We start from the raw sequence: 72,089 nt of genomic DNA, 5'->3' as shown, positions 1-72,089 counted from the left end.
ATTATTGCTAAAGTATGCTCCTACCCTACCTCTATCAACTAATTCCCCTATAGCAGTTTCCCCTAATAATCACCCTAGCTCCACTGTAATCATATCCATTCGTTTCCTTTATTCCTATGGCTCAAAATATCCAAACCCTACCCCATCAACACCATACCCAAAACGCTCCCAAATCCCTAATAAATTTCTCCTTTTAAACCCCTATTCCCCTTTTCATCATTCCTCTCCTAATACTCCCTGTTTTATTGTCCCCTTGGTGACAGATTTTCAGAGCATCTACTAGTTTCATTGGATTCGGAGGGTAGCATAAAACTCAGGGTGCAAGCAGCAGTAATGGCATCAAAAAATTCATCAAAGTATGAGGAGGGGACCCACAGTTACACATCTTCAGGAGAGAGGGTCCATAGAAGACATCACCGGAGCGACAGACATCTTAGAGATGAGCCAAACACCCTCACTGAGATGTAGGCATGCCCACTTGCCATGTCTTGTTTCCAGCACTTGGCATGTTATGAATTTTGTCAAAGGGTGGCGAATGTTAGAGTCCATCATGAGTTGGCCCACCTTTTTGCACTTCATCTACAAGGAGGTCGATCTATCTTGGCTGGGATCACTTTCACCTTGACACCCTAGACTATATCAGCGGAAACAGGAATACCAAACATTGGGGAACAATGGCATAAGAAAAAGAAGGTGGAGAGGCATCATTATGAGCCTTACATCAAGAACAACTGTTTGAGTCAGCTCACCAAAGTTTTTCCATTCAGATTTTTGAGGGATGAGTATGCCCTGCTCATGAAATTGATCATGAAGTATTTCAGTTGTGAGGGAAGGTTTTCCCGCCTCTATTCCTATCACATCCGGTTGCTCATGCACTTCACCAGGGTGCGGATGATGAGCCTCCCATTTTTCATCTGCGGGAACATAGAGAGGATGAATAATTTCATGCAGCACAAGACCCCTCGACAGCAGCTAAACAGTGTCTATCATTTTGCTCTCATCCGGATTTTGGTGGACCATCAGTTGGGATTGCAGGGTATTGCTTGGGAGGACTTCATCTCCCGTGATTTCTTCAGCACTCCACCGGTGGTATCAGAGGCAGAGCATGAGGTGGGAGGTCCTTCACATCAGTTTGAGCGCCATGAGACTGCCACCATGCCAGTATACATCACATACCAGAAGGGCAGTAGACCATTGTTCGTAGCAGAAAAGCGAGTGTTATCTCCACCCGGGGTGGAAGGGGCCTCGCTTCCGACATCAGCACCACAGGAGCAGGGTAAGGGCAAGGAGCCAGTGTAGGAGGAAGGGCCATCAGGTGAGCAAGAGACCGAGTTTGTTCTCCTCTAGGATGATGAGACAGATGCAGAACCTACGAATGCTGAGCTGGGAGAGATCTTTCAGGAACAACAATCAGTGATTGAGAACTTATCCCTGGACTTGGAGAGGGCCAAGTGGAATGTGCAGTACCTGGAGCAGAGGAACAAGAAACTTGAGGATCGGCTAGCCGAGATAGAGTTGCAAATGATCAAGGAAAACCGGCAACACATCCTAGTAGCACAAGGCAGACCGATGGAGCAAAGAGACGAGGACCGGGAATATGTGTTAGAGAAAGTGAACGTTCACTTGGAGAAACTTTTGGATAAGGCTAACAGGGAGAAAGACATGCTGAGGCACATGAATCACCACTACATGGCCCGAAACATGAGCTCCAAAGCAAGAATCAGGATCCTAAAGGCAAGATTGAACAAAGCGACAAAAGAGGCAAAGGAGGCAAAGGAGCAAGATCGGCTTTGAATCTTGGCTGAGGCTTCCTTGGCACAGCATAGCACTTCATAGAGAACTTCCAACCCAAATTTCAAAGAATTTGGGCAAATTTTGGTCACATGGTGATTTTTTGGACAAAAAACAGGAAATTCCTCCCTGTGCGCCGTGCCACTGGCGCGACGCTAAAATTCTAGGGCTCCAATCGAGCAACGACTTACATATTTGGATTTAGCATCGAAAATTACGACTACTGGTGTTCAGGAGAGAAATTTTGACAAGATCTGGGTCTCCTAAAGGTCAAAAAACACCCAAAAATGGCCTCTCTACCACTTTTTTGACACACAGAAAGCAGTCTTGGGAGAATGAAGATGTGGATGGGAAAATGAGCACCAAATTTAGAAATTCTAGTGGGGTTATAAAGTAGACAGGACATGCTTTCCAACAAGCCCACTTGGGCACATTTTGGACACCTGCAAGTGCCCCAAAATAGGCTCCAAAGTGGCACGATGCACAGAGAATTTGGTGCGGCGCACAGAGGAAAAAACTGCCAATTTGCTCCCATTTCGCGAAATTTTGGGGCGCGACTTCTCCAAGTGGGCCTGGTCATCTACACTTCGGTTTTTTGGCAGCAAAGGCGGAATTTAAAGATTTTTCTCTCCTTATGGGCATCTATCCAAGTGGAAAAGGAATGCAAAGGGTCACCCTAGCCAAATGTCATGCTTGAGAGCGCTGCACCTGTAGCTGATGGTTGGCTCTCCATCTCAATTTCGTAATTATTTGAGTAACTTCCCAACCCCTGGGTGTTCTATTTCTTCCTCACACATTCTATATATTGTATGCAATTTATTTACAAAGGGTTGGCTAGCTTGTAACTTCTGGGAGACTGTGGGAAAGAAACTCTGTTTCTGCACTGTGTATTTTTGACAGAGAATTAATGAAAGGCAGCGGCTCTGTTTCATGATATTCTTGTGGTTGTGAGTGTAGCAAATGTGTTCTTATGTTCCATATGTATCTTGTTATTTTTCATAATTCAATTCACATTTCATTTCAGTTAAATTTTCTAAGTGAGATTAGGTAGAATTCAATTTATATTGCTTTGCCTGTGGGAAAATTTCATGTGCAGTGTTATTCTTCTGTTGAAAAGGATTCATGCGACTATGCCCTTTTCACTTTCTTCAGTAATATTTCCATTCCACGTTACCTTAAACCGAAATTGCTGCTCTTTCTGCCTACCTTCCCTCACGGAATAATCTGTGCCTTCATATTCAATTCTTTTGTTCTTTGCTGAGCGCCAGTCCCATATACATCCCAGAAGCTCGGTCATTCATAAAAAAAAATTCAAAATCCCTTTTCACTTACTAGCCTAAGGTAAATATTGCATTGTAAGTCATTTCGGACCATTTTTGCTTATCCATTCACTGAGCGTGACTCGGAGAGAGCCCTCTCCTCCTCTGGTAGGGCTAGCTACCAGACTGAGCGTGGTTTGTGGTTACCCTAATCTTTGCCTTCCTTCAGCCTGAGGTAGATTTAGGTGCTAACAGGACCGATGCCTTTGAGGCCAGAAGTTCAAGTAGGACCAAGCGCAGGGCCTGCATTATGGTGTGCTATATGTCAGGTAGCAGGGAAACATACGACAGATAACTGTCATTTGCTACAGAAGTTTGTAAAAACACCACAACAACTCTTCTGCAACTTCTGTAGGTCAGTAGGGCATGATGAGCACAACTGTAGAAGTTATGAATTGATGATGGACATAACACCTGCCTATAGGGTTGAAGAAGAAACACGGCCCCTTGACCAGACCACAGGGATGGCGCGAATAGGCTTTCAGGGGCACGGATGAGGCCGAGGCGGAAGAGGACCTGGAAAAGGTTGGGGACAGCTAATCTGCTACAATTACAGAGGACCATGACACTATGCCCACGATTGCACTAACCCAACGCGTTCGTCATGCAAATATTGCACTCTGTTTGATCATGAGATGGAGGATTGTCCTACGCTGATAACAAGGATACGTGACAAAGGGGCACTACCACCTCAGCCAACTTAGAACCTACAAATGATGAGGTTTGAGCCTCATGAAGAGGATCCGAATGTGAATATAGTACTCCGAAGTGGAATTGCAAAAGGGGATGATAAGAGGAAATATCTCGAAGATAGCACATGGGTTCGCAAAGCTCCGGCGAAGGAGGTTGAATTTGATTTGGAGCGCGCATGTAAAACATTCATGGAAGCAAAGAAGAGCTTCACCAAGGCCTCCACCTCAAGGAGGAAGGATAATCCTGATCAAGAAATGGACCCTTCTATGCTTACAACCTTCCTAGAGACCTGCATGAAGTTGTTGTGCGATAGAAAGGCTGTGAAGGGATTACAGGAGCTTATAAATAGATGCGCCGAAAACACTCCAAGTGAACTACACGTGGTACGCAAGATTGGTAAGCATAAAACAAGGATAGGACGAGAGATCAGGCTGACCGCGTGGATAGGAGAGTATGAGATGGATCAAGTTATTTTGGACCTGGGGTCAAATGCAAACGTCCTACAGAAATAGACTTGGGAACGGATGGGAAGACCCATGCTGCAGTAGTCTCCGATTCAGTTAAGGATGGAAAATCAACAGAAGATCATCCCCATGGGGCAGCTACAAGGGGTGATTGTAGATATTGAAGGCGCAAGCGCGTTGACTGGCTTTGAAGTAATAGAAATTGTGGATGACAACGACCCCTACCCTGCGCTCCTTGGCATTGATTGGGCTACTTATATGAATGGGTTAATCAACCTAAAGAAACGGAAGATGATATTTGAGAAGAAATTGCTTCGTGTAATAATACCGCTAGATCTTGCTGAAGGATTGCGCTATACTGAACCTGTCTGCAATTATGAAAGTGACGACGATCTAGATTGTATCTATAAGATAATAGCATGAGACCAATATTGGGTGAATCCAACAGCAAATGGATGAATCACGTGGGATCGCGAGAGTTCCTGCACCTTGGAATCTGATGAAGAATTTTAGCGCTGGCAGAACTGGTTACATGAAGTAACCACGCTAATTTGTAACATGATGAACCGATCGCTGCACTGTGTGTTGTCAGAGGTAAGAAATCTACCCACTTATGATGGCCTAAATGATGTAGATATATTTTTGGATGCATTTGAGAGGAAGGTACCAGAGAAGTAGCACTTCCAAGCTTTGGACTGGGCACTGCGCGCTATGCCTGCAAGGTGGTGGGGTACGCAGAAGCGTAGCTTTTAAGGATTGGCGTGAATGTAGGAGGATGATGAGAACACGCTTTGGGAAGCCGAAGGTATGAATGACAGACAAGTATGATGGGAAGGATGATCTTCGCATGAACTTGGCCAAATGGACTCAATCTTATGGAGAGAAGCCCCAACCTGAATGGGTGCACTTGTTTTATCACACCCTGGATGTCATCCCGATGAACTGGTACTTAGAAATGAAATTCCGCCATGGTACAGGTGAATGGGATATTCTGCACGAAGGATTCATAATGACTTTCAACTTTGAAGACTGGTTTGACTGTATTGATGAAGCACTACAAGAAGTGAAAGTAGCAATCTTTAGGAGACCGCATGATCCTTTGGACCTGATTTAGCCTGATTGGACTACTCAGCTGAGTCACGTGCTGGAATGCTACAACGTAACCACTGAAGAAGAAGATGAGGATTCGTGAAAGATCAACATCCCTGAAACAGAAGGTCACTGCGAGGTTGAAGGACCACAGATTGAGAATCCTAATATAACCGCGCCGCTGAAAACGAAACAAGTAAAATTTTTTGGTATGGAGGAAGAGCACAAATTCACGAAGATTGGAGATTACTAGGATGATGTGACGGTGGATAAGGTCATTGAATTTCTCCGTGAATACCAATATTTGTTCCCTACCAAGTTCACGGATTTAAAAGGGATAATCGGGGACCTGAGTGTTATGAATATCACGTTAAAGCCCGACGCGAAACCGATTAAGCAAAGACTTTACTATCTCAATCCGAAGTATAAGGAGAAGGTCTGCTTACAACTAGACAAGATGCTCGTGGCAGGCATCATTGAACCTGCAGAAGAATCTGATTGGGTAAGCCCAGTGGTGGTATAGGAAAAGAAGCAGAAGGATGAAATAAGGATATGTGTAGATCTCAAGAAGTTTAATGACACTTGTGTACATGATCCTTTCTCGACTCCATTCACTGATGAGGTGTTGAACAATGTAGGTGGCTAGGAAGCTTATTCCTTCACTGACGGGTTCTCTGGGAACCATCAGGATTCAAAAGCATACTGCAAAGCGTGTGATGTATGTCAAAGGACTGGTAGATCCTTGCGGAGGGATGAACTGCCTCTGAATCCACAGATGACATTATAACCCTTTGAGAAATGGGCAATAGATTTTGTGGGACCCATCCAGCCCCAAGGAAAGACGGGAGCAAGGTACATTATCACTACGACGGAGTATTTGACTCGATGGGCGGAGGCACAGCCTATGAAGGATTGCACAAACACGACTACTGCAAAGTTCCTCTTTGAGTATGTACTGATGCGATTCGGGTGTCCAAAGATTTTGATGAGTGATCACGGTACGCACTTTCTGAATGAAACGATCAGAAAGCTAACGAAGGAATTTCAAGTATATCACCAAAAGAGCACGCCTTATCATCTGCATGCTAATGAGATGATGGAAGCATTCAATAAAGTGATGGAGAATGCGTTGACCAAGGTTTGCAACGCTCAACAAAGTGATTGGGACCTGCGCATACCTGCAGTACTATGGGCCTATAAGATGACATGCAAGAAGTTGACTGAACAAACACCCTTTAGGCTTGTATATGGTGTTGAAGCAGTGATGCCCATGGAATACATTGTGCCTAGTCTGCGCATAGCGGCACTCACAGGTATGATGGATCGCGGAGCCCTGGAAGAGAGGCTCGCACAGCTGGCTGAGCTTGAGGAAGAAAGATTTCTAGCTGGATTTCACCAATAGGTCCAAAAGCAGCGTGAAAAAGCATGGCATGATCAGCACATTAAGTTGCGCACCTTTAAGGTAAATGACCTGGTTTTGTTATATGACAGCAAGTTTGATAAATTTCCAGGGAAATTTAGAATGCACTGGTTAGGGCCCTATGTCATTAAAGAGATTACCGATGGAGGAGCGGTAAAGTTGGTTAATTGAATGGAGATCCCTTCCCAGGAAAGGTGAATGGCAGTTGCTTGAAGCCATACACCGGTGGTCTGGCCATGTGACTATATGAAGGTAGCATAGTCTTAGCGCTCCAGGTAGCTAAAAGGAGGCACGGGACTATAAACTACACTGCCTAGGTTAGGAAGTTGTGTGAGTGGAGGATTGTGCGAAGCAAGGAAGTGTCATAGGGTTCGCGACAACATGAAGGGAGATATGCTATCGAGGGAGAAATCATGCAGGTCGGCCAGAAAGTGACCGTTAAAATCACTGTTCATGATTTGATGGTAGAAATGTGGCCAAATGGAGTGGGCAACCAGAATTTAAGATGAAATTTATGGATCAGATCCTTGAAAATATTCCGCCAATCCGGTATTAATGAACCAAATTTGGGGGGAATGGTCATATTTTAATTCAAAATACCCTGTAACTTACAGGTGGCTATCCAACGAAAAACACTTTCTCATTTTGAGAATTGAGTTGTTGAGTTCTCAGGTGCACATGAATCGCTAGCACTTTGAACTTCTGATAGCCAGTTCAGTATTTGAGACATTGTTGAAGGAGACACGGGAGTTCTTGCAGAACATCATGTCGGCCCCCACAAAAGCTATAGATATCGAAGCAGAGGAGTCGGTGCCGAAGATTGAGATGGAGGCAAAAGTAGTTGCTCCATAGGTTACCGAAGTATTAGCAGAAATCCCTAAATCACCAAGGACACTGAGACCAAAGCTGAACCCAACCAAGGAAAGTGCGAAGGATAAGAAAGGCAAGTAGCCTACAATACTGATGCGTGCATCGCCGAGAAGAAACCCACAGAAGCCTACTACACAAAAGAAGGGAAAGGCCATCAATCTAGAGCTAGAGGAGGAAGAAATCGAAGACATCCCGATGGATGATGAGGATGTGGGGATAGACGTGGAGGAAGTTGAAGCCTAGGGTTCTGACCCTATCACTCGGTTGCCTGAGTACGTCCCTCTACACAAGGGCAAGGCCAAGGTACCAAAGGATATCGATGAGAGCAAGGTCCCCTTGCAAACCCCTCTGCCATCGGATGAAATTGTTTTTGAAGGACCGCGCTTGGCATGGGTTCCTCTACTAAAACTTGAAGACTGGGACTTGGATGACCATGAGAAGTTCCCACACCTGGCAACTGAGTAACTGATGCATCACATTATCGATACAACCACCGGAATGACTACATTGGAGCCATGGAAGTGGCTCAGAGGAGTAGACAGGGCAAGTTTTCTCAACCTGATATAGGTGTCGCACTACAACCGCACTCTGATTATAGTATTGGTCATCAAGCAACTAATATTCTTGGTGCATGATGGGTGTCTATGGCTGGAGGATCTAATACCCATCACTAGCAGGTTGATCCACAGGATCACACGATTACCTTACACAGGAGAAAATCTGGCCATGATATTTGGTAGAAAAGGTGATGAGCAGGCCCTTGCAGAGGTCATGAAAGAGAAGTTTACGCTGGTAAAGAAGCCACGTGGATATGCCATATCCAGCATCTGTGACCTTGCTGTAAAGGTGGCTACGCATATCTTAGCAAGGAAGGTGATGAGGAAGTGTCACACCGATGAGGTGTCAGTGCCTGTCATCGCGCTAGCAGCCCAGTGCGTCGAAGGAGTCCAGTTCAATTAGTCGGACTATCTTCGCAGAGAGTTCCTAGCAAACTGTTGTGAAGCACAGGAGCTCAGCAAGACATTCCACTATGCATGGCTCTTGTTGTCGATTGTGTTGGTAGCATGGGAGCTACCAGAGGATAGCCAATTCCCTTCGGTCGTGCCAGACCTACCAGAAGCAGCGAAGTACGCTTCATTGTGGGTGACCAAGGATGCACAGCGAATCAAGGACATCAAGATCTTTTGGATCTTGATGGAGATGAACATCCGCATGGCCATAAATCGAAAACCACGGTTTTTTCCTACGGTGTTTACCAACCTGTAGGCTACGCAAAGTTCAAAGCATATTTTCACCATGTGGCCATCAGGGTGCAAAAGGACCCTGCACACAAATGGTATGAATTTCCTTACCTGGCAATGGATGACGCCATTGATGCAGTACTTGATAGATGGCCGGCAGAGTGGTGCACCACAATAAACTTGGTGGTGGAAAGGAGCAAGTTCGCCGTGTAGAGAAAGAAGGAGGAGGCCAAACTAAATATGACGCAGCTGGTTGAAAAGATAAAGATGGGGGGCGCTGACAAGGCTTGGGCAGAGCACAATGCCGCTTAGCAAGTAGAGAAGCAAACAGGAGGAACAAAGTGGGGCTCTGACAAAGGCGCGAGGTCGCCTTCACCTGAGACATAGGAGGAGATGAATGAGCAGACTGAGCAGCACGGCACAGACCTACAGGCAACGTCCGCCCGCATCAAGTGTCCAAGGGAGTAGGAGAAAGGAGGGTACAAGAAGAAATCTAAGGCCACTTAAAACATTGCTAGACCCAATCACCCTCACAAAGGGTGATTTGCATGACATCAGTGACACGGTGCGGGATGTCATCGCGGAGGCCCTACAACAATTTGAGCAGCAACAGCAACTAGTATTGGGGGCTATCCAGACACATTTGCAGGAGCTGCAGACCCATGTGTCACAAGCTGGCATGGTGTCTACCACCCTTGCTATTGGCACTTTAGAAGTTGTCGACATGCTGCGCGCGAAGGCCTCTAGTGTGATAGTGCTGCCTGATGGAGCACCCTCAAGGGAATAGGGTTGAATTTGGCAGCAATCCCTGGTGAGGTGCTCCACCTTTTGCAGGATGGAGTGAATGTAGAGCTGAGGGACCATGAGCACCGTGCCCTCTAGGTGATTAGTGAACAACGCATTGATAATGAGCAAATGGCACTACAGAGAGACTCTTCCATCACTGTTGTGACCGAGGTGACCAATCAAAACAAGTGTATAATGTAGGTCGTCGAGGAGGCATGCCGAACGGTCCCAGAGTTGGCCATTACTAAGGAAGAACCAGTCGAGGTGCATGTCCTCAAGCTGGCTATAGGGGTGCGTGACGCTCAGATAGAAATTGCAAGGGTTCAGTTGAAGTTGAACCTTCAGATCACCGAATTGTAGTTGAAGGCCCAACCTTCAACCCAACTTGAATTAAAGGAGTAGCGGGCGACCGATGTCACAGAATTAGTAGCAACGGTTGACAATGTAGTAGCAGACTGCACATAACTTTTTGAGCGGTCATTCGAGGTCTTGATGAGTTTGCAGGAGGACCCTAATGTACAGGGACTGGAGATAGAAGTGCATGAGCTAAAACAGTTCCATAATGAATTCAAAGGCACAACATGAACCGTCACACTCACACAGAGACTGGAAAAGCTGCAAGAGCCCAAGCAGTTGAAGGAACAAGTGGATGCAGCGTTGCACAAGGAAGCAGTGTTGAAGGCACGACTGAAGCCGTGGCTAGATGAGGCTTACACAGTGACAACCTCTATTAAAGGAAAGCTTGCGACTCTACAAGCAACTCAGCAAAAGCTTCAGGTTGATAGTTTAGGAGCAGTGATCGAGTAGATGGTTGAAGACGCGAAGCAGGAGGCCGCCCAGTGCAATGTTGAGGTTGCAGTCATACGGATCGAGCTGGGAGGTCTTCGCACTAAGATCTCTGCGCCTGCCGAGTGACTCGAGGGCGAGTCATGATGTTTTTGTTGGGGCTCTGTTGGGAACGAGATCCCCCTAAGACAGTTTTGGGGCTAAGAGCCCATGTTTTGGGTTGAATTTTGTAATAAAGTTGTAAGGACTTTGAATTTTGTGGTCATAGAGCACGAAAGTGTCATGAGTCATAAAGGGTTGCCTGCCCTTATTTTGTAAAGTAAAGTCGGTTGTAAAAGATCTACCCATGGTCTGTGGACCATGGGATTGTATAAAAAGAGCTAAGCAAGTAAGCTCTAAGTAGTCTTAACGAGTCATGAGTTGTAGAAGAAGTCTTGAGCAATAAGAAGAGAAGTCTAAGTTTTTGGTCATAAGGTAGGTAGAGGCTCTGTAGCTGAGTGCACAGAGGCCTAGGGTAGAATTCTGCAGCTGAGTGCGCAGACCCCTGCAGCTGTGTGCACAGGGTGAATAGAGTCTGTAATCGTCTGAAGATATCAATAAAGAGAAGCATTTTACAAATATTGTGTCTTTTTTTCCTGTTAATTCATCTTGTCATATTGAGTATGGATTTTAGTTATAATGCTTATATGATGCGTGAATGTATGTAATTATGTTGGTTAATTGAACGCAAGTAAGAACATCTATTTACATGGAGGTAACTGTGATTATTTAATAAGATAAGTAAGATACTTAAGCTAGGTTGGGAATCTACACAGCACGCTGCCCTAACAGCGTGAAAGTACCTGAACCGTAGGTTAGGGCTACACGAAGGTCAATCGTACCCCTTCGCAGAGGTACAGATGGGCAGAATAAAGGGCTAGGCAGATAGAGCCCTAGAACTTAACGACTGTGCAAAAGCAAGAATAGGAGGAAGAAACCGACATCACGACCATCTCAGGGTGTGGAAACTTGGTTCCAGCATCGCCCCATGTTGCTTCGGGTGAGACTTCGATCCACGCTCTGCAGGTTGATGCCGAAAGGGCCAATATTGTAGGGATTTTCTTGGCTAACTAATGTTGAACCTGGGTCAGGCCCCACCAAGCCAACTCTCATCATCATTCTTCAAAAGGAACTAGTAAATCATCTTTTCTAAAACTTGATGTTAAATTCGAGTTGCCCATGTATAATGGTGAAGTGAATGCAAAGAAGCTTGATAATTGGATTCATCAGTTGGAGGTCTATTGCAGGATTCAGAACCTTCAAGAGGATGATATCAAAATTCAGTTGGCTTCATTTAGAATGGAGGGTGCAACACCCATTTGGTGGGAAGCAAGGACTCAAGACGAGATCAAGAAACATGGTAAGATCTCTATTACTTTGTCTGATTTCATTGCTGCTATAAAAAGACAATTATACCCTTTAGCTCATATGAAAAAAGCTATCATGAATTGGCAAAATTTCAGACAGTTAAAAGGTCAAAATGTGCAAGAGTATACTCAGGAGTTTAGGAGAAGAGCTCTTATGCTAGGAGTAGACTTGTAGTCACAAGATACTTTGTTGAAATACATAGGAGGTTTGCATAGCTATCTTCGACACACCATTCTTATGTTTAATCCCACAAATCTTGATGAGGTCTATGTTCAAGCTACACACCTCAAAGAAAGAGGGAAAAATGTACAAGAAGAAGGTAAGAAGAAGTCATTCCAGAGTGGTGAAAAAGGAAAGAAATCTAAAGGAAAGCAGAAGAAAAATGTTTTTGTTAAGAAAGAAGGGGAGAAACCTGTGTGCAAGAATTGTTCCAAAGAGGGCCATGATGAAGCGCATTGTTGGAAGCTTCATCCTGAATTAAGACCGAAGAAATTTAACAATAAAGGGAAACAAAAGACAAATGTTGTTGTACAATAAGACTTGGGTTCTGACTCAGGTGATGAAACAAATATTGCAGCCATAGTCACTAAAGGAAAAGTCGTGGCAAAAACAAGCAAAGAGGAAGTTGTGGCAAGCACCAACATAGAAAATAACTCCAACAATGCTTCAAATGAAGAAAACAGAATTGAGTTGTTCCATATCAGAGTTATTTCCAAACACACCGAGATTGAATTGAGTTGTTCCATATCAGAGTTATTTCCAAACACACCAAGATTGATACGCTATTTGACAGTGGATCCCAGGAAAATTTAATTTCTACAGACTTGGTCAAGAAGTTGAATCTGGAAACCGTGCCTCATCATAAATCGTATCTGTTGGGTTGGATAACCAAGGATGCAAATCTTCAGGTCACAAGGAAATGCATTTTCAGGTTTTCTATTACTGCCAATTTCGTTGATGAAGTTGAATTAGATGTAGTGTCATTGGATATTTCTGGAATTGTGTTGGGAAGCCCGTATCTGTATGACTAGAAAGTCGTTTTCCATATATTTGAGAACAAATATCATTTGTTAAAATATGGAGTGGAGTACATTGTGAGAGCCCATCGTAGAAAGCTTAATTTTCCTTTAGCAAGCACAGGGCAAATGAAGCGACTGGTCAATTCCAACAATAATCTCGTGCTCCTTATGATCAAGTAGAAGAATGACACGGAGCGTGAATCCATTGCAGGCTGTGACATGAAGCTGAAAGCCAAATTGGTTGAGGTGGTCAATCAATATGGAGATGTGTTTCAAGAACCAAAGGGATCTCCACCAAAAAGAGGAAGTCAACATGAAATTTAGCTACAGCAAGACTGTCCACTCCCAAATATTGGTATGTATCGAATGTCAATTCTGGAAAGTTTAGAAATTAAGAAACAAGTCCAGGAATTGTTAAATAAAGGCATAATTCGTCCCTCTACTTCGCCATCTAGTTCACCAATTATTTTGGTACCCAAGAAAGATGGAACCTGGTGCATGTGTGTAGATTATCGAGCTTTGAATAAAATTACCATAAAGAATCGATACCCACTGCATATAATAAATGATTTGCTAGATCAGTTGAAGAATGAAAAATATTTCACTAAATTAGACTTGAGAAGTGGATATCATCAAGTTAGAATAGTTGAGGAGGATATTTGGAAGACTACTTTTAAAACCAAACAGGGATTGTTTGAGTGGCTGGTTATGCGTTTCGGTGTTTGACCCGCTCCAGCTACATTCATGAGAGTTATGAATGATGTTTTAAGATCCTTTCTTGATGAGTTTGTAATTGTCTATTTAGATGATATTTTGATATTCAACAAATAATGAGAAGAGCATGTCAAGCATGTGAGGAAAGTGTTGGATGTCTTGAAAAAAGAACATTTATTTCTGAAGATGTCTAAATGTGATTTTGGGAAAACTTTCTTAGTGTATTTGGGCCACATAGTTAGAGGAGGTGCGTTAAAGATTGACCCCTCTAAAATTTTGGTCATTGTGAATTGGTCAATACCCAAATTAGTCACAGAAGTAAGGAGTTTTCTAGGAGCAACACAATACTGTAGGAAGTTCATTGCCAATTTCTCTTCCATAGCAGTTCCACTACATGCTTTGACCAGTGTGAAGGTTGTCTTCCAATGGGGAGGCAAACAACAAAAAGCATTCGATACTTTAAAACAAAATATCAGTTTAACCCCAGTTTTAGAATTGTCGGATTTGAAACAACCATTTGAAATACAAACAGATGCAAGTGACTACGCCATGGGTGTATTTCTTTTACAGCATGGTAAGCCCATTCCATTTCATTATGATATTTTTAAGGTTGTTGTTATTAACTATCCTACATATGATAAAGAGCTTTATGCATTGGTGCAAAGTGTGAAGAAATGGAAGAATTACTTAATGGGAAAAGAAACCATTGCAATATCATCAACCTTTGCAATATCTACAATCTCAAACAAAATTGTAGCAATCAAGGCACTTTTGTTGGTTGGGATTCTTACAAAAATTCCACTTAGTAATCAGGTATAAGAAAGGTATTCATAATAGAGTTGCTGATATGATTTCTAGACTGGTTGTTAATGTAGCCATTTTACTCAAGAATCATTCTATTTTTCCTGAAAGTTATGTTAAACAATATGCACATGATGTTGACTTTCAAGAGGTATATTCAAACTTGAGTCAAGGCCACCAAGTTGAGGAATTAGACTACCATGTACATGATAATCTGTTGTATCATTTGGGAAAACTTTGTGTTCCATAGGGAGAGAGAGTAAATGTCACAAGGGAAGCACACACTTCTCTTATTGCTAGACATTTTGGTGTAAGTAAAAAAATGGAAAATCTTCAGAGGTATTTTTACTGGCCTTGTATGCTTGAAAGTGTGTCACGTTTTATCATAGGTTGTTCATTGTGTGCAGTCAGTAAGCCTAGTAATAGGAAACTAGGATTGTACACACCACTTCTAGAGCATTTACGTCCATGGGAGAGTGTTTTTATGGATTTTGTAGGAGGTCTTCCTTTATCAAGAAAAGGTCATGATTATTTGTACATAGTTATGGATAGGTTTAGCAAGATGTGCATATTAATGCCTTTTAAAAAACAAATTAAAGCTAAACAAACAACTCAACTTTTCTTTCAAGATGTATGGGTTCATTTTGGATTACCTACTTCTATTGTAAGTGGTTGTGATTCTCGATTTGTTGGGAATTTTTGGTCAAATTTATGGAACTTGATGGACACCAAGTTGAAGAAAAGTACAGCCTTGCATCTGCAAACAGATGGTCAAATTGAAGTGGTTACCAGGATAGTTATTCATTTGCTAAGAGGATATTGCAGCAAACATCCTAAGTTGTTGGATGAACAATTGCATTATATTCAGCATGCTTACAACCAAGCAAAACAATCTTCTACATTAACTTCACCTTTTGAGGCATGTCTTGGTTTTTTGCCTAAATCACCTTTGGATTTCATCTTTGAGAAAGATGTAGTTGTAGATGGACAAAGCAACATAGACAGAGCACAGAAAATCATTGAACAAATTCAGTTGATTCACCAAACAGTTCAAGAACAACTAGAAAGGAGTCAAGGCAAGTATAAAGCAAGGCATGATAAGCATCATGTGGATCATCAGTTTCAAGTAGGTGATGAAGTTTGGCTTTACATTAGCAAGGAAAGGCTTCAAGGTGAAGGTAAAAAGATGAAACCAATCCGTTATGGTCCATTTAAAATTCTGGAAAAGGTTGGTAATAATGCTTTCAAGCTTGATTTGCCTTCATATATGCAAATTTATTTCGTTGTTAATGTTGAAAATTTGAGATTGTATGAGCCTCCTTTGATTGAAGATTAAGGAGAAAGTGTACAAATTCCATTCTATTGAAGACTTTTCTCCAGAATTCCTTGATGTGCTTCAACAAGACACTATACTTGACAGAAGATCAAGGACATTTAAAAAGGGGAAGTATTGATTATCTTCGGCTGGGGCTCAAAGGTACAATTCCTTCAAAATCCAAATGAATGGAGGTTGGAAAGATGATGGAACTGTACCCTCACATGCTGAACAATTGACAATGATCCTTTCGGGGTCCAAAAGGCTTCCAGTGGGGAGGAGTGATCAGGTGCTCAAAATTATGCTCAAAAATCAAAGTGTCAAATTTTTTTTAAACTAAGCTTTAGATCAAATAGCTCGTCATTCGGAATCCAATGGTGTGAACGTCACTCAAATCCGAGCTTGTATGCAGAAGTTAGAGCAAGTCAAAGTTCAGGTTTGACTTGGTTACGTGGCAGGATTGGATGACGTGGCAGGCCCTTCAATGAATGAGGAGGCGCCAAGTGGCAGGATGCCATTCACCCCCACATATCACAATCGCAAGTCGCAAGCAAATTGTGTTAAAGAATCGGTCCCTGAGCAGGGAAGGGTTGCGATGCAATAAATCACAATCACACATCGACGAAGGGAGTGAAGTACGACATAATTGGCCCCTGGCAAGATTAGGGTTGTGATGCGATAAATCGAAAATCGCACATCACAACGAGGAAGCGGATCATGATAAATAATCGACCCTGGTAGGTTTGGGTTGCGATGTGATATCGCAATCGCATATCACAATAGGGAAAGTCCCGCATATTTATGACCACCGGTACTTCGCCGATTGTGATAAGTTCTCAAATGCGATATTTTTATCGGTTCCATTTTATAGTGTCATCGGGTCTATCAATATTATAATCACAAATCACCCATTTTATTCACAAACTATAAGCTCACAACACTCGCCAATTGTGATTTGCGATAAGACTCGGCCGACAAAATATGGCCCACTGCGCGGCGAAATTTTCACCCAATTAGCAGATTTTGGGGCTAATTTGTACGATCATGCTAGATGTGGAGAATTTTGTGGAACGCATAGTAGGAAAAATTGGAGAAGTCATAACTTCTTCAGTTCTTATCCAAATTAGGTGAAAAAAGAGTCAATTCTAGTAGTTTTGGCTATTTTGAACTCATTTAGACAGGTTTATGAGGCATTTGAGCATTGTAAACACACTTTTGTTGTAATTTGGAGCATAATAGAGAGTCCCAAGCATTGGAAGCTGGACCAAGGAGACGTAGCCCAGGAGGGGTGAACTCCTCATCAAATCTTTGTGTTGTGTGTTGTATTTTGATGTTCTTTGTTTTTATTTTGTTGTTGTTCAACATATGTTTTATGTTAAATTGTTTATAACATTTACTTAATAAACGCTCATGGGAATCAATTAATTAAGCAAAAATGGTGAATCCTTAAGCACTTGATAAGCAAATGATAATCATCTTGGGTTTTATTCTGAATGGGGAATTAGCACAACATTACTAATCTGCTCCATTTCAGATCATGTGATAAGATGTTTTAGGAGTCTAACATGTTGCCTCCTAAGAGGTAAATAAAATGAAGTAAATTTGCAGCAACATGCATCATTGTTGAACATTGGTGTGAACAAGATGCTAGTGTTCAAGAGTGCGGAGGTTAAAGAGAAAATGAAAAAGAAAATTGATAAAGAGGACATTGGTTCCAAAAAAAATTCTTGTGGGTTTCATAATGTGTTGCCTTTGAAAAGGGATGGTGCATGGTGATCACATTTGGTCAAGAGTTAAGCCAAGTACAAGGCTAGACATGGTAAGCATTTTCATGACGATAGTGTTCAAGGTGAGAAGAGTTTGAGACTTTTTAAGTTTCCTTTTATGGGAGACCAAGGAGGGAATGTGCTTATTCCTTCAAAGGCAATTTGATGTTCTGCATATTCTGGGAAATTGCAGCAAAATTTCATTTATGAAAGCAAGACAAGGGCTCCAAATCAAGGAAAATGATGTATTTTCATGGAAAGCTCAAAATGAAAAATTGAAGAAAAGTTCAGTGGATTGATACTGGAAGGGTGAGGAAACCGTACCCTGATCTATTTTTTTACTGATAAAGAACTTCTAGAGATCCAAAAGCTTCCAATGGGGAGGAGTGATCTGGTGGATCAAAATAGTGCTCAAAATTAAAAGTGTGTGACAAAGCTCAAAATATGAGTGATTGGATAGGTCTTGGGGATCTGAATCCAACGCAACTTGTTTCACTCAAATCCAACATTAGGTGCTCTTGAAATCATGTTCTGATCGAATTAGAAAACAACTAAAATTTTTGGAATTTGGGTTGCAGGGATGCCCAGTCAGCAATCCGTACGTTGACTGAGCCATGAATTGGTAGGTGAATGAGTTCTTCATCCACCAATGAGTGGTTGACACTTGGCACAGTGTGATTGGTTTCAATTTGGTTTGTTTTCATTGGTGAATGGGTTGTTTTGATGGACCAAACAGAGAGAGCCACATGGGCCAATCAGAGGCTACCATGTGGCCTCCTCTTAGCCGTGAAAATTTTTGTATGGCCAAATTGGGCCTCTATGGGGTTCAAAACTGAGACCTCACACCTATTAACCAAGGCCCACACCAATGCGCAACATGTGTTCCTTGTTAAACCTTGGGCGAAAAAAATTATTTAAGTTTTGTTATATGCGCCATTGGGGGAGGGGTTGAGCTAAGACCTAGCCTCTGGCCACCCCTGCGCCATAGGACCATAGGCGAGCGACCAAAGGCTAGCACCTAGTCAAGCCCTCATGGCCCTTTACACAGTCATCTGCCCACATCGTAATTGGGAGAGCAAAAGAGACGAGCGCCAGCCCCAAGCCCTATGGGGCCTCAATATGACCAACAATGTTTGCGGAGGAGGGGCCATCCCACAGTCATCACATGCACCAAGAACCCAGGGGCGCACTGGAGACAGGGGCTATATAGAGCCCTCAAGCTTTGACACTTTTCGCAGTCATATGGCTGCCATGCGACCACGAATTTTGAGATTGGGAGCTTAATGGCACCCTTAACTGTACTACAAATTTGCCCACCGAGCGGGAATGTAGGCCAAGTTTGCGCGTTGTTTCCATGTTTGGGGCGCTCAAGCCAAGTTGAGGCCGAATTGGAGGATGGTTAGATGTAGAATTTTGGAAAATGAAGAAACAAGCATAACTTTCTCAGTTTTTGGCCAAATGAGGTGCAAAAAGAACCAAAATGGGGGTTTTTTACTGTTCTAGAGAAATTGGAGACATTTTTTTAGCATTCTTACCACTGTAACTTTATGTAAACACATATTTCTGAGTATAATGAAAGAGGCCCAACATTGGAAGTTGGACCAACAGACGTAGCCAAGAGGGGTGAACTCCTTTATAATTTGTTGTCTTTTGTATGTTGTTATAGTACTTATGTCTTCTTTATTTTCTACAAAACTAAGATAAATATCATATTTTATGTGTTTAGTAAATTGATCCTCTACCCAAAACACATATAATTTACACTTGCAAAATTGTTTAAAAAATATTCAAGTTTACATTCAGACCAAGATCCTCTTAGAAGCAAGGTGCAATCAACAAACTGGGCATGATTAATGTTCTTTATGCCTCTTCCAAATCAAATTCTTGGTAATAATTCTCTTGTTCTCTCAAAATATAATCTCCTACTTAAATAATCTACCGTTAAAATGTAAAGGAATGGGGATAATAGAAATTCCTATACTGTAAACCCTTGGAGGCTTTGGAAAACCTAGCTCCTCTTCTATTAACTTGAGGGGAGATCCATGGGTTGGAGATACATGTAATGATCCACTAGAGAACATTATCATTGATTCAAAATTTATTCAGAACTACAAAGAGAAAATTATAGTGAACCTATTCATATGCATTAGCCATGCCTAATTTAATAATCATTCATTTTCCTCCTCGAGCTTTAATTGAATGGATTTCTTCTTCCATTAGTATAATTTTATCCACAATCTTCCTGTTGTTTATAAATCCACCTTGGATTTGAGAAATTAATTTTGGGAGTAGGGGATAGATCCTTAGAGCTATAATTTTGGAGATCAACTTGTATGATATATTACACAAAGAAAATGGCCAAAATCAAGAGAATTAAGTGGGATTCACTTCTTTGGTAATAAGAGCTAAACATGATCTAGATCCTCCGTCAATATACTTATGCTTAAAAGCACACTCAATGATTATACAAAGGTAGAATTTTATAATATCCCAAGCATTGTTGATAGAAATTTGTTGTAAACCCATTAGGCCCGGGTGGTTTTCTTTAATTAGAACATCTTAGCACTTCCTAGATTTCCTCTTCTACTATGGGACATAGGAGTGAATCATTAGCCTCTTGCATAACCAATCGAGGGATGTGCTTCAACATATATTGCTTAACCTCTTCATCTTAATTACTATGCACCTCATATAAGGTTATGGAATTCTAAACCGCCTTTTCTTTAATATTAGATAATTCAAAAAAAAATCACCATCTGCCAAGATATATTTGATATTGTTCTTCCACATCCTCATTTTGGCTTGGTTGTGGAAAATTTTAGTATTTTGGTGCCCTACCTTTATCTGTAAGCTGCATGATTTTAGTCTCCAATTCTTCATGCAACACCTTATGATTCTTTTCAAATTCTCTCTTTCTCTCTAATAGAATATCTTCAGTGATATAACCTTGCTCCATTTTTTTTTGAATTACTTCTATATGAATTTCATGTTGGAATATTGAGTTGCTTGTATCTAATTGATTTATTTTTCCTTGCTCCTTGAATGTTATTTTTAGATGTTTAATATTTTCCTCTCAGATATATATTAGGGAACCATTGACCCATTTTACCCAGGTTTGTGATACTACCTCTCATAATCCTTAATTTTGAAACCATAATGGGTTGAAGTGGAATGGAAAAGGGCCATAATTCTCTTCTAGCCTGAATCCCAACATAATTGGGTGATGATTTGAGATGCTCCAATGAAAGATTTGAGAAGAAGCAAAGAGGCACTAAGCAAGGAATGAACTCACTATTGAAAACATATCCAATAGGGTTGCAATATACCTTGGACCCATCTGTTTGTTACTTCATGTGAATTTATTCACATGTGGTATTAAAGTCCCATCCCATAGTATAGTGTTGATTCCACTGAAAGTATTCTAAACTAAGAAGAGATTACCAACATTCTACTTTTTCCATGTAATTAATTGTCATATAAGATTTTATGAAACAACATACCATTTGATTAATATATGAAAAATACGAACAACCAACCAATGATTATTGATCTACTGAGAGATAAATTGAAAATGGGAAGAGGTCCATACAATTTTTATTCCTCATGATGCTCCATGAGAACTGACTGCTAGCACTTCACATCCATGCCACGAGTTTGAATATTTTTTGAGGGAATATTGATCCCAAATTTGTGTCTCCTATAGGAAGAGGATTAAAGGCCTTTATTTTCCTAAGAAGCTTTTAAATTCCACCATTATTTTCTAAACACAATCCTCTACAATTATAGGAGATAGTTTTCATCATTTACTAGTTGGTTTAGAGCTCCCTTGAATAGGGGTTGGGGTGCTTCCCTTTCTAGTGTTATTAGGGGGCTTTTGAAAACCTGTAGTGATCTTTGTGATCATTTTTCTTTATCCTTATCCCCTTGTTCACTGTACACATATTTATTCGCCTTTCTCTTTGCTTTCCTATGAATCTTGACTATATCCTTTTCGTTTCCCCTTTAGATTTTTCATCTGCAGAACTAAAATGGGTTCCTTGAGGATTTTTCAAATTTTTAGGTGAGAGAAAAACCTATTTATCCTCAGAGTCTTCTTCCTCTTACATATTTTCCATTGTGGGTATCTCTTCTGATGGTGGTATTTTTGCTAAGGAATTTCATTGTCTTCATCCATTTGGTTTAATATTTCATATTTGTTGCCTTCGGCTTAGATTTAATTATTTTTGGTTTCTCCTTTAGGAGATTGATTCCTTTGAGCCAGATCTGTTTTCCTCTATCATTTTTGCAGTTGTACTTCGCTGAACAAAGCCATTTCTATATTTAGGTTGTTGTGATTGTTCTCCTTCTTCGACTTGGTTTTGGGATTATTTTGTTTTTTTGCAACTCCTCGCAAAATGTCCACACTCATGGCACAATTTACACTTAAAGGAAGCCAGTTATAGTCAACTTCTTAGATATGGATCCAATTTTCCAAGTGCAAATTAATTGCTATTGGAAAACCCTTGCCCAGATCTACTTCTACCCATATCTGAGCACAACAAAGTGTACCCTCTTGTGGCTCAACATCGTCTATGTATTGACCCAAGGCATTGTTAATGTTCCTAAAGGTATCTTCATTCTAGCAGTGTAGTGGAAAATAGGGCAACTTCACCCACACAGGAACTGTAAAAGGATCATCATTTTTTGAGTTGAAATAAGGGCTCCAATGATCCAAATAGTGACCTTCAATGCCCATAAATTAAGATCCACTACAAAAAAATAAATACCAATCTACTTTGTTTTCAAACAGGAATGTGAAAAAATCCCTACTAGAAAAGGAAACTGAGTGTTAACCCTTAATGAGAGGTCTCCAATTCTTATCAATCCAAAGATTTGGTGACCTCGAAGATGGCCGACTACATGTAAATTTCCCTACTAAGCATTGATCTGAGTTTAAGGGCCATTACTAGGGATTGATTGGCGTAAACTGCAATATTTCGTATTTCATCCATCTTCTTGACAAACCTAGCATGGTTTCATGCATTAAATTTGGCGGGGGAGGGGTGAAGAACAATGGAGAGACAAATCCTCCAGAACTTGGAGCCATCAAATCAAGAACGCAGTTAAGGCTTCACTAATCAATCTTAAGATGTTATGGCTCTAGCAATGCCATTTAGATATTAATTAGAAATATTAAATATTTAAAAACATAGTATTATATAACATTTATTTATTAATGACTATAAAATATTTGGAAAAGTTATAATTAATTAAGCATATAATAATAATAATAAATTGAATATCTAAAAATATATCATGAAATATATTTAATGATTAATTCTAATAAATAGTTTGAAATAGTATGTACATTTTAAATAAATCAAATCATTATTCTTATATAAATAGAGGTTAAATAATCACTTTAAAAATAATTAAACTTCAAAAAATAAATTATAGAAAAAATTAAATATATAATCATTATTATAAGTAAATAAAAAAAAAATTATTAATTTTATAATAATAGAAATTAATGTTAAATATATTTTTTTTATCTATACCATAATAGTCATTAATTAAATGAATAATATTCCTTTATTATAATTTTTTTAATTTATAACCATTTTTTTAAATATGATTTATTTACTCAATATTACTGTATTTAGAGTGAAGCAATTTGAAAATAATTAAAATGGTTGGCATTAGATATGATGAAGATTGTTCATACTAAATATTCAATAAAGCAACTTTATTTTGAAACAAATCTAAACTTTCTATAGCATATAATAAGTAACATCGCCATTGTTATGAATATTTCTGTTGGTCTTAATTATTAAAATTGGATGACCTATATAACACGTGCAGCTTTGGCCACCATAAAAGACAACAAGCAATATGTACACAACATTTAAGGTGGTTCTGCGTGGGGATTCTAAACTAATTAGAATTCGATAACCTATATACCATAAGCCATAACATTAAATGCCAAGTATGTCTGCGAAGTAAGACATAAGACAACCTTTATTCTGTAACCCATATTATTAAATGTTGATTAAGATATAAGCTCTATGTAAGATATTGAGAACATAGTAGACTATATTTATACAGTTTGAGTGGGTCTAATGGTTAAAAGGTCACAAGTTCAAAACCAGAGGGGGTAGAGTATGTATGCCTTCATAGACTAAGTAGTCAAATCGCTGCATGGAGGAGGGTCTCTTGTCCCACAAACAAGGGAGTCTCATACACCAATTTGGTGTCTGGCTTGGTAGTGACCTTAAAATTGGATAATAATAATAATAATAAATGATATAATGAATATTGGCCAATTGGCCACCGTAGCAGAGAGTGAGCAATATTGACACTGCAATGCGACATTTATGATTGTGGCCCGCTGGGATTCTAAACTAATTGCAATCAAATCAAACAACCTATATACCATGTGGTGAATATTGGCCACCGCAGCAACACGCTGCACAATATTGCCATCCTACGGAACATTTAAGGTTGTTGGAAGGTGAGAGTCTGAAGTAATTAGCATATATATATATATATATATATATATATATATATATATATATATATTATAAGTTGAATGCCAAGTAGCAGTGTGATATTGGTCACATAACATTTCATATTTATAATTTGAATTTTAAATTGCATTTAAATAAATTTTGTAACATGAATTTATTGTAACATTATCAATATTATCGGGGTTGAAGTTTCAAAATAGACTTATCTCTTAAATTTGACTATTTTCACACTTCTAGACTATTTTTAGGGAAAGAAAAAAACATTGGTTTCATTAACAAAAACAAGTTACATTGTTCAAAAAGCTCCAAATAAAGAACATCTTCAAACATCATAAACAAAAACAGTGTTTGAAAGAAAAACTACCACATAGTCATCATAGGCATGGTGTCTACCTATTTACTGCCTCTATATACAATACCTACATAATATCCATTGATGCCAGAAAACATGGTCTACATTAGCGTTCTAGCAAAACCATAAAATTTGCAATTTTAAAAAAGAAAAAATTCATATCATCATGAAACAACCAATCCCACTGTGAGAGAAAAAAAATAGATAAAATAAGTAGTGGATCAGACCAACATTCCTCCGCACCACATTTTGAAGAATAATGTAGAAAATACTTATAGGCTGAGATAGTCCCTTTTTTGAGAGCGCGCCCACCACAAAGTTAAAATCCCTGTACACATGAGCAATGCCAATATGTTGAAAAGTAGACTTCACTTGGTCAAAATTGCATAGCCAATTGAAAAGTAATCGTGGATGAAAGGAGGAATGGTCGTTTAACCATTTGATGACAACCTGAGAATCACCAAGAATGTGCATAGAATCAATATCAATCTTTTTTGCACATTATAAGAGAACCCATACAACAATTACTTTGACCCTGTTGTTTGTCCCTTTTCCATTGCTCTAATGAAAAAGAAATCCCTAAGACTGAGACAAAATGATAACCACCCCACATCCACATCGACCACCCTAAGCAGCCACATCGAAATAGCCAACTGGAAACGTGTGACAAGAAGCCCCATTAGAGGTCATATCACAAACATATTCATTGTGCAAGGCAATAATAGTGTCACATATGTGATCTATGTTAAGAGGGTAATCCTCAAAAATCAAATGATTTGTATTAATCCATATTCCCAAGGATATAAAAATGGAATAGTTTGTTGTGTAGGGGATATATCATCCACTATTTACAATATGCCTCCATTGACAGAAAATCCTAGCGGTCTTGTATAGTTAAGGACAGAAGAATATGCACCCAGATGTCATTGACACATGGGCAATAAAAGAAAAGGTGCATCACATCTTCAGTGGCATCTTTGAACAAATAACATCTACTCGGGCCTTCAAATCCTTTCTTACATAGGTTTTCCCATGTGAGAATCATGTTTTTCCAAACTAGCCAACCAAATATTTTGATCTTTGGAGACATGTGACATTTCCAAACATAATTGAACCATCAAATAGGAGTGGGCACCTATAGGGATAGAGAGATGTGTTTCTATACCTCTACAACCACTAGATGACCCTGACAGAGGACTTCACGAGATGTGTTTGTATACCTCTGCAACCACTAGATGACCCTGACAGAGGACTTCGTGAGATGTGTTTGTATACCTCCGCAACCACTAGATGACCTTGACAGAGGACTTCGCAAGATGTTCTTGTATACCTCTACAACCACTAGATGACCTTGACAGAGGACTTCGCTCCACCGAAGTGAGTCAACTTCCAGACCAAGGGTAATTCCAGCAGGGTAAAGTTGTGTAGTATACCGATTCCAACAATCAACCATCTGTCTAGACATGCCCATCGCAGTTGCACTCTTCTAGAGAGGAAACATCTATAACAAATCATAGCAGGACTTTTGAATCTGTGATAGAAAAATAAACCCTTGTTATGAAGAAATTTGATAACATTAGCTGACAAAAGATATTCTGCCCTCAAACCATGGATGGGATCTATCCCCACTAAAACATGAGATCCATATCCGATCTCCCAATTGAGATTTTCATATAACCACATCTTCATCTTCATTATTCATCTACATAAAACTATACCATATGTAGGATGCATGAAGTCCATAAAATCTCTACATTTTATATATTTCTCTCTTAAAATATATTTCCAGATGTTCGTTCCAGTCATGGCTCACCAGGAACTCTTCGCTATAAGAACTCGCCTGAAAATATTAATATCTTTAATCCCCCACCTGCCATATTCCTTTAACATTATGATATCATCCAGTCTCGCCAAATGTAATTCCCCCCCCCTTTTCACCCTTGACCAAATGAAATCTACAATAATAGACTTCATCTTCTTAATGATGTAAAATGGAAAAATGTATAAGTGCATTTGGTAAATAGAAATATTCTAAAGCACAAACTAAATGATAACCAATATGCCCCCTAGGAAAACCACCTATGAGTCTAATGCGCCAGAATGCACTCAAATTTATCAATTAACCATTGTCAATATTTGGTGCCATATTTGTTGGTTTTCAGCTTGAAACCAAGATAAGTGGAACCTTTTTTAACCAAAGAAGATCCAACCTCATAAATATTTGCAATATTGGAAATAATATCGGGCTTGGAAAGAGCATGTATGAGGAGGGACTTTAGGTTATTTATGAATAAACTAGATGTTGCTCCAAAGTTTGAAATGATGTGGAAGAGTTGTTTCCATTGTAACCTAGGTTCTTGTCCATACAAGATGACAAGAGCACGTCATCGACAAACATTAAGTGAGTGACAGAGACATTACCATAAACAAGCAGGCAACGTTGCAGCCTCTGAATGGCTTTGAAGTTTTCGTTAAGGTGGGAGGTGAAAGTGAAAGTTCCAAGTGGTGTACGAAAGACCGTCGAGCTAAAGAAACGAAGGGAGTGAAGGAGGTGCAGAAGAGCAACAACAATAATGGAAGAATGGAAACAACGTTTAGAGAAAACAAACCATGGCTGAAAATGGGTTGCACCTTCTCCCCTCCCCCATACGAGGGAAATGATAATGACACATCAGATTGTTCGGATTAGGATTGCTAATGGGAGGAAGAGGGAGCACCAAGAAAAAGCCAACGATAATGGAAGAATCTTCCTCATCACCACCACCGGTAGTTTCGAACTTTTGGTTCGATTTCTTGTAGTCATGGTACAATGGAGCATTAATATAGTTTGTTTTCGTTTTTAGTACTTAAATCTCAATCTGTGCTTTGGAAATGTAGGTTGTTACTGAGTATAAACATGATGGCTTAGTTTGTGTAGGATTTTGTGTTTTGAATTATGTGTTTTAGAATTTTCAGCGGACCGAGTAGATCTCCAGCTTGGCCCTCTTTTGGCGCTCTATGTATGTAATTTTAAATGGAAAGTCAAACTTCTCAAGTTCGGCTTTAATATTGATATAATTTCTTACTTTCACTTATTGAACTTTCAAACATATGAAACTGTCTGTGAAGCTTTAAAGTAATTTTGGGCTTATTCTTGGGTGTGTCTTTATTTCAATCCTCAAAATTATATTAGTTATTGATTAGAACTAAAGAGTGATTTCATAGCTTCCTTGATGAGTGTTTACGGAAAAGTGTGCTTGTTCATAGTAACTATTCAATATTAGTCTAAAAAATTATTTGTTGCATTTTTTCCCATTTAACTAACTAACCTGAGTTCTAGGTTTTATTCTAAGCTTTAAGATATATGAAATATAAATTCTATCTTGAGCTTTAAAATACATAAAATAGCTTGAAAATGCATTAAAATCTTGCATATGAGGGCCTCAGCTAGGGCCTGGAGTATGCCCTAAAACTGCTTCTGCTTGGCTAAGAGCTTGTATTCCTCGGATGTAAGGAAACAGGTTAATGACCCAAGGCCTAGAGGCATCTGGCAGGACTGAAAGCCTGCCCCTTACGAACCACCAGCGAATTATTCCAGGTGGTGTGGTTTTCCTTGAATAACAGTGATGAGTCAACCTACATTTGTGATTAGCAGCTGGAGATGGTTGTCCTCACTGCTAGTTTGACAACTGAGTTATTATAGGTTTTCACACGGTGTATAAAGCAAGGCCTCAACTTTACCAGTGTTGGATGCTTCCATTTTACGTGATTGGAGACATCCTCCAAAACCAACCTCCCCGAATATTGTGGGGATTCCATAGTCGAGGGTGGGATATAACTAGGATTCCTTGGTCTGTAATGTATTGGATAACTAGGTTATCCTTAACTCGATTGTGCATTTGGGTCATCAATAGCGATAATGATTGACTTTGTTGCTATCGCCTCCTATAACTAAATTTAAAATAACTAAACTTACAATGGAGTTGGGACAAACTATATAAATTTGTAAATCTGTATGTGTTAATACCTTTCAGTAGTGGTTGTAATTGCATAAAAAATAAAGGTTCTTTCAAAGGTTTAAATCTTAGAAAACATGGAAACCATTGGGGTTATTAACAAAAAATATTCATTCCATTGGGAACAAAGAAAATTTCATCTTTGGCCCTTCATACAATAGAATCTACCAAAACAAAATAAACAGGATTGAACTCAAATTGTTACCCTTCTCCCGCAAAATTTTTTGTCACCCTAGTGAATTGTATTAGCCACCTTTCTCTTGCAGAAAAGATCACCCAAGGTAGTTGTATTGTTCACCTTTCTCTTGCAAAATGTTGTCACTATTGTATTACTAAGCAATTGTATGTGTCACCTTTTTCTTGCAAAATATTATCACTATTATATTACTCTTTTCAATAAAACTTTTATGCAGATAGAAAAGAACTTCAAAAACTTATTTCAATTTATAATAGAATATTATCTATTAAATAATTATTTAAAAAAAAATTATAAAAAAATATAAATATACACTTTCAAAAAGATATTAAATTTATAATAATAAAAATAAATAATAAAACAAAAACTTAAATATAAAAATATTATCTATAATATAATAGACATATATTCATTATTTACTCTTGCTTTTTAAATTTAATACACATATATTCATTATTTACTCTAATATAATATTAATTTAAAGATAATTAAAGCTATTAGCATTAGATAGGAAAATAAGCTATTAGCATTAGATAGGAAAATTGTACGCACTAAATATTTAATAACATAACTTTATTTTCAAAGGAATTTAAATTTTTCACAGGAAATAACAAGTAATATAGGCATTTCAATGCTACATTTAAGGCTACGGAGTTTGGTATTAGATTGGTACTACCTATATACCATGTTCAGTAGCTTTAAATGACAGGTAACAACATGGATATTGGCTACGCAGCCCATCATAGTTCATCATATTTATAGCAGATCATATGATGGATATTAGCTATAATAACCATACAATGTTTCAGGTTTTGGTGTTCTCCTTAAAATTTTAAATAATAATATGGATATTGGTATTGTTTTTAGATCCTAAGTAACAATATACATATTGAGCACATAGCTGACCATATTTATAGTAGATCATATTAACCAACTTTTAAGGTTGTGGTGGTGTGGGAATGTAAATTAATTAATATTCAACAAGTTATAGGCCAAGTAAGAGCTTGGATATTCGGCACATAGTATCCCATATTTATAACTTCAATTTTAAATTGTATTTGGTGATTAATCATCAAATATATTTATAATTAGTGATTGATTATTACATATCACATATTGAGTGATTACTTATAATTAATTGTTTGAAATAGTATAAATATATCTAAATATAAGAAAATATTTCAAAAATAATCTCATCAATGAATAATTGTCGACGCCTTTCGAACCAACTAGTATGGTTCATCGTCAATGTGTTATGAAACCAGCTCAAGAAAAGATAGATCAACGCCTTAGAATTTAGCCTCTTCGAGGGGGCAACCTCCTTTACATTACATAAATGAACAATTCTTGGATGATTCAAATGACAAAACCTCCTTTCTATATATAGGATTCTAAAGAGTCACAATATAATCCAGCCGACCTAACAATAATAATATAAAGCCACAAAAATAACAATAGAGGAATTCTATGAGGCACAGTAACAACAATATGGGGGTAATAGGGGCACAACAATATTAATAAGGGGTATAACTACAATAGTAATGAGGTAATCACTAGTATTATAGGGACCCAACATGCCCCTCGCCTTCAAAAAAGTGTTGTCCTCAACGCTTGAGTAGTTCTGGATACTTCTGCATAAAATTCTTCTCCTCCCATGTGGAATCTTCAGCGGATAAGTTCTTCCACTTGATAAGATACTCTGAAATTGATCGATTTCGTAGCTGTCGAGTTCTTGTTTCTATGACTGCTTCCGGTTCCAATATAATTTTTCCTTCCTCGTCAAGTTCTGGCAATATTGTTTGAGCTTGTCGCCTATAACCGTCTTTAAACATGAAACATGAAAAACTGGGTGCAATCGAGAAGCTATAGGAAGCTCCAATTTGTATGCCATAGTACCAATTTTTTGCAACACCTTGTACGGACCATAATACTTTGGTGATAATTTATCATCCTTCTTAGCTTGCTTGAGGGACATTTGCTTATATGGTTGTAGCTGTAGGAATACCCAATCACCTACATCAAAACTTCTTTCACTGCGATGTTGATCTACCTGTTGTTTCATTCTATTCTGTGCCAACACGAGGTTATCCTTTAAGAGTTGGAGGACTTGTTGTTGATGTTCGATGTGATGTTCCACTGCCTGAACCTTAGAATTTTCTCTTAAATATGATGTGATGGATGGTGGTTGATACCCATAAAGTGCCATAAATGGGGTCATTTTTGTTGCTGTATGGAAGGAAGTGTTATACCACCATTCAGCCAGAGGCAACCATTTGACCCATTGTGTCTGTTTATCAGATACAAAGCAATGAAGATATCCTTCCAAACATTTGTTTACTATCTCAGTTTGCCCATCAATTTGAGGATGATAAGATGAGCTATGAGCTAACTGAGTAAAAGACAAGAAAATAATTCTGTCCAAAAATTTCCAGTGAAAATGGGATCTCTGTCACTTACAATAATCTTTGGGTTTCCATGTAGCTTTTGAATTGTTTCCATAAATGCAGTAGAAACCGTACTGGCTTTAAATGGATGTGATAATGCACAAAAGTGTGCATACTTGGTAAGTCTGTCAACTACCACCATGATGACACTCTTTCCCTCAGACTTGGGTAAACCTGTGATAAAATCCATTGAAACCTCCTCCCAATGTTGGCTTGGAATGGATAAAGGTTGTAATAGATCCGGTGTCTTAATTGTTTCCACTTTATTTTGTTGGCAAACCAAACATTCCGCCACAAACTTTTGAATATCTGATTTAAGGCCATCCCAAAAAAATTCCTTATTAACCCTGTGGTAAGTTTTTAGAAATCCTGAGTGCCCTCCTAAGGGAGAAGTGTGCAATTCCATAAGAATCTTTTGTTTTAGCTGGGAATTCTTACAGAGGTATAAGCGATCTTTGTACCATAACGAATCATTTTTCCAGCTAAATGTATCAGATGTACTGGAATCTTGTTGTAGCTTTCGAATAAGTGCCCACACTTCTTCGTCATTCTTCCATTCCTCCCTTGCTTCGTTTATCCAATCTGGTTGGATAATAGAAATGGCGCACAACAATGCTTCCACATCCTCATCCTTTCTTGAGAGTGCATCTACCACCACATTTTGCTTCCCTTTTTTGTAGATGATTTCAAAGTCATAACCCAACATCTTTGTGACCCACTTTTGTTGCTCTTCAGAGGATAATCTTTGTTCTAAAAAGTATTTAAGGCTATCATGATCCGTTTTTACCTTGAAGTGTCTTCCCATTAGGTAGGGTCGCCATTTCTTAAGTGCATGGAGTATTGCCAACATTTCGTTCTCATAAATAGCTTTGCTTAAAAACTTTCCCTTGATTGGACGACTTTCAAAAGCAATGGGTCTTTCATCTTGCATTACAACAGCACCAATTCCATTTCCTGAAGCATCACATTCCACAATAAAAGTTTTTGTGAAGTCCGGTGTAGCTAAGATCGGTGATTGGCACATTGCCTCTTTCAGATGTTCAAAGGCCTTTGTTGCTTCCGGAGTCCATGAGAATGCATATTTCTTCAATAATGTTGTTAGAGGTGCTGCTATTCTCCCATAATTCTTAACAAACTTGCGATAATACCCTGTCAACCCAAGAAATCCTCGCAGATGCTTTATGGATGTGGGGATTTTCCATTCCTTAATGGCTTTAATTTTGCTAGGGTCTACCTTAACTCCTTCATGAGATACAATATGACCCAAATATTCCACCTCCTGGACTCCAAAGAAACATTTGGATCTTTTTGAATATAATTGTTTCTCCTCCAATAGTTGTAGCACCCTGTCAACATGTTCAACATGATCCTTCCAAGACTTGTTGTAGATTAGTATATCATCAAAAAATACTAACACAAATTTTCTAAGGAATGGTTTGAAAATTGAATTCATCAAACCTTGAAATGTTGAAGGTGCATTGGTAAGGCCAAAAGGCATGACCAAAAATTCATAATGACCCTCATGAGTTCTAAATGCTGTTTTCAGAATGTCTTCAATCTTCATTCTGATTTGATGATATCGTGAACGAAGATCCAACTTGGTGAAGTAAATTGATCCATGCAATTCATCCAGTAATTCATCAATGACAGGAATGGGGAACTTATCTTTAATAGTGAGCTTGTTGAGCTCCCTATAATCCAGACACATGTGCCATGATCCATCCTTCTTGTGCACCAATACTATTGGAGCAGAGAAAGAACTTTGACTCGGTTGAATTATACCAGCCTCTAGCATTTCTGCAACCATACGTTCAATTTCACTCTTTTGGACATAGGGATATCTGTACGGCCTGATGTTTGGAGGAACACTTCCTGGAATCAGATGAATAGCATGATCATGATCACGCATAGGTGGGAGACCTTTGGGAGTCTCAAATACCTTGGAATGATTGTCCAGGACTTTTTGGAGATCTGGAGAAATGGATGATTCCGATGTGGAAACATCTAGCGAACATAATTGTGAAATTACACCTCTTTGCTCCTTTTTTAGAAGCTTTGTCATACCATTAGAGCTGATTATCTTTCCTGGTTCCCCTGCAATACCCCTTAATTCAACTTCCTTTCCTCCCGCAGAAAATTTGATGAAAATTTCTTGAAAATTAAAAGTTATTGTACCCAAGGATTGTAGCCATTGGACTCTTAGTACAACATCAGCACCTCCCATTGGAATGGAAAGCATTGAGCTAGTCAATACATATTCTCCCATGGATAGCTTGATATTATGGCACTTTCCAGAGCAATTTATTTTTCCTTCATTTGCAATCATCACTTGACACTCTGGTGCTGGATATAGGAAGCAATTCAATTCTTTTGCTACCCTACAATGGATAAAATTGTGGGTGCTTCCTGAATCAATCAACACTATTACCTTTTTATTCTTGATTTGTACTTCTATCTTGATGGTTTGAGGAGTGGTAATTCCCGCCAATGAATTACAAGATATGGTCGGATTTATTTGTTCTTCATCTAGGCTTTGTTCCTGGATTATATCCTCTTACTTTGACCTTTCTTGCTCCTTTTCTTCTTCCTCTTCACAATCTATGTAGAATAATTTCTTCTCAGCACACTTATGACCTTTAGTGTATTTGCTATCACAACTGTAACAAAGCCCTTTTGCTCTTTTTTCTTCCAATTGTTGTGGTGTCAACCTTATAGGTTGTGGAAGACTAGGGGCAACAACACTTCCCTTTTTATAGTTGTGAGTGGTATGCTTCCTGGTTGCCATAATTTTGCTTTCCATTTTTCTTGCTAACCTGAATGCCTTCTCTAATGAATCAGGTTCCCAAAGGCGAACATCATGTTGGATATTATCCTTTAAAGACCCTATGAACACATCAATCCTATGCTCCTCTGGAATATCTTTTACCCTTATGTTCAATTTTTGGAACTCCTCAATGTGCTCCATTATTGAACCCTTTTGTTTGAGACTTATCAATTGGCTAAAAAAAGTGTTGCTTTTTGTATCCTCATAATGTGCTATCAATTCTTCCGTAAAAACTTCCCAAGTGATAAATTGTTTACGAGAGCAAAGCCATTGATACCATACAAACTGATTTGGTTCCAAATATAAAGTTGCCATACGTACCTTTTGTGTGTTTTTCACATTATTGAGATCGAAAAATTGCTCCATCTATAATATCCATGTTGCAGGATCCTTGCCATCAAACTTCCTCATATCGATTTTTGGAATATGGTGGGGCTTCGATCCAACATTAGAGTCTATGATATCATGATTAACATTTATTTTGTTCGCATCATGAGTTTCCTTTACTACCTTTTCACCATTAGTAAGTATTTCTTGTAGAAAATTTGTCAAATCTGTCTTCATATCTGTCATGCCTGTCTTCAAGTTTGTGTTCAAATCTATCTTCAATTCTTCCATGTCTATCTTCAAATCTATCCTCCAATCATCCATCTTAGCTTCCACGCCCTTTATCTTAGATTCCATGCCATTTATCTTAGCTTCTGTTAGCTTTTGTGAGTGTGACATTTGTTGCACTTGTTCTTGTAATTTTGATATATCATGTAGCATTTCTTCCTCTTCTTCATGAGTCATGCTATAGCTTTCAGGTTCCTTACTAGGTGTTTGCATTTTCTTTCCTCGGGGCATCAGTCACCGATAATAATGCTTTACTATTCCCTTTGAATTCCTTCAAACCAAGCTTACACAAAAATTTCAAAAAAAACTACACACCTTTTTTCACTTTGTAGAAGCCTGATATTGAATCTGATGTATCTCTGTAATTTCAGATCCTCCAATTCTGAAATTGTGACCTGTAGTAGCCTTCTGCGTCCTCTTTCCAATGCCACAATTCTGACCCAAATTGGATTATCCAAGGAAGAGTGATGCGAAATCTCCCACAGTGACTTGATTATAGACTAGTTCAGTAGAGCGAACTTGTACGACGTGCCACAAGTCATTGTTTCGACCTTTGGATCTAAAAAAATGCATACAAGAAACTAAAGTTCGTCCTCTTTTTTACCTTCTTACGAAATTTCAATCCGATCCCCAGAGAGAAAGTTATGACGATTTTCCCCAGGTCACCTGTTTGGAATGTAATTCAGGAGTCTGCAAAAAGACCAACTTCCTTAGATCATATCTCCGCATATATAGCGCAAAAAGCTCTGAAATTTGGACCCGAGGTTCAGCGCGATTTCTTGTCAAATGGGTTTTTTTTGCAACTTCTGAAACGTCGCAGAAAAAAAGTTATAGTGAAAATTCCACGATGACCTGTTTGGAGCAGTGGAACCCTAGAATCCAAACCTCTGATACCAAATGTTATGAAACCAGCTCAAGAAAAGATAGATCAACGCCTTAGAATTTAGCCTCTTCGGGGGAGAAACCTCCTTTACATTACATAAATGAACAATTCTTGGATGATCAAATGACAAAACCTCCTTTTTATATATAGGAGTCTAAGGAGTCACAATATAATCCAGCCGAACTAACAATAATAATATAAAGCCACAAAAATAACAACAGAGGAATTCTATGGGGCATAGTAATAACAATATGGGGGCAATAGGGGCACAACAATATTAATAAGGGGTATAACTACAATAGTAATGGGGTAATCACTAATATTATAAGGACCCAACACAATACAAGATGAAAACTCAAATCATGGCAATGGGTTAAATAGATGGACAAATCCTTCCAACAGCTATAAAAATGACTACTTTTCACTGGGTCAAGAAAAAGGGGAGGAATTAATCCCAACATAATTTAAATAATAAAGTCAAATGTACATCAATAGATATTAATATTATTTTCCCTTTTTCCTTTAAGAAAATTAATATTTAATAATAATTTAAATAATATAAATATGTATAAAATCAAAATCCTAGTTTATTAATTAAAAGTTAAATAATTACGCTATAAGGCGTTCCCTCTGAAATCAACTTCCCTCATGTCACACTTGTCTTTCTATCATCTGTCTAATGGGATGTTAGACGATTCAAATATTTTCCATCGTTGGATTAAAGATCTAGTTATAACTGAAATTGATCTGAAACCATATGAATAGCAAGTTGATGTTCAATGCCCCTCGTAGGAAACCCAACTCAGCGGATGCTTGATGCCTGTCCACGGAAACCTAGCTCAGCGGATTCTCGATGCCCCTCCTTGGAAACCCAGCGTTTTCCCTGCTGAAGGAAGCATTCGTACTCTCTCTTCTTTGGCAATGACAAAAGATTCACACGGCGGATCGAGTTGGTTCGGTAGGTTTTTTGAACAAATGTGGGTTTTTTTTTTTGAAAGGTATTATCTATTTTACAAGCTACATGATTTGATTGAACGTAGAAATGGAGATCCATAGCCCCTCTCTCTGGAGTCAAGAAAAAAAGTACTAACAGAACGAAGAGCTGACGTAGTAAAGCTTGAATTCAAGGAGGGCGAGGCCAGGTCAGGCAAACCCAGCTCAGTTGATGCTCGATGCCTGATGCTCGCAAATGAATTTTCCATTGTATGCATCTGCTATGAAGCCTCCAATCAGGGGAAAAACTATTGTGGCCCCTATCCAATAGTTGAAATTTGTAGCAGAGGTTGCAACCCCTTCATGCAATACATTGGTCAAATAGATGATGAAGTTTGAGGCAATGGCATAGTAAGTGAGCCTCTCACTAAATTCAACTCCTGCAAAATATATCAATGGGTTATAACTACAACTGTAGATTGTTGGTTGGCTTAGTAAACTATTAGAAATTTTTTAGTTAAATTAAGAGTGTTTTTATAGTTTCCTACAATGCTTCTTTTCATTGACTCACTGACGCAGGAATCAATCGTTTGAGAAATCTCAACAATCACCCCGCGGTTCACCGTTTCTTTAACAATCCGACCTTTTCCTTTATAACCGGAATGCCTTTGGAAAAAAAGGCCCAAAACAATGATTTTCCCTTTTTAAATAGAAGTGCTCGTGATTCACCGTAGATCACAATCTAACTAATCCAACGGACCAGATTAAATCACAAGTTGCAAGGGTCCGATCTAGTGCTTTTCCCTTTTTAAAAGTTATGATGCGATTTATTGCGCCGATCGCATCGCATATCAGAAATCGTTGTTCCCCCGGCTTAAGGCCTTATCGCTCCAACTCAAATGTTGCAATGTGATATATCGGTGGTCGCATGTCGCAATGTTTCAATGTCGGGGCCCTTACCATATGCCACTCTGTTATTGCGATGCGATATTTCAGGGATCGCAAATCACAACTCTTGAAGACTTGAGGTCCGCCCTTCTCCTAAATAATCTTGTGATGCGATATATGGTGATCCAACGGTCGGGGAAGGTTTGCTGCGTTGGTTCAAAATGGAATCAACGACTGAGATCTTATCCGGATCAACACTGTTAAAAGTACAAAGGCCCGTGATTTTTCTATTAACTCTGTGTTTTCTATTGCGAAGCGTGAAAATAGAGAAATCATCAACTCTATCCTGAATACAAAGAAAACAAAAGCACAATGAGGATTTCCACAGGCTTGATAATTAATCACATGCACAACATCAATTATTCATAATAAAAGAGATTACAGAGTCTCGGCCTTGGCTCGATTACAACAAATAAAAAGACCTTTGTTTCAATGGAAATCCACACACTATTTCTTGACTCTCGCTCCACTCAGTCCTCTCTCTCGATCCCTCTATCTCTCTCTATATTACATTTTTTCTTCCTTTGTTCAATCGAAGATTACTCTAACTGTGCTTAACAACTCAATCTCTATTTTTAATCAATCTAACAGTAAATCTCTAATTCCTAGCTCTACCACACACCTATGCTAACAACTTATCTTTGAACCTAAAATAAGACAATTTCTAACTATTACAATAATGAAATACAACTCATTTCTTGAGAGATCCAACCCTCTCAGTAAAACTGACTTTTGACCAATCAGGTCAATGAAATTCAACTTGTTTAGCCACAACATGCGAACAAACTTTTACATTGTTGGCTAACTCCAGATGCTTCTGCATCAGACTCCCAGGGAAGAAAGAAATCATCCTTCATACTTTCAGGGCTTACTCCATACTTCTGCAACTCTGTTGTGGTTAACCAGCTAGAATCCTCCACTGGTTGTCCTTTCCATTTGACTAGATATTGAAAATAAGTCTGCCCTCTGGTTCTTTTGGATACTCTTTTCTCCAAAACAGCTTCTACTTCTTTCTTAGCTGTCTTTGGCATTTGTTCTTCCCAGTTCAAGGTTTGAACTTCATCTTTTGTAATTTCCTCCTTTAGCTTTGTCTCTGTCTCTTTGTATGGATACAAATCTGCAATATTGAAAATAAGCGATATTCGAATCCCTTCTGGAAATTCAATTTCATATGCATTAGCTGAAAACTTTCTTACAATTCTACATGGTCCTATCTTTTTCATCTTTAATTTATTGTAAGTCTTAGCAGGAAATATTTCTTTTCTCAAATATACCATTACTAAATCTCCCACATGGAATTCTTTTTCTCTTCTTTTCATATCCACTCTCTATTTGTATTTGCTACTGCTTTCCTGTAATTTGCTTTCGACGTCTTCTTGTAGTCTTTGCATCTGCTTCGCAAACTCTTCAGTTTTTGCACTTCTTGTCTCCTGTTTACCCAAATTTCTGAGCTCATACACACCTCTTGGATTCATTCCAAAAACAATCTGAAATGGACTCATTCTAGTACTTCGGTTTGGAGTGTCATTATAAGCAAACTTAGCTTGAGCTAGTGCTAAATCCCACTGCTTAGGATTTTGATACACTAAACTTCTCAATATGTTTCTCAAACTCCTATTTACAACTTCGATCTGTCCATCTGTTTGAGGATGTTATGCTGAACTAAAACTAAGGTTAGCTCCTAGTTTCTTCCAAAGAGTTCTCCAGAAATGCCCTACAAACTTTGTATCTCGATCAGACACAATACTTATAAGTAACCCATGTAATCTTACAATTTTTGAAAAAAATAGATTAGCTATATGTGTTGCATCACTAGTCTTCTCACGAGAAATGAAATGTGCCATATTGGAAAATCTATCTACTACAACATAAATGGAATCATTCCCTCTCTGGGTTTTTGGTAATCCCAAAACAAAATCCATGCTAACTGCATCCCACGGTCAGTCTGGTATTGGCAATGGCTGATACAATCCTGTATTCTGGCTCCTTCCTTTAGCATGCTGACATATCTTGCACTTCTTAACAAATTTCTTAACATTAGTCTTCATTTTTGGACAATAATAAAAAGCATTCACCTGAGCAAAGGTTTTATCTTGTCCAAAGTGACCAGATAATCCTCCACTATGTTTCTCCTTTATTATGTTTTCCCTCATAGAACATTTGGGAATACACAACTTGTTGCTTTTAAACAATAAGCCTCCTTGAATGAGATAATCCAACCACTGACTTCTGTTATGAACTATTGGATTCTGAACTATTGTATAGATATCTTTGAAATCTACATCATCTTTGTACATTTCAATCATTTCCTCAAATCCTACAACACCCACTTTGAATTCTTGCACAATAAAACTTACCCTGCTCAATGCATCAACAACTTTATTTGACTTACCACTCTTGTGTTTTATCACAAAAGTAAAGCTTTGCAAAAATTCTACCCACTTGGCATGTTTTTGGTTCAATTTCCGCTGGTTATTGATGAACTGTAAGGCATGATTGTCCGAATACAATATGAATTCCTTTAGCAGCAAATAATGTCTCCATTTTTTCAAGGCTTGTATAATAGCGTAAAAATATTTATCGTAAGAAGAATATTTCTTCTTTGCTTCATTCAATTTCTCACTGAAGTACGCTATCGGTCTTTGTTCCTGACTCAGAACTGCGCCAACTGCAACTCCACTAGCATTTGTTTCAACTTGAAATACTTTTTCAAAATCAGGAAAAGCTAAAATTGGTTCCTCTGTGATTTTCTTCTTCAACAATTTAAAATTTCTGTCTGCTTCTTCTGTCCACTTGAACAACTTATTGATCTCCTTAAATGTTTCAAGAATTGGTGCACAAATCTGACTAAAGCCTTTGATAAAATTTCTGTAAAAACTTGCAAGACCATGGAAGCTCCTTACCTCAAATATATTTCCAAGAATAGGCCAGTTCCAAATTGCTTGGACTTTCTCTGGATCCATTTTCAATCCTTCTTTAGAAACTACAAATCCAAAGTAAATTAATTCTTCCTTCATGAAACTACATTTCTTTAGATTTATCAGTAGTTTCTCTTTCTGCAGAGTTCTTAAAACCAATTTAAGATGCTCTAGATGTTCTTCCTTACTTTTACTAAAAACTAGAATATCATCAAGATAAACAATAACAAACTTGCCTGCATATTCCTTCAAGACTTCATTCATTAATCTCATGAATGTGCTAGGTGCATTAGTGAGTCCAAAAGGCATCACTAACCACTCATACAACCCACTGTTTGTTTTAAATGCAGTCTTCCATTCATCGCCTTCTCGAATTCTTATTTGATGATATCCACTCTTCAAATCTATTTTAGTAAAATATTTTGATCCACTCAAACAATCCATTAAATCATCCATGCGTGGCAAAGGAAATCTATACCTGATAGTGATCTTGTTGATGGCTCTGGAATCTGTGCACATACGCCATTCTCCTCCTTTCTTTGGACTGAGTACTGTTGGTACAACACATGGACTAAGAATTTCTCTGATTATCCCCTTATCCATCAGCTCCTACACTTGTCTTCCAACTTCTGCATTCTCTTGAGGAGTTAATCTATAGGTTTCTTTATTTGGAAAACTTGCTCCTGGTATTAGATCAATATGATGACTAATACTCTTGATCAGTGGCAATGCATTTGGCAACTCATCCACAATAATATCAGCGAAATCATCTAACAGAATTTTAACTCCTTCAGGCAAATCATCCAAGTTTGTGGAAGTTAAAATTACCTTTGGTCTTCCCACAATAGCAAAATGCAACTCCTCGTTTTTCACTACCTCCTGTAGCAGCTCCTTTCCGCTTATTAGCATAATACTACTTCCAGGTGTTCCTTTTTCAGCGTCGTCCTTCAATGGCAACAATGTATGTTTAGTTCCATCCTTCTCCAGAGTATAAGTGTTTCTCCTCCCATCATAAATAGATTTCCGATCAAATTGCCACAGTCTTCCCAGTAATACAAGGCATACATCCATGGGCATTACATCACATAATATCACATCTTTATACGTACCAATTTGTATCTAAAACTTGCATTGTTCTGTCACAATAATATGATGTCCTTTCTGTAACCATGACACTTTGTAAGGAGTAGGGTGTATTGTCTTTGCTAGTCCTAACTTGTCCACCATCTTTGTAGAAACAAGGTTGGCATTGCTTCCACTGTCAATTATTACTTTACAACACTTACCTTTTGATTTACAGGTAGTTCTAAATAAATTCTTCCTCTGCGCTGGTTCTTCAATCTCCTTCTCTATCTTAAGCAAGGTCCTTCTCAATAACATGGATTCTCCTACTTCAGGGGATTCTTCCTTTTCCATAAGTTGAGGTGGTTCTAGCTTTGCCTCAGCCACATTCGCATTCCTCTGACTTGCTGGTTTATTATGAGGACAGTCCCACGACACATGTCCCCATTCTCCACATGTATAACACCGAATATCTCTTCCTCGGCCTCTTCCTCTGGGTGCAAATATTCCTCTGTTAAATTCTCCTCTCTGTGGTGGTCTGCTACTTGAGCTGCCTACTTCATGCTGATGTTGTTGTCCCCTTGGTTTGGTAGTTCCTCTACCTCTTATTGAGCTTCTTCCTCTATTCCTCTGATTCTGTTTTCTCAATATCTTCTCTTCTGCCTTCAAACTTGCTTGATAGGCATCCTCAATAGTTTTCAGACTTAACAAGCTAATATCGTCTTGTATGTCATACCTTAAGCCATTAATATATCTAGCTACCTTCTCCATGTCATCTTCTGCATGTCCTGCTCTAATACTCAATCTATAAAACTCTTCTGTGTATTCTTTAACAGACATTCCTTTTTGCCTTAAATTTTGCAATTGTTTAAAAAGATTTAACTGATAATCTTTAGGCATAAATTTGGCTTTCATTTTACTCACCATTTTGTCCCATTGCTTGATCTTGGGCTTTCCTTTCCTCATTCTGGATGTTTGTAGTTCATCCCACCAGATAGCTGCATGACCCCTCAATCTGGTAACTGCAAACTTCACCATCTTTTTGTCATCAACCTCTTCATAGTCAAAGTATTTGTCTAAGGACCTGATCCAATCCATTAGCTCTTCTGCATTGAGACTCCCTTCATACGTAGGAATTTCCACCTTTGGTTTTCCTCCTACTTTAGCCAACATCTTGATGAGTTTAGTAGTTTCATTTTCTTCTTCTCCTTCCTCCTCAGAAGATTCTTCTGCAGCACTATCATCTCCTTCATCAGGTGCTCTTCTCTGGGCAGTCTCCATAGTGTCCATCCTTGTATGCAGACTTCGAATCTCCTCTAACAGAACTGCATTTGCTTCAGGTCTTCCTCGACCAATGCTAGCTCCTCTCCTTGGCGGCATTTTTGCTGCAACCAACCTTAAGTTCAGCTTCGATATCACTCACCTATCTACATTGTATATCTTCTTAACTAAGGAATTTTTGTTATCGCTACAGATTGTGTAAGGCAATTTCTCATCACTTGTCAAAAATCAATTTCCTATAGTGGCACACACAACTCTGCCCACACTTTAAGTGGAGATACATTGTAATGTATAGGAGGAATTTGAATCTCAATGATTTTGGGAATCTCAAGCTTATGAAAGTGTCTACTTCCTTCTTGCCCAGTTTGGAGCTTCTTTCTATTTGAATTTAGAGCTTGTGGTTTTGTGTCTGGGCGGTTTTAATGTCCATTTGCTGCCAAGATTCCTCAAGTTACAGGGTTCCAAAACTTTCTGTGAGAAATGGGATTTTAATTCTATCTAACAGGTTTAATTCAATCTTTATGCAGGACTCAAGAATCTACTTCTGAGCATTGATGAAATGGAGCTTAGCATTGGACTTATTGAAGTAGTTATTTTCGAGACAAAGGAGAGGGATAAGATTAGTGGCAATCCAAATGGTGGAGCCACTGCACTATGTTGTACTCCAGAGCTTGCCAAGTTAGAAGGTTGTAAAAAAGGGGAGATCATTGTACACCAATCTGTTGATGAGCCAAACTAGCCTTGCTGCATTCCTTGTATTCCAGGGGAATAATTTGGAAGAAAAGACACAGCTAGACACCATCTATATCACAAAGTATGGCATGTACAACATTTGTTTTATGTTATGTGATCCGCAACTGAAAGGTACTATTATCAATGGAAACATTATGTGGAAGAATCCAACAAGCTATTTTCCAGGCAGGTTAGCACCTTTATTTAAATTCTATGGGTTTGTCTTTAGCCTACCTTATTCTTGGACTTATCTATCTCTTATGCTTAGAATTTATCCCTTTAGGAACCGCACAAAACTTCTCATGTTCAAGACTGTGGTTTTAGTTATACTAGTTAATGCTGTTTGTTGATTTCAATAGAGATGAAACACTGAGATGGATGAAAACTGTTTCAATTCAACAAGATCAAACCCTTCCAAAACTCGTCACTATACTTAAAAATCTCCTGTGTTGTAAGGTATTTGTATTACCAACAAGTGAAGGCCAAAAGTTGCACAAGAAGTGAACCGTACGTTTTGTTTGCAATTCACTTCAAACAAGCTCTTTAACAATTCCACACTTCTGAATGAGCCATACAATGCTCAAAATTATTACCTTTAAGTGAACTGAGACTTGGAGATGGAGAATAATCTTTGCCAAACAAAACCCTCTTGCAATCCCATGACTGATATCAATGAAACCTTCTTCCAATATAAACAAATCCCAGAATGATATCCAAACCACAAAACCGATACTTCAAACCCTCTCGTCTGATTCTTCAATGCTCCATAGGGGCCGAGATTATTTCAGAGCACAATTGATTCAAAAGATATTCATTCAATGCATACCATGGAGGTGAGATATTAGAGCCTTTTTATAGTTTTTGGAGGGCTTCTAAGAAGGCAACCAAATTCCCTTTTGGAGGGAGAATTTTAAATTTTAAATTCAATTGTAGAAGGAAAACACCTTTAGGGTTTTTGAATTTTGAAATTTAATATGCCTTTCAAGCCTAAAACCCTCACATGCCCTTGATTTTAAAACATTTAATCTTTTTGCCACAAGAAAATAGTTTTAAACTAGACAACATCTAAATTGCATAACATATCTACTGCCTTACGACATTCCCTTTGCAACATCTGGAGCAATTGCTAGTATAAAACCTATATAAAAACAAATAAAATTACAATTCTAGAATCCCAAAACTTGACTAAGAATTAGGAAAAATAAATTTCCTTAAGTAAAGAAACATGCCATATATAGGGAAAAGAAGGAAAACATTTTTCATAAAAAAGGCTAGGGATAATAATAAAAAAGAGTGAAACTGATCCTTCTAACAAAAATTAAGAAAATCGATTAAAATATAAATACCTATTAAGAAAATCGGTTAAAATATAAATATAAAATAGTTTTAAATATAAATACCTATTAAGAAAATCGATTAAAATATAAATATAAAATAGTTTTTTAATCTTGAAAGTTATGGTTATATTTTAATTTACAATTTTTTTTTTAAATTTTTTTACTCGGATTCTGAGTTTTTTAACAGTTTAGACCATTCTTCAGCCTCGACGACTCCTTTAATATTATATTCTAACCAATATATTAAATTATTTATAAATACTTAAAATAATAAAAATAGAAACAAATGGGAATTAAAAAAATTCTGTATAAATACTTTAAAGATTGGCGTTTGTGTTGTACAATGTACTTATCATGAAAACAATTTACCACGAGGAAATCCCAGCATGAAAACAATTTACCACGAGGAAATCCCAGAGTTCAAAGATTGGTGTTGTACAATGTACTTACTACAAGAACAAATTATGAGGAAATATGAGAATTAAAAAGCATGATATTTAAAAATATCATTAATAATTTTCTAATAAATTTTGAATGCTGCATTATATTATAGATGTAATGGATAGTGACATTTTAATTTGTTATGAAATATGTTAGGATAATTGTTTATTTATAGAAAATGGAATGTTAAATTTAAGGAAAATATTCAGTAAAACTTCGAAATAATGAAATATTAGTAATTTTTTATTTCAATTATAAATCATAATTAAATTAATGTAAATATTAATATATTTTGAAATATTTTTTAATTTTTTATTAAATTAATGTAAATATTAATATATTTTGAAATATTTTTTAATTTTTTTTATTTCATGTTAAGTATGGGAGAAGGTGTTATCATATTAATTTGAAAATTTTAAGGTATTTTGGGTTGTTTTTAGTTCTGTAATTTTCACAATGAATTATATTTTTTTTATAAATTAAATAATAAATAAATTAGTTTTATATTTTTTATAATTAAAATTGAAAGTCATAAAATGATAATTTTTTTATTTACTATGACTAGGGTGTCTTTTAAAGTTATAAAATAATATTTTTAAATATTTATTTTTAATCTTAAAAAAAACATAAAACAGTATCAAAGATTTTGACTTTGTATAATTAATTATAGCCTTTTTTTTCTAATCTATTGTTTTCCAATTTTACTTTTTTTTCTTCTTGTTTTAGTTCAATGTTTCTACATGCACTTATATAAATTTACATTTTGTCAAATCTTCATAATTTCTTACTTTAATTTAGCTATATTTAAATTAAAAAACATGTACTATATAACTTGTTTACTCTATTTTTTAAAAATTTATAAAACATTACATATCAAGATTGTTCACACCAAATATTCAATCATACAATATTTTTTAATCTATTTAATAACCCAATATTATTTTCAAAAAAATTTAAACATTCCATAGGAGACAACAAGTAATATAAGCATTGGGATTCAACATAAGGTGCCGGAATTTGGTATTAAAATCATACCATCTGTGTAGCACGTGCAATACTTGGGATATTGGCCACCATAAATAGCATTTTAAACCACCATAATAGTAGATCATATGGTGGATATTCTAACTAAGCAACATAACTAAACAACATTAAATTCTAAAGAGATTTTACACTTAAAACTATAGAATCCCTTTACATTTAAAGCTATAGTGTTTAGAGATTTAAAAAAAATTAAAACCAACCATTAATATTATACTATAAGATATTGTCTTAAATACTAAATAATAACCTAAATATTGGTCACATAATTGACTAACACATCATATTAACTACCGTAACTAAGCAACATTTATAACTTTAGTTAAAAATTATAGAAATCTCAAATACTTCTCAAATACTTAAAATTTCACAACCTATATACCATGGACTGTAACCTTAAAAAATAAATAACAACCAGACCATATTTAAGAGCGAATCATATGGTAAATATTGACCACCATAAACAGAAAATAAACCGTGTTTGACATTACTAAGCCACTTTTAAGGGAATTCTAAAATAATTAAAATCCAACTACCCATATACCATACGCAGTAGCCTTAAATGCGGAAGAGCATTCCATATATATAACTTGAAATTGTAAATGGTATTCAAATGAATTTTGTAACATGGATCCATTAGAACGCAGCAGGCAGGGTTGGCCGGAAAAAGTGTGATTCGATAGAAATGCATATGGAGCGCCACTTGTACCTATTTTCATTGAACTTCGAAAGAGCGTACCCTAAATCACTTTAACAAAATATTATAATTATAATTATATATATATCTATATATATATAATGTTTTTTAGGAAAGGTAAAAAAACTATTCATTACAAGTTGAAATAAGAAAACTTTCACTAATTGGCATGTGCATAGCATTCATTGAATATGATGTTAAATATAGTCATATTTATGATAGTTTCTTTCATTAAATATTTTAGTGGTGACAAGTTGGGTGGAGATTTGTGACCTTTTCTTGCATTAAATTCGCTCATGCTTGTGACCATTTTAGTCATTGAGTGGACATCTTAATTGATTGAAGAATTTTTTTGAGTAAATCACTGGAGATATTGGGTTTTTTTTGGACGGGGTTTTCCAAGATGAAAGAACATGATTCATCATCAATAATCAAATAAAAACTTTCTTACCAATTTTCGATGGAATACATTGTTGTAGTAAATAGAGACATATTTATGACTTAAATGTCTTCAAATTTGAATTTTTGATGGTCCTACCAATTAGGTACGACTTAAGGCCCATCTAACCTTTCCTAGGCACGTTTAACCCCGCCTTTTGCACTTAATAACATATTTCTCATCTTTAATAAGTTCCTAGGAAGGTTAGAGATGATGAGCATACTTTTTGTGCCTAATGTGTTTATTGTGCATGATATTGAGGATATTTGGTACAAATCACAAGGAATCTAGCCAAGAGAAAAATATGGGACCTATCCCCTCTTGCAGGATGACCAAACTTGGCTAGCTTAATGCAATTACTACTTCTCCCTGTAGTTTTGAAATCATAGGGAACAAGATCCTATTTTCTAGGGCTTTTGGAGGGAAAGCAACCCTCTCTTCAAGGAGTTTGCTCATCAGCCATTTGTATATAAATAAGGGCTCGATGGAGCCCATTAGTAGTCATTTTTTTGAAGTTAGAGATCAAAAATAGCCAAGTGAAGGTTTTTTTCTAGCATTCTAGTCTTGTAATCTTTTATGTATGAGCATATTTTCTGATTAATGACAAGCATTTTTTGTTCCTACACTGATTTTTCCTCAGGGACCTAGGTCTCCTTACGTTAGGGCCCAACCCAAGTGCTCAAGTTTCCTCTTTGTACTGTTATTTTCCATGCATTAGTTCAACTAGTTATTTCTGTGATATCATTTTTAAAATATTATTTTCTGCAAGTTGACGAGTTAGTTTGTTTATGAATTAAGTTTAACAACAATTCTTTGATATAGTCAACATTGTTTTCATGCATTTAGCCTGCTTAGATTATTGTTTCTTTACTTGTTGTCATATGTTTCTGCAACTTGTTAGTGTATAAATTCATGTTTTGTAGAGCTATAGAAAACCTTACAATCACATTTGTGTTGAATAAAATGAATCATCATAGGCATAAGGATTTGGAGAAGAATTCTTGACCTTCCTTTAGCCCTCCTTCACATTATCCTTCCCTCAAACCACATCTAGTATGCATTTTTTTTCTTATTGGATTCTCTCCTATAGCAAAACAGGGACTCTTGTAACATCCTACATTTTGCATCACAAACTCACTTAGATTTGCATCAGAAGCATGGTTTACCTTCCTTAACATGTTAAAACTTCTGTACAACCTTAAAGATGGAATTTGGAAGTCTAGAGACCTTCCAAAACCTTTGACCTAGTCACTGTAGCAAAATTGCCTTTTTTTAAGAATTAGCGTTAGGTGTTTCAATGCTTCTTTCAACTGAAAGTTTGCTTCCAATGCATAGTAGAATATATTTTCTTTTGTATTAGCATCATTGAATTGGTTTTCCTCCTTTTCCTTGAAAATATATTAGATATGCTTGATGTTCTCCCTTTCCTACAATTTTGAATATTTCCTATAGCATAGACAACATAATGGTCTCTATGTGACCTAATTTCTCTTCAATTTCTCCCACTTGCATAAGATCAAAGAAAGAAGAATACATTACATATTGTACACATAATGTTGACCCCTCTTAAGTTTGTAAGAATGCGAGGTTGAGAATTAATGTTGAGACCCTTGGGAGTTGCAACATTCTTGTTGTAATACTGAGGGCCATCAAAATAGTTCACCCAAATTTAAATTGAATTGGGTATATAAAAAATATATTATCATTCAATAGCTAGTAGTGATGATATGTTGAAAAAATATTGTAAAAGTTGAATTGTTAGAGATTTTAGATGTTAAAAAACATATCATCTATTGGTTATAAATTTTAGATTATTTATAAAAGTTTTTCAAACTAAATATTAAATCTTTTATTTTAAATAGTAAATTGTTTAAAATTTTGTTATTATTAGGCATGATAGGAGTAGGAGGGGTCATTATTATCCCTTATAGAAACAAAGTAACAAATTATTTTCAGGGCCTCATACAATTAGAAAATAACCCTATAGAAGCCTATGACATGATGCAAGGTTTAATGTTGGAAAATGAAGCTCATATAGAGAGCTTGGCGATTGTAGGATTCAATAATCGTAATTCAACACTTTGTGAGAGGAATCTTGCTCGAAGATGGTAAACTAAGAGGAATTATAGAAAGAATCTAGGGATTGAAGATATCCTTCTCCAAGATTCATTTCTACCATGTTCTGAGAATGCAAAAATCAAAAGTAGATATGTTGGTCGAAGAAGGTGTGAAATTAGAGGAAGGTGTCCTAATTCAAAATAATTTCCCTTAATTAAAATCTATCCCCTAAAAATGAGTTGGTGTAGCATAAAAAGGTTGTTTAAAGGATTGGAGAGGCCCATGTATCTCTACGTGGCCTCCTTGATACATGGGTCTCCCCTCCCAATTTGATACATGCATTTACTCAGTTTAACAAAGGGATTATATTTTGTTTTGAAAGCTTATTTGTGGGAGAGGAATCACTAGAGTCGATGCTTAGGACGATGTCATCAGAAACCCTCCATTCCATGTGATTTCATTTTCCTGAATGTATGGTGATAAGACTGAGAGTAATGGTTATAGTTGGCAACTTGTCTCCATTGAAGCCTTCAACATTGAAGAACGATGTGATGGATGACTACAAAGGCATAAGGGAAGACATTCACATCTAAACAGAGGAAATAAGAGAGGAAATCATACTCAAGAGAAATGGGAACATTTAATGGGATAAACACGTTTAGGAAACAACTTCCCTTGGCTCCTTGATTAGTTTTTTAAGTAGGCGGTGGACAAAAAATACAAGTGTATTTGGCTCAGAGGCCGACTAGCCTATCACTCCAAGGCTAATGTTAAATGGAAACTTGCCTCAAACCTTCAAAATTCATAGTTAAAACTCATTTTAGACATTGAATTTCACAAACTAGTAGTGTTGGCTTTAAGCAAGCATATCTTGCATGTTTGGATTCCCAAGGTGTAAAATTACTAGAATAAAATTTCCAATTGGATTAACATTCCTACTATTACTTGTTTCTTAAATTCACTAGTTAGGAAGGTAACTAATTCATGGTGGAAAACACATTAGGTATATTTTCTGCCATGGAAGAGTGTTGTGTGTTTAGATATTCTTCGTACTTCCCTTGCGGGGACACTCAGGGGCCAACAAGCCCCTCTCTATATGGATTTCACTTAGTGCTGCAATTGTTAAAGCGACCCCAATGCTAGCTACAAGTGAAAATGTTTTTCTCCCTAGCGTTCTTCCTATGAAGTCTCTTGTCACCCTAATGAATAGGATAAAATAAAACTTAACTCTCCTACTCATGAAGCTAAATCAACTATTTAACGCAATCATGATGACAATGGAGCTCATGGCAAAAGATAGGGCATATGAAAAGAAGTGGAGGATTTGAGCATTCTTGTCAAGTCAATGACCTGTCATTCCCCCTCCAACTAAGGTGAGAAAAGTGCTAGTAATGTGGTTAATATCGATCTAAATGTGGCTCTCCCAGAAGGGGGTAATTTTAAAGTTTAGTTTATAGGTCAATTTAGGAGATTTCTCTTATTTTTCATAAAAATTTTATGATATTACATGTCTTTTAGAAAGGCTTTACTTCTAAAGACCCAAATCTTATTGGGAACGTTAATTATAATAAAGGTATCTTTGATGGTTACAACTTTGATGAGGTTTCAATTTAATTTGGCCTCAACTGGCAGAGAAATGTAATCACCTAATTTACTTGTGATATAGGCACAAAGTTTTGAATAATATAAATTTCTCATTATTATTTTAAAAAGAAAAAATATATATTATTATTAAATTTATAAAATTAAATAATGTTAACAAGATAATTAAATATAAACGTATTTAAAAATAATATATCTTTTATTTGGAAATTTTTTTTTAATATTTTTTTTAACATAAATAAATAAATTTCTTGAAGAAAAAGATGTAATTTTATTCATAGAACAAAATTACATTTTGCAGATGCTTAAAGCATTCAATCATACAAAATTACATTTTGCAGATTCTTAGAGTATTCAATCATACAAAATTACATTTTGCGGATGCTTAAAGCATTCGGTCATGGCGAAAGATAGGGCCTATGACAACAAGTGGAGGATTTGAGTGTTCTTGTCAAGTCAATGAACCTTCATTCCCTCTCCAACTAAGGTGAGCAAAGTGTTGGTAATTTGGTTCATATCGATTTAAATGTGGCTCTCCTTGAAGGGGGTAATTTTGAAGCTTAGTTTATAGGTCAATTGTAACATATTTCTCTTATGTTTCATAAATTTGGTATTATCTTAAAGGCCTTTTGGAAAGTATTTACTTCTAAAGACCTAGATCTTATTAAGAAAGTAATTTGTCATACATTTATCTTAGATGGTATCTTTGATGAGGTTTCAGTTTCATTTGACCTCGGCTTGTTGAGAAATGTAATAACCTAATTTACAGGATGCGATATAGGCACAACTTTTTTGAATAATATAAAATTCTCATTATTATTTTAAAAAAGAAAAAATATTATTATTAAATTTATAAAATTAAATAATGATAACAAGATAATTAAATATAAATGTATTTTATAAATAATATAACTTTCATTTGGAATTTTTTTTTTAATATTTATTTTAACATAACTAAATAAATAATAATATATACTAAATGGTAAATATAAATAAGATAATTGTATATAACATTTCATATTATTAGAATAATAGTTTGAAAGAAGGTTAACTTTCATCACAATTACAAAGGGATGCACATTATTGAAATTATTAATTTATATATTTACCAGCTTAGATTTATTTTAACATCAAATCTACGAAGTACTTAGAGGGATCAAATCTATTTTCACTCTAAAATAAGTTTGTATTTCAAGAGATTCGATCCCTCTCAAAGCTTGTAGATCGGAAGTTAAGATGTATCTAGTTTAATTATTAATTATAATTATTAATTTATGTTTTTTTTTTTACCATGTCAAATGTTAAACAAATAATTAAATCAAAACCAGCCTATATCCATCTTAACCCTGGATCTATCAAGCGCCAAGAGGGATCAAATATCTCGAGGTGCAAACCTATTTTTTTAGTGAAAAAATTGAGGAAAGGGTTGCACCTTAAGATATTTGATCCCTCTCAACACTTAATAGATATGGGGTTAAGATGGATCTAGGTTGGTTTCAGTCGTGTGTGGTCATATAAAATTTGTTGAACATTTAATTAATTTGATCATTTTAAATATGCTAAATATGTCTAAGATTAATTTGGTCAATTTAATTTTAAATTTGCTTAGTTACCTCAGTTTGTTGAGATGACAGAGACTGTTAGTAACTTGAATGATGAAAAATGAGAAAATGAAAATTTTGAATCCAAAGTGATAATGTAACAATGTTGAATGATAGAAAATGTGAATAATAAGAATGTATTCAATTACAAACAATCTTCATTGTGATCAATCTCAAACTATTTTCTTCTATTGTTCTTATTGTCACACCTATTAGTTTTTCCATCTTTTCATATCGATCATATGAAAAGGGCAATTGAAATCATAGACCATTCAAATATTTAACTCGAGCTACTGTAGTAAACATCATACCTTGTCTCTCTTGCTCTCTAATATTAGTAGTAGTTTTCTTCAAAGTCAATTATTGTGACTTATGGAGTGTTAAACCCCAAATAATTTTCAATGGTAGTTGTTTTCTATTACCTCGTTTGAATGCAAAGTGATTAACAATGTTGAATTATGGAAAATGAGAATAATAAGAAAGAATCAAAGTACAAATAATTTATAGTTTCAGGAAGCAAGCATTTCAGGTAAGTGAACATTTTATTTAGGATGAAAATTCAAGTATTGTATTTATGATTGAATTACTGTAACACAAAAGTACATGCACGTAATCAATAATTTGTATGTGCTTACAATAAAATCAATGCACACTATTAATCTATTTACATTGAAATTGATGTACATCATACATTTAGTTGCATCAAATAAAAAATCAACATCTACATTGAAATCAATGCATATAGTGCAAACAATCAAATAGGATTGGAAATCAACATCTATAATGAAATCAATGCATCTAGTGCAAGAAATCAAATAGAATTAGAAATCAATATCTACACTAAAACCAATGGATCCAATGGAAGCAGTCAAATACTTAAATTAATCATTGATAGTAGATTTCTCCAAAGTCAATCATTGTGAGTATAATGACATTGAAATCAAAGCACATTATTAATATAATTACTTTGAAATTGATGTACATTGTACATTTAGCTGCATCAAATCAGAAACCAACATCTACACTGAAATCAATGCATCTAGTTCAAACAATCAAATAGGATTAGAAATCAACATCTTTACTGAAATCAATGCATATAGTGCAAGAAATCAATATCTACACTGAAACCAATGCATCCAATGCAAGCAATCAAATAAGAGTAGAAATCAACATCTACACTAAAATCAATGCATCTAGTGCAAGCTATCAATTAGGATTAGAAATCGACATCTACACTAAAATTAATGCATCTAGTGAAAGAAGTCAAATAGAATTAGAAATCAACACCTACACTAATCAATACATCTATTTTAGTGAAAAACCAAAATATTCATTAATTTTTAGATCTAACTTCTATGTTTGTATTTATCTATGTGTGTCTCTTTCTTCTTCCCTCTCTCTCCACCTTCCATCTTTGTGTCTATCTCCCTCCTCTCTCCTTGTTAAAAATAACAACAAGAAATCCTAATTTAATTTGTCCTTGAATTAAATTAGGAATTAAATCGAAATTATATTCTCATAACAACTTGTAATAGTTAACTAAGTTAATTTGACCTAGTTAGCTTAGTAAATTCGAGTTGGAATTCTATCTAGAGTCATGTAGAGTGATTCCTAAATTTTAGGGTTTGGGTTGAGTTCTTTTGAGTTGTAATTAATTAACTTAGTATAACTAAGTTAAAGTCAGTTAAAATAGCTCCAAAAACCGGAGCAACTAGTAAGAGGTCTAGTAGTGGGGAGCAATTTCAGTGCAACTTCACTGCTCCACTAGTTAACTAGAGATTCACTCATAAATAACTCATGAATGTTAGTTAAGAGGAAGAACCAGTTGATATTAGAGTTCAGGGACAATGTACTATCAGTTGTATAAATTTCCAAGTTGTACAAATGGTGCATGCAATCAGTAGAAGGCCTATGATGGATTGCGCAGTTGTGGTGAGGGATTTTCACAATTAAATATGGGCTAATTCTCTCAGGAATTGAGCAAGGAAGTAGGGGCTTGGCATTCAACATAATTGGATAAGTGTTGGCGAGAGCTGGGTTGTGAGGTAAAGAGATAGATTGTACTTGTGCAAGAATTGTTTGGGTTGAACAAGCATTGTATTTTCTTCTTAGATCTTCTGGTTGATGCAATATAGATAGTCAAGGTTTTGAGCAATTTCTTTCCCTAGAAAAATATTGTGTTATGCATGATTACAATTATTCATTTCTGTTTAGTATTTTGATCAATCAATTTTGGTTTCCGTTGATGAGTAGAGTAGATTCTTGTCTTTTGTTTTAACATATCACTTAAGTTGTTGAATCTACAAGTAAAAATCTACATGGTATTGAAGTTGAAGACATTATAGAAGAGGAGAATACGAGTTTGTTGTGCAGGTGAAATTGAATTTATAGTTTCATACTTCAGACTCAACATGATGTCATTCTACGGTTTGTGAGTTGAGTATGCTCTGGAGGGCAGCTCAAATTACATATCTTGGAAGGAGAGGATGGAGGAAGCGTTGGAAGACAACGAGATGAAGGAATTCATAAATCATGATATTCCGAAGCCTCCAACATCTGATGCTAAAAATCTAGTTGAATCGAGAAAGTGTGTGGCAAAGGAGAGAAGGATTATCCTAGAAGGAGTTTGAGATCATATTGTCTCGAATATCCACAACAAGGAAACTCCATTTGCAATGTGGAAGGCATTGGCAGACCCGTTTCAAAATAATAGTGACCATCGGAAGTTGGAACTGAAGGAAAAACTCAGAAAGATCAAGATAGAGAAGGGCGACTCAATTCTGAAGTACTTGATCAAGTTCACCCAATGTCGCGATGAGCTTTGAAGTGTAGGGATTACTATTTCTGAAGACGATCTGGTGAGCCTAGCACTTCTGGGACTTCCCAAGAGATGACATAGTTACCAAGACTTAGTTAATGGGAGGGAGAAACTATCAGAGTGGGAGTGATTATGGTCCGACTTGGTATATGAAGAGATTCAGCAGAACATCAGAGACAGATCCTCATTAAAGCATGATGATGAGGAGAATTGTGCCTTAGATGGTAAGGCAAAGAAAGGGAAGGGGAATTCATCCCATTCCAAATCAGATTCTTGTCAGGGCGGCAAGAAGAAGGACATGTCAAAAATCAAGTGTTTTCACTGTCACGAGATGGGACACTTTGCCACAAAGTGTCTGCACAAGAAGGTTGGTAAGAATCCCTTAGGAGGAGCAGCAGGTGAAGCTCTTACTTCATAGTTTGAACTAGATTTTACCCTCATCGCTTGTATGGTGTCATTGATGATGGGTAGTGTGTGGTACCTAGACAGTGGAGCTTCATTCCATATGACCAGTAACAAAGATCTCTTCAGTAACTTGGAGGAGAAGGATCTCCAGATGAATATTGAGATGGGTGGTGATGGGAGATATAGTGCAAACAGCATCGATACAATTACCTTTCATAGGGAGTCTAGTTCTCACCTCACTTCATGAGATGTTATGTATGTTCTAGGTTTGAAGAAGAACTTGGTTTCTATTGTCATGTTTGAGGATAGAGGTTATGATGTGATATTTAGTAAGGGAAAGGTGTTACTTCATCACATAGATACCAGACAAGTGAAGCTGATAGGCGTTCAAGTGAAGAACCTCTACAAATTGGGGGTAGAAGACTGCACTGCTTTGAGCACTAAAGTAGAGAAAGTGCAGAGCCGAGACATCGATGAGTTGTGGCATAGGAGATTGGGTCACTTGTATCATGGTGCTTTGAATATCTTGCAGAAAATTTCTACAGGGCTTCCCAAGGGTACATTAGAGAAAAGAGACACATGCAAAGGGTGTAAGTTGGGGAAGTACACCAAAGCTTCCTTTCATGACAAATACAGTCGAGCACACACAATCTTTGTTCAAGTTCACCTAGATGTGTGTGGACTGTTCTCGACAACATCCACGACCAGACATAGGTATTATGTTATATTTGTTGATGATTTTTCTCGTAATTGTTGGATTTTCTTAATGTAGAAGAAATATCAAATGTTTGCAAATTTTTGTGAATTTAAAACACCTGTCGAGAAAGATACTATTGACGCAGACCCTCTGTGTCAACCCTTCTCTGCTGATTTCTACCTAGGAACAACTTCTATCACTCAGGACAATTGTTTCTGCTGCAAATTCTTTGATTCAGCTGGCCCCTTCAACTCTCCTATGATATGCAACGCTCTGATACCATGTTGAAATTTCTAAGTATTACCCGTTAGAAATTTTATCTGTATTCTATGGTTTATTTCTCCTACTTGTTTAATTACTAACAAGTTTTTTATCCATATAAACATTGAAATAAATATTAAACACAATACATTCTCAACCATCTACAGATCAACAATTGAAAGAAATAGACAAACACACAAGGGGCACTATTATTTTTGGACAATCGTCCCCGGAAAAACCCAACTAGGGAAAATTGGTGCAACAGTTCTAAGGGTTTTATCATTAAGCAGCTTTTCTTGAGTACACTGGGTGCCAAACTGGCTCACCTGACAGAGATAATAATTCTGGCAGTAATATCTCTCTTCGGAAGTAGATATTCTGAAATTTTGCCCCACAAAACCCTCTCCAGCAAAATCTGAAGCACTGCCTTAGCCCTCCTGGCCTTTGCGTCAACCTGAAACCCTTTGTGTCAGCCTTTTGAGGCTCTACGCAGCCTCTCTGGCCCTTTGTGTCAGCCTTTTGAGGCTCTGTGCAGCCTCTCTGGTCCTCTATGTCAACCTTTTAAGGCAGTACACAACCTCTCTGGCTCTCTACGTCACTTCTGCAGCCTCTATGTGGATGATGCAGGCCCTTCTAGCCTCTGTACAATCATTGTTGGCCTCTGCATGGCTCCCTCTGGCTCTACTTCTGCCACTCTTCTTTTGCACTAGTCTTCCGGCACTATCTTTTCCTCTCTGCCTCGTACTCACTACCCCTCACTGCAACTCTGATCACTGGTTCGATTTATCTTTAGCAAACCGTGCTCTAGAAAATCGAACTGACTGATCACTATGGTGTATCTCCAACTGACCCTCAAGCCTCCTCTTATACTTTTTCTGTTGAGTCTTCAATGGCCAAGATTACATCTCTAATCAATGGCTAATATTAGATTTGGCTTGATCCATGTCATTTAGAACCTTCTAACCTAGTTTTATATTTTTTTATCGGTAAAGACTAAATCTATTGAGTAAAATATAGTACAGACAGGAGAAACAAAAGACCGGCAGACCGGAAATGATGGATTCACCAACCTCGGTCCCGGAGGAAAGAAACGATCACAGAGCTATATGAAAAGCAAAAGACCGACAGACCGGAAATGATGGAATCATCAACCTCGGTCTGGGAGAAAAGATACAATCTCAGAGCTACAACAGAAGATTCGAGAGCCTAGATTAACTAACCGGCAATTACCCCATTGGGTCAGTAACTACACCACAATGTTTTTTCCCTTTCTTTTTGTTAACTTTCGTCCAGCCATCATGGGGAGAATGGGCTAGAACAACTTGAAGACTGGAGTTCTCTATCTTCGGGGACTCCTTCTCTGAATCAGAGGATGAAGTCTCATGGGGACGTTTCTGGGAGCTAGCTGTGACATGGGTGTGTCCCATATTGTCCGTGGGCGATTCCATCGGCTGAGGCGCCTGATCTGGTTCTGTCTTACTTCCCTCCTTTTCCATACTTGGTGAGCTGGAGCTTCTAGCTGGCGGCGGTGGACAGGGAGCCCAACGCTTGGGCTTGGAATGTGCGAAGAGGCCCTTTTTCGTTTTTGCTGTCAGCGATGGGCAGGAGTTATGCAGGTGCCCTGTTAGGTGACAATGGCGGCATCGGAAGGCTGTATTTTCGTACTCTATAAACTGGGTCCAGACAAGGTCCTTGATCTTGAGATTGATGAACTCTGGCAATCCCTTGCTTAGATCAAGCTCCACACAAACTCTAGCATAAGTATAGAGTCCTTGCCGCTCTCTCTTGTAATCTCCCGTTAGAAAGCTACCCAAGGCATTGCCTATTTGCCTATATACTTCTGTGCGCCACAGGTGAACTGGGAGGTTTGGGAGTCTGATCCAAACAGGAGCTTTAGTGATGACTGCTGAAGCTGGGTCAAAGTCTGGAAACCATGGAGTTAGGAAGAGGCCAGCTGAACCCATGAACCAAGGGCCTTCGTCTAGGGCGTTGTAGCAGTGCTCAAGGTCCTCGAACAACACTATGAAATACCCCTTTGCACAGAAATAAATCTTGCATCGGTCAGTCCAGTTTTCCTTGATCCAGTCATAAAGATCCTGTGAGCGCGGCCAGAGCCCATTGAATCTGCAGATGATGGCCCTTTCAGCAAATTTTTCGGTGTCGTCTGCAAGATCAGGGTAGGAGATCTCAACAGAGGGAACTTCCTCCAATTTGTCAACCAAAAAAGGCTTGGGCTTGGGAGGTTCCGGGGTTGCGGGCGTCTCAGGGCGAACTGCAGCTTTGTAGGAGTTTGGTGGAGCAGAAGAGGATTGCCCTGCAGCTCCTCCTCTCAAACGAAAGGAAAAAACTAGAGAGCTATTGCTCTTTATGCTGTAATAAGAGAGAGGAAGAGAATCTTCGAGCTGTTTACCTTGGAAGATAAGTCTCTGAAGGGCTGAGGGGATCCCAAGCCTGTGCTCCAGATTTGCTTTGAGATTTTGTACCAGATCTGTAGGATTTGCCCATTGCATGACGGTTTTGCCAGAGATCTGAGCTATTTGAATCTGAAAGGGGGCAGAGGAGTCTTCAGAAGATTTCAGGAGCAGCTTGGGGCCAGAGTTTTTTGAGCCTTCCGCCTCTTGACGCAGGGGAGTCCGCAGGTGAGAAGAAATCTTCTGCCTGAGATATTTTTTGCCCCAACGCGGATCTGCTGTAAAGGGATCTGTGGATTCTCTGTACAAACGCTGCGTCAGGGTGAATGAGGACCAGATCTGCACCGCCGAGGGCTGAGGAATCCTTGAAAATCGTGGATCCAGGTCCATGTTCCCTCCCCAAACCTGATCTTCGACCCTGTCATTTGAAATCAATCCTTGCTCGCGTGATCGGATCCTTTTCTTGCTAGGATGGGGCGTGGACACCAAGCACCTCTGTTCTCCATAGATGCAGACGGATCTGCCAGGCCTGTGCAATGCGTTTGCAGAGGGGAGCGCATCAGAACAAGTCTGGGTGATGATCGGTTGTTTTAGAATGCGATCCCCTGGATGAAAGGCTGGTGCTGCCGTGCGGTATTCGTTCTGCGCCCAGAAGAACGGGTAGCACGGCGAAATCTTGCTGTATGCTGAATCATTTTTGTTCGTCCCCTCAGCGAATCCGACCCAAAGCGAGAGGGAAGATTCAATCATGGCGTGACCAGCATGCAGGCCTCTGGCCGTTCGGGAGCAGGGCATACCTTCAGGAGCTGCGGCGGCGCTGTCTGTTGAAACCCTAATGCCGTAAATCGCATCCATCTCTAATCCCAGACGTCCAAAATACTTTCTTCAGGTCGATTTGAATCGATCTAACCCAGTTTTATATTAATACCCATTAATACTTTTATTTTCCTAAGTTTAGACTTAGGAACCCATTAAAAATATTAACTATTTTAATATCTACTTCACCGGGTAGAATTTCCCCAAACCATTTATGGGTCTTAGTGATCTCATGTGCATTAGCCTCTCCACCAATTTTCATGGCTAGAGCACATATGATGCTACCCAAATCAACACTCCCTCTTAGCGAGGAATCTACTCTAGTAATACTCCACCATTAAGCATCACCCTGATTATACGACACCAGTACTTGTGTTGATTCTAGACCTTCCTTCCCAACATCCTCTACACTGTTGCATCATGTATTGTTTCCCATGGCCCTACCACTGCCACTGCTACATCTGTACAACAACTCCCTCTGCATCAGTGATGTTGCTGGTCCTTCCTCCCAACACTGCATCTGCACTGCAGTTCTCTCTCATCATGCTGCCCATAGCACTACCACTGCTACTGCTACACTACAATTTAGTTACTAAGAAGTAAGTAACTGATCCACCCAACTACTAACATCCTTGTCAAGCTAGAAACCCTCCCAATGCTGAAGCTCTCTCTGCCACTATCCTGTGCTCCCTCTACTGCCTCTGCGTTGCTGCAACAACTCTGTGCCTCTCGCACCACTGCAAACCTCTATGTGCCATCCTACACTGCTGCAACTTCCTTTGTGCCTCTCGCACTACTGCAACCCTCTCTGCATTTCCAGGGAATACTGCACTCTAGCACTCTTTGTCGCTCCATTCACATTCACTTCTATCGACATCCATCATCTTGATACTATCACTTCAGGGCTCTCGTAGTTTGGTACGATCCAAGAGTTTGGGTCCCTCAAGGATCCTGCCCCTCATCGCCTATAGTCCTCCTGACTACAGCTCGATGTCTCTCCACCTCATCTCTAGAGGTGCATGAGAACTCATGGCACAATTGTCATCATCCTCTACCTCCTTTTCTGCCTTCACTGGCACTGCCTTGGAGTCAGACACCTTTGCCTTATTCTTCTTCCTCGGACATTGGTTTGCATAATGGCCCAGTTCCCCACAGTTGAAGCACTTTATCTTAGAGAGTTCCTTTTTCTTCCTCTTCCCCTACTGTCCCACAGATGCCAGAGTTGCATCCTCTTCTTCCTCTTTCTTGACCAGGGCTCCTTTGCTACTACTTCCCACCTTGGTCAGTCATCTGATCTCTTCTTGATGAATAGCTGCCCATAGTTCTTCCCAATATGGAAGATTCTCTCTGCCAAAAATGCTTTGGACAAACATCTCCCACTCCTTGGAGACTGTGTTCAGGGCAGTCCTCACCATTAAATCATGATCCAGCGTGGCCCCTATGGAAGTCAGTTGTTCCTGAATCTCCTTTAATCTGCTGAGGAATTGATCTACCTACTCCCCCTTGTACATTTGATACGACCACAACTGATTCTCCAGTAGCATCTTCTCTACATGAAAATGCCCTAATTTAATGTTGTCAAGGTGTCCCACATTTCTTGATCCAAATGGATCCAAGAACACTCTATAAGTCTTCAAAATCTCATAAAATCATGCCAAAGATCAAAACCATCGCATGAGAAGAACCCTTAGAATGGCGGAAAAACACTATCGGGAGGCAAAAACAAGAGAAAATCGTGGCAAAACAGAGTATTGGAGGCGTGAACAATGAATGCACAGTAGCTATCAGATCTGGCCGATCAATGGTCCAGATCTGATCAACAAATCACAATCGGCACAGGCAGACAGGGGATATCGGCGCATAACACATATATGTAGTGATGGCGATCGACAGAGTCAACAAGGACCGTCGATCAAGCATGCAGATCGACAGCCCACGTTGCATCGCAATATCACAATCGACAACCACAACAAAGTGCTTACAATGGCCCGGGGCATGAGTGATATGCGATTGCGATTAATCGCATTGCAATATCGCAATCGAAGAAATATTATGGAGCGGGGCCTATACACATACATATATGTGATCCGATGAACCAGATCTGACGGCTATATAAACATTATTGCATAGATTTTGAGATCTGCTGAAAGGCATTTTTTAATGTATTTTCATGTATTTCATTATTTAACAAAATACAAAGAAACAGCACCGATGTGATAAGACCCGGACCCGAAAGGGTTCGTGAAGGGAAATGTATATTGTTTCAAGTCCGGAGGAAAGCCATTTTTACGTTATTTTCACGATTTTAACGTATTTTTAAAAAATACATAGGAGCAAGGCTGAAGCGACTTGCGATAGTGATGAGGATGGACTCGATATAGGAATAGACCAGATTCAAGGACTTTTGAAGTCCAAAACAAGCAGTGTTTTGACGGGATTTCACAGTGTTGCAACATTTCTCTGTGTAAAATAGAAAACGATCGTTTTTGGGCATTCCAAAGGATTTTAGAGGCCTGCTAACCATTCCATTACAGTATAGGTGGCCACCATCCTTAGAAATGTTTAGCAATGATTGTTAACACTTAGAAAGGGGTTTGAGCAGATAGAGGACGGGGAGACTGAAAGTTGACAAGCTGAAATGAACAGGCAACGCAGTTCTAGCTTTAAAACCATAGCAAACAGAAGACAGAGCAGGCAGTGCTGAGATAGAGCTAAGTTAGAGACAGAGAGTGATTCAGAGAGTCTATGTACTTAGAGAAAGCTTGAGAGGTTCAAGCAAACTCTTACTGTTATATCTGTTGTGTATTGAGTCTCAAATTGAGCTCATACTGTTGTAAAAACTCTGCTTGAAGACATAATAGAGAGGCCACCACTGAAGGCTGGACCAGGAGATGTAGCCCAGGAGTATTGGGTGAACTCCTTATTAAACTTGTTGTGTTTTTATGTGTTTGTCTATTATAGTCTTTTACTGCTTCATAGTCTATGTATTTCGCAATCTGATCGATCCATTGCATAAAATAACATAGGCAAATCCATGCACATGAGTCTGTAATACCTTATTAATTGTCTTAGATCTCATTATCAGATCAAGTGGTATCAGAGCTTTAGGTTTACTAAGGTTAGACAAGCTTGTGTTGGATTGGTGAATGATAACTAGGTCAAAGCTCAAAGTAGGAGAAGGAGAACTGGTTGAAACTAACCCAGAAATTGGTAGAGTCTATCCTAGGAGGAAAATGGCAGAAGAAAATCCCTTGGAATCAGACTCTTAGTTCATGGACAATTTCATGACCATGAGAGCCATGGTAGAAGAAATGTATCGAGAATTTAAGAAAGGTCGAAGTGAAGATTCTTCAACCTCCAAACAAGACAAAGGAACAGAAGAATCTCTTCTAGATGGCCATTCTGAAGGCAAAGGGAAAGGAAAAGAGGCTCCTCTATCCACACCTCCTGATAGCCCTGAAAATAAAAAGAAGAAGACATCTTTGATTAAATTAGATGTTAAATTTGATTTTCCAATATATGATGGAGAATTAAATGTAGAGAAGCTAGATAACTGGATTAGACAGATTGATGTGTATTGCAGGGTGCAGAGCATTGATTCAGACAGGAGTAAAATTTAGCTGGCCAGCCTACGCCTTGGAGGAACTGCCTTGGTATGGTGGGAAGGTAGGACACAAGCTGACTTGAAGAAGCATGGTAAAATTCTTTCTGTCTAGAGTGAATTTGTTTATGCAATTAAAAAACAATTCTATCCACTAGCTTATATGCAACAAGCTATGATGAGTTGGCAAACTCTTCGCCAATTAAAAGGGAAAAGTGTACAAAGCTATATCTAGGAATTTAGAAAAAGAGCTTTAATTCTAGGCATTTCTTTAGACTCACCTAAAACTTTGTTGAAGTATATAGGTGGTCTGCATAGCTATTTGAGGCACACCATTCTCATGTTTAACCCTACTAGCATAGATGAGGTATCTGTTCAGGCTACCCATCTAGAGGCTAGAGGCAAGAATGTGAACCCAGAGATTGGGGGATCATCAAAACCCATTGCAAGCAAAAACAAGGAAAAGAGGAAGCAGAAATGGAAAGAGAGGAAGGAAAATGCTGTACAGAAGGCCAAACCTTCATGCACTCATTGCAAGAAGGATGGACATGATGATGAACATTGTTGGTCTTTGCATTCGGAGCTGAAACCCAAGAAGTTCGATGGCAAGAAGAAGAAGATTGTTGCTGCTATATAGAAAGATTTGGGGTCAGACTCAGGTGATGAAACAACAATCGCAGCCACATGTATAAAAGGTAAAAATTCTGAAGCATCTACTAGTAATTCTACCCAAACTATTTATAGTGAAGAAAATGAGAGGAAAAGACATGAGCTTTTTCATATTAGAGTTATTTCCAAGCATCAAAAGATTGATACTTTGTTTGATAGTGGCTCACAAGTAAACTTAATTTCTGAAGAAATTGTAAAGAAGCTGGGATTACTAACCACACCTCACAAGAAGCCGTATCCATTAGGTTGGGTATGTGATAAGGCAAAGCTACAAGTGACTAGACAATGTAAACTTAGGTTTGCCATTGGTTCAACATTGTAGATGAGGTTGAGTTAGATGTAATTCCCTTGGATATATGTGGAATTGTTTTAGGAAGTCCTTATTTGTATGATAGAAAGGCCATTTTCTATAGAGCAGAAAATAAGTATAAACTAACCAAAGATGGAATAGAAAATATTGTAAGAGCTCACAAACTCAAAAATAATTATGCTCTCATAAACTCAGGGCAGATGAAAAGGATTGTAAATTCATGCAAGCAATTTTTACTAATGGTTGTAAAGGAAAATAGACCTGATAAAACCAATGTATTTGAGGGCTATGATGCTAAACAGAAAGCTGATTTATAAAAAGTTGTTTCAGAATATGATATCCTATTTCAAGAACCTAAAGGTCTGCCACCCAAAAGGGAAATTGTACATGATATTAATTTGTAGCAAGATGCTCCTTTACCTAACATCGAAATGTACAGGTTGTCCGCTTTAGAGAATTCATAAATCAAGAAGCAGGTACAAGAGCTGCTCGAAAAAGGGTTCATAAGACCAAGCACATCACCATGCGGATATCCAATCGTGTTGGTGAGGAAGAAAGATGGTTCGTGGAGGATGTGCATTGATTACCGAGCATTGAATAAAATAACAATCAATAATCATTATCCCCTTCCTCGCATTGATGATCTATTGGATCAGCTAAAAGAAGATGTTTAATTTTCCAAGTTGGACCTACGTAGTGGTTACCATCAAGTCAGAGTAGCACAGCCAGATGCATGGAAGACTGCTTTCAAAACAAAGCAAGGGCTGTATGAATGGCTAGTTATGCCTTTTGGCTTGACTAATGCTCCTGCCACTTTCATGAGAATTATGAATGATGTACTCAGGTGATGATTTTGTAATTGTATATCTAGATGACATTCTTGTTTTCAGTAAAACATGGGAAGAACATTTGAAGCATTTAAAGCAGACTCTAGATGTTTTGAAAAAATAAAATCTCTATGTTAAATTATCAAAATGTGAATTTGGTAAAACATCTTTGAATTATTTGGGTCATATTGTAGGGGGTGGTAAATTGAAGATAGATCCCTCTAAGGTTGCAGTCATTGTAAACTGGCCTAAACCCAAGTCTGCCACAGAAGTTAAAAGCTTCCTAGGAGCAGCACAATATTGGAGAAAGTTTATTGCTAACTTTTCCTTAATTGCAACTCCCTTACATGCTTTAACAGGATTGAACAAGGTGTTTCAGTGGGGAGGCAAACAGCAGAAAGCCTTTGACACCTTGAAAGAAAAAATTAGTAAATCACCAGTACTATCATTGTGAAATCTTCAACAACCATTTGAGATCGAAATAGATTCCAGTGACTATGCCATGGGAGCAGTGTTGATGCAATATGGTAAACCCATATGCTACCATTCTGAGAATTTTAATTCTGCAGTAGTTAATTATCCTACATACGATAAAGAATTGTATGCATTAGTCTAGAGTGTGAAAAAGTGGAAATATTACTTAATGGGCAAAGAAACAGTTATACATACTGATCATTAGCCACTTCAGTACTTGCACTCACAAACTAAATTGTAGAAATCAAGACACTATAGGTGGATGGGTTTCCTACAACAATTTCATTTAGTCATCAGATATAAAAAGGGCATACACAATAAAGTTGTAGATATGTTGTCCAGACCAGTCATAAATGCATCTACTATACTTAAGCATAACTCAGTAATGCATGAAAGCTACATTGAACAATATGCTCAAGATATAGACTTTAAAGATGTATATGAAACTTTAAATAATGGCAAAAAGGTAGAAGAATTAGATTACTATGTTAAAGACCAACTCTTGTATCATTTGGGAAAGTTATGCATTCCACAAACTGAAAGAGTCAACATAATTAGGAAAGCACACACTTCTCTAATATCAAGTCATTTTGGTGTAAGTAAAACAGTTGCACAGCTGCAAAGATACTGCTATTGGCCAAAAATGCATGAAACAGTTTCTAGATATGTAAGAGGGTGTACCATGTGTGCTAAAAGCAAGCCCAACAATAGAAATCTAGGCTTGTACACTCCACTTCCAGTTCCTTCTCGTCCTTTGGAAAGTGTTTCCATGGACTTTGTTGGGGGATTGCCAAAATCTAGAAAGGAGTATGACTATTTATATGTTATTGTGGACAAGTTCAACAAAATGTGTATTTTAATATGTTGTAACAAGCAGATTACAACTGAGCAAACAACGAAGTTGTTCTTTCAGCATGTCTGGGTGCAGTTTGGGTTACCCACTTCGATAGTATCTGATCGAGATTCCCGATTTGTTGGGAAGTTTTGATCAAGTCTGTGGGAATTAATGGACACCAGATTGAAGAAAAGCATAGCCTTTCATCCAGAAACAGATGGCCAAACAGAGGTATTCAACAGGACAGTGATCTAGTTGCTCAGGGGTTATTACAGCAAACATCCCAAGCTTTGGGATGAACATTTATGTTATGTGCAACATGCTTACAATCGTGCTAAACATTCTTCTACACAGAGATCTCATTTTGAGACCTATTTTGGTTTTATACCAAGGTCTCCCTTGGATTTTGTCTTTGAAAAAGACATAGCAGTTGCTGGACACAGTGATGTGGACAAAGCAACCAAGTTCATTGAACAGATCCAAGAAATTCACCAGGCAGTGCAGGAACAATTGGAAAAGAGCCAAGCCAAGTACAAGGCAAGGCATGATAAGCATCGGGTGGAGCACAACTTCCAAGTTGGTGATCAAGTTTGGCTGTATATCAGCAAGGATAGAATGCAAGGTGAAGGAAAAAAGCTAAAGCCAATAAGGTATGGGCCTTTTAAGGTACTTGAGAAAATTGGTGAGAATTCTTTCTGCCTTGATTTTCTAGCTTACATGCACATCTATTCAGTGGTAAATGCAGAAAATTTAAGACTGTTTGAACCTTCATTAATTGAAGATCCCGAAGAGCAAAGTCAATTGCCTTCTATTGATGATCTGTTGCCTGAATATCTCAATGAGTTGCAGGAAGATACAGTTCTGGATAGGAAGGTGAGAACTACACGTAGAGGGGATGTTGAGTACCTAAGAATTGGACTCAAAGGTTCAAAACCCAGCAGTGCAAAATGGATAGAGATTGGGCAAGTGAGGCAGTTGTATCCTCACTTGAGCGATGCTTGAAAACCAACTTTTGGTGGTCCAAAAGCCTTTTTAGTGGGGAGGTGTGATCCAAAGGGATCCAAGAACACTCTCTAAGTCTCCAAAATCTCATAAAATCATGCCAAAGATCAAAACCATCGCATGAGAAGAGCCCTTAGAATGGCAGAAAAATACTATCGGGAGGCAAAAACAAGAGAAAACCGTGAAAAAATAGAGTATTGGAGGCGTGAACAATTAATGCACAGTAGTCGTCAAATTTGGCCGATCAACGGTCCAGATCTGATCGGCAAATCGCAATCGGCACAGGTAGATGGGGGATATCGATGCATAACACATATATGTAGCGATGGCGATCGGTGGAGTCAACGAGAACCATCGATCAAGATCAAGCGCGCAGATCGATGGCCCACGTTGCATCGCAATATCGCAATCAGCAACCACAACAGAGTGCTTACAACGACCCATGGCATGAGCGATATACGATTGCGTTAATCGCATCGCGATATCGCAATCGGAGAAATATTATGGAGCGGGGCCTATACACATACATATATGCGATCCGATGAACCGGATCTGACGGCTATATAAACATTATTGCATAGATTTTGAGATCCGCCGAAAGGCGTTTTTAAATGTATTTTCACGTATTTCGTTATTTAACGAAATACAAAGAAACAACGCCGATGCGATAAGACTTGGACCCGAAAGGGTTTGTGAAGGGAAATGTATATTGTTTCAAGTCCGGAGGAAAGCCATTTTTACGTTATTTTCATGATTTTAACGTATTTTTAAAAAATACACAAGAGCAAGGCCGAAGCGACTTGCGATAGCGATGAGGACAGACCCGATAGAGGAATAGACTAGATTTAAGGACTTTTGAAGTCCGAAATAAGTAGTGTTTTGGCAGAATTTCATAGTGTTGCAGCGTTTCTCTGTGTAAAACAGAAAACGATCATTTTTGGGCATTCCAAAGGATTTTAGAGGCCCAATAACCATTTCGTTACAGTACAGGTGGCCACCATCCTTAGAAGTGTTTAGAAATGATTGCTAACGCTTAGAAAGGGGTCTGAGCAGATAGAGAACAGGGAGACTGAAAGCCGAGAAGCTGAAACGAACAGGCAGTGCAGTTTTGGCTTTAAAACCATAGCAAACAGAAAACAGAGCAGGCAGTGCCGAGACAGAGCTAAGACAGAGACAAAGAGTGATTCAAAGAGTCTGTGTACTCAGAGAAAGCTTGAGAGGTTCAAGCAAACTCTTACTATTATATTTGTTGTGTATTGAGTCTCAAATTGAGCTCATAATGTTGTGAAAACTCTGCTTGAAGACATGATAGAGAGGCCACCACTGAAGGCTGGATCAGGAGATGTAGCCTAGGAGTATTGGGTGAACTCCTTATTAAACTTGTTGTGTTTTTATGTGTTTGTCTTTTATAGTCTTTTACTGCTTCATAGTCTACGTATTTCGCAATCTGATTGATCCATTGCATAAAATAACATAGGCAAATCCATGAACATGAGTTTGTAATACCTTATTAATTTTCTTAGATCTCATTATTAGATCATTTCCTTTTTCGTATTCTTCTCGGCAATATGCTGAACCACATGATCCTTGAACCCATCAAGGATTATGCATTTCGCCTTGGCCATCGCATCCTCATACCTTTCATTGTCAGCTGGGTCGACTGGGATAGCCATAGTTCTCAAGGAAAAGGCCTTGATGTGATGTCTATCTAGAACGAACGGGATCTTGGGCTTCCAAATGACAAAATTGGATGCCCCATCCAACCTATCCTAATCCCTCAGTCCATTCATGGCCATCTCTCTGCTCTTCCTTTTGACTCCTCTGAATCTTTACTTCCCTCCTGGAAGTTCTCTCTTCGACTCCCTCTAAGTCTCGATTTCCCTCCTGGAAATCCACCTGCCAACCATCGAGTCGCACCTCTCCGATCTCCTATGCTCCTGCAACACTGATATGGATTTCTTGGCTAGAAATATGCCTAAGTAGAAACTCCCTCTACCTTGGTTTTGTCTCGTTAGGTACTGTTCTACCTCAACAACAACAACCCACCAGCTTCACTCTCCACAATCTGCCCACAGCTTCCTATGCCCCAGCAACTAAAGAACTGAGCCTCTAGGCTCTGCACAATCCGGGGAAGGTTTATTTGCTCCCTTGGCCAACTGCGTCAACCCTCCTAGTCTCTGCATGGCTCTTCGTGAGCCTCTTCTGTCTTTTTCTGCCGCTGCGCTGGCCTATCTCTGGCTCGAACTGATGACGCAGACCTTCTCTGTCAACCCTTCTCTGCTGCTTTCTGCCTAGGAACAAATTCTATCACTTAGGACAATTGTTTCTATTGTAAATTCTCTGATTTAGCTGGCGCCTTCAACTCTCCTATGATATGCAACGCTCTGATACCATGTTGAAATTTCTAAGTATTACCCATTATAAATTTTATCTGTATTATCTGGTTTATTTTGTCTACTTGTTTAATTACTAACAAGTCATTTATCCATATAAACACTAAAATAAACACAATACAGTATTAACCATCTATAGATCAACAACTGAAAGAAATAGACAAACACAAGGGACACCATTATTTTTGGACAATCGTCCCCGGGAAAACCCAACTTGGGAAACTGGTGCAACAGTTCTGAAGGTTTTATTTTTAAGCAGCTTTTCTTACACTAGGTGCCAAACAGGTTCACCCAACAGAGATAAAAAATCTGGCAATAATATCTCTCTTTGGAAGCAGATATTCTGAAAGTCTGCCCCACGAAACCCTCCCCAGGACAATATGAAGCACTGTGTCAGCCTTCCTAGCCTCTACGTAAGCCTAAAACCATATACATTAGCCTTCTAAGGCTCTGCACAACCTATTTGGCCCTCTGCATCACTTCTGCAACTTCTACATGGATGATGCATGCCCTTCTGGCCTCTGCGCAGTCACTGTTGGCCTCTAATTGGCTCCCTCTGGCTCTGCATCTACCTCTCGGCTTCTGCGTTGGTCTTCCAGCATTATCTCTGCATCTCTGCCTCATACTCACTTCCCCTTACTACAACTCTGATCATTGATTCGATTTTTCTTAGCAAACCCCGCTCTAGAAAATCGAACTGACTGATCACTCTGGTGTATCTCGAACTAACCCTCAAGCCTCCTCTTATATTTTTTCTGTTGATTCTTCAATAGATGAGATTACATCTCTAATCAATGAATAATATTAGACTTTCCTTGATCCATGTCATTTAGAACCTTCTAACCCAGTTTTATATTAATACCCATTAATATTTTTATTTTCCTAAGTTTAGACTTAGTAACCCATTAAAAATATTAATTATTTTAATATCTCCTTCCGGGTAGAATTTCCCCAAACCACTTCTGGGTCTTGGAGATCTCATGTGCTTTAGCCTCTCCCCCAATTTTCATGGCTAGAGCACATCTAATGCTACCCCAAATCAACAGATATTGGAAGGAAAGTCAAATCTCTCAAAAGTGATAATGGTGGAGAGTATGTGTCGAATGAGTTCGAAAAATTTTATGCATCAGAAGGCATTCGATGGGATATGATAGAACCCCATAATCCACAATAGAATGGAGTGGTTGAAAGGAAGAACAAAAGCATTTTGGGAGCGGCACAGGTGATGTTGCATGATCAGGGCCTACCATTACACTTGAGGGTTGAAGCATGCAACACAATTGTTTATTTGTAGAATAGAAGCCCTCATCGAATTCTCAAGATGAGTACACCGAAAGAGGATTTTTCAGGGAAGAACCATATGTGGCACACTTTAGGATCTTTGGTTCATCAATCTATTGCCATGTTACCAAAGACACATGGAAAAATATAGAGCCAATTGCTGAGTTGGGCATATTTGTGGGGTACGCTAATACAAATCACAACTATCAGGTGTACCTGCCAACCAACAAGATGATAGTGGTCCATAGATATGTGAAGTTTATGAAGAGAAGGCCATGAGATGTTCCCTTGAGAGGGAGATTCAGCTACATGTGGTTGAGGAGCTTTTAACTCCAAAGGAGGAACCTCAGGATGATGTGGAGCAGCCACATGCAGAGGAGCAAGGAATGGAAACACCCACTCATGCAGAGTCTTCCAAAGATGGGAGAAAGCACACCAGAGATGATGACATGTTATTGCATGATGCTAGAGAGAATGTGGGAGAACCCACATCACAACGCAGGTAGAGGAGGTCACTAGAGAGGTACACTGGCTACATGGCTCTGATGAGCGGGAGTGTAGAGATTGAGCCATCCTCTTTTGAGGAAGCAGTTCAGCAACCAGTTTGGGTTGATGTCATGGTTGAGGTGTATGACTCCATTATTAGGAACAGTGTTTGGGAAGTGATCCCAAGATCATAAAACAAGTCAGTGGTGAGTTCCAGATGGATTTACAAGGTAAATAAATCAATTGATGGTAGTGTGAGGAAACACAAGTCTAGGTTTGTGGCCAAAGGGTTATCTCATGTGGAGGGGATGGATTACGATGAGATTTTTTCTCCTGTAGTAATGCATTCATCAATCAAATCCATTCTAGCACTGTCAGCGCAGATGGGATGGAATATACATTAGATTGATGTAAAGA

Source organism: Pinus tabuliformis, chromosome 3_1 (assembly GCF_031772625.1).
Source record: "Pinus tabuliformis cultivar Carrire ecotype Pingquan chromosome 3_1, CPIR1, whole genome shotgun sequence".
NCBI lineage: Eukaryota > Viridiplantae > Streptophyta > Pinopsida > Pinales > Pinaceae > Pinus > Pinus tabuliformis.
Note: the sequence above shows the minus strand (reverse complement) of the source record.